Source organism: Drosophila tropicalis, unplaced genomic scaffold (genome assembly GCF_018151085.1).
Source record: "Drosophila tropicalis isolate 14030-0801.00 unplaced genomic scaffold, ASM1815108v1 contig_593, whole genome shotgun sequence".
Lineage (NCBI taxonomy): Eukaryota > Metazoa > Arthropoda > Insecta > Diptera > Drosophilidae > Drosophila > Drosophila tropicalis.
Window position 1 is genome coordinate 8,243,282 of NW_027173070.1, and position 69,653 is coordinate 8,312,934.

The following is a 69,653-nucleotide window of genomic DNA, read 5'->3' on the forward strand; positions in this document are numbered from 1 at the left end:
CTCTAAGGACATCCTTGTTTGAAATAGTTTAAGATTGGATCATAATCAAAAAACAAAATTATACTAAGCCTTAAATCTAATTGTTAGTATAATATAATATTTTAAATTTATTCATTAGAATTATGTCACAAAAAGTATTTTTGACTTTGGATTATTAGTAGTCTAACCACACATGCACAGTGTGCATTGAAGTTTTTCTAGCCCCAATACATATGATTATCAGTTCGCCAATGTTTAAGAAAAAACCTTAATCGTATAACTTGCAATTGAGTGATATAGGCAGCAATTGAGTGATAAGCCATCAGTGTAAATTTTGATATCGAGCTGAGCAGTCGTGTCAGCTGAACCCCTGAAAATGGTTGGTAAGTGCATGAAATGAACGTGAGAAGTGAAAAAGTTACTAATTTTTTTTTGGTTATTATTGCAGAATGGGTGCGTTCCTCTGTTAATTCTCCTTTACCGCCTAACGCCTTCCATGCTGGTACAGATGGTGATGGAGCTGAAATGTATGTGGGTCGTGCTATGTTTGGAGGTGATATACTGCCAGGCAAGGTGATTCCTAGAAGAAGGGAGGCCTATGTATCCCATTCTGGACGAGAACATAGAATTACCCACTATGAGGTGTTGGTAGGTCAGCGATTCGATTGGATTCGCAGCGGCGATGGGCTTGTTCCAAATAATGCCATTTCCACGGGTATAGCTAGTACAGGTGAAAATATTTATGTAGGTCGCGCTGTCTATGAAAATACGTTGACTGTCGGAAAAATTCAACAATCCTCTGGCTGTCTCTATATTTCCTATCAGGGAAGAGAGATTGCTCTTCGTGCATACGATGTACTAGTGAGCGCTTAAATTAGGACAATTTCCATGTAAAACATTGTATGTAACAAGTAACCTACATCATTTAACTAAGTAATGTACACTATACCAATAAAAAAAAACATAAATAATAAGAAATTGTCATGTATTTACACTAGGCTATATAAGTACTTATCTGAAGTCATAAGTACTTATTGGTTGGCCTTGATTACCAGATGAGCTCTTAATATTGATAAGAAATCCTTGATCCTAGATAACAGTTTCCTGCCTAAAGGAATCCCAAATACAGTTTATGTTCACCAAATTCGATTTCCACGAAATGTCTATCAAGATAAAATCGAATTGAGGTGATACGTTTAATTGACTATTATTACCTTGGCAATATTTTTTTACCTATGTATAATACTCTAGTGACAATGTTGATAACAATCAGATTAGCGCAAGAAATTTTTTCTCAGAAATCAATGCACTAGTGCAATTTTTATTGACCTTCAAAGTCAGTCAAAGTGATTAGTCAGCATTCACAAAAATAAAACCATTTGTTTACTTTGTGAGCTGTATAGGAATTGATAATAAATTATAAATGGATTTTGAAGTTTTAATGCGCATTCCCATATATGGAATGGGTAAAGTAAGACAACAAAAAAGAGACATCGTGCTAACGGCAAGGACAACTCGATGCAGGATCTTCTGAAATTGGGGCATACATTAACGAAAAAGCCGAAGTTATATTCGACATCGTGACTCACTGTGCCATTGAAAGGAAAGTCAAAAACACTCCTTTTTATATTTTTGTCGTTAAATTGCTTTTCAAGCTAAAGTTGAGGATATCAAATGAAAGGGGGGTCCCGGTTGATTAGATAAGACTTATAACTTAATAAACATTTGAGTAAAATTTTATGCTCCATAAAAAGATAATACTATATTTGGGTACATATAAACAGATAAAATTTATATATTTTTACACCCTTGCAGAGGGTCAGATGTTTTGTAACGCACAGAAGGAGACGTTTCCGACCCCATAAAGTATATATATTCTTGATCAGAATGAGAAGCTGAGTCGATATAGCCATGTCCGTCTGTGCAAATCAACTTCACGTCGCCATCTTAAGAGCTATCGGGATGAAAGCTCATATTTGAGCTACTTATAGCCCGGAGCAGATAAAGTATGAAAATTGTCAGAATCGGACCACTATATCGTATAGTTCTAGAAGAAACATAGATGAAGAAATTGGAGTATCTCTATGAATTATACTAATATGATAGTTTTGCATATAAAAAATATCAGATCCCGAAATTTCAATCAGATCGGATAAATAGAACACAAGTTACAGTCAATATAAATCGACAGTGCTGCAGCCAAGGACTGCAAGGGTATATAAACTTCGGCAGCCGAAGTTGGCTTCTTTGATATTTTTATTGAAAATCTTCCATATGTCCTGAACTATATTTGATTAGCACTTCACAAAGATGTCCATTGTTAGGTTTACGATTGAATGAAATCGTAATTAATGTTCCTATAATGATCGAACTTGATCGGTTCAATCTGATCTAATACAATATGGGAATGTGATTTGCTTCAAGTGCATTTGAAGTGATCGATTGAGACTAACATTACTCATAGATAACTTAAACCAAGTTAACGTTTGTGTTTGTTTTCGGCGATAAAGTAATTCCCCCCAAACAATAAAGATAATGGTTAAAGCACTCGTAAAAGTTGCCAGTACAAAACCAGACCCCAAGCTGAACACTTGAAGTAGTGATATATTAAATAAGAAATGGGTCGTAAGTGGTGAAAAACTATCAAATCGTAAAGGCATTCTAACTTATTTCATGTCCCCCTGTTTCAGAATGGGTGACCACGTCTGCAAATTCTCCTTTGCCTCACAACGCCTTCCATGCTGGTCATGACAGTGATGGGACACCCATCTATGTGGGTCGCTGTGTCTACGAGGGTGATCATGTGGCAGCCAAAGTAATACCCAGCAAGGGCGGAGCCTATGTGGCATATGGCGGAAAAGAACATAAAGTAGGCCATTATGAGGTGCTCGTGGGTCATGGATACGCTTGGGCTGCCTGCGGTGGTGGACATATTCCACGGAATGCAGTTTCCAGTGGTAAAACTCGTACCGGTGAACCTCTCTATGTTGGTCGTGGTTACTATTCCAACTCATTGATGGTCGGAAAAGTGCATCCATCGCATGGCTGCCTCTATGTGCCATTTGGCGGCAATGAAATTACCCTTCGATCATATGAGGTGCTGGTCAAAAATTAATTGATAACAAAATATTCTGTTTATGATTATTATTTTGTTTGTTTTTTTCATTTTTAGTATTAAGTCTAAAGTAAACACAAATGGTTCAATAAAAAGTAATGCCTTTAAAATTCTAGAGCCAAAGAAGAACCCTAATTTTATATTACTTATTATAGGTCAGTTGTGTATAAAGTGCAAATAAATTGTGTAGCTTGTGACTGGGATAAGATTAGATGATCTATGTACATATGTATATAGGTTTATTTATAAACCCTTCAAGACTTAAGACACATTTCAAATGAAGTAAGAAAGTCATTTCGACGACTTCGGTATACCATATAGCAAGTGAAAAAAAACTAATACTTAGGTATGCCTATTCAATTCTGTTTACATGCCTTATTGTATCATACGCTATCGCGCTCTTACAATTATAAGATAGCGCCGCTATCAGCCTACGAAGGGACATGGCTAGATCAAACCGGATAATTGGTGCTGATTATGAATATATGTATATACTTTATAGGATCGAAAGAGCTTCCTTCTGCCTATTACATACAAATAGGTGACTTCAATGTCAATTCCACTCAAATGGATGCATGGTATATATTTGGTATATCATTTATTGAAATAAACATAGGTTAAAAAGTTTCATATGTACGCTCTACATTTGTCTGATATTAGTGAAGATTGTCTCTAAGAAAATGCTGAAATGATATGGGGGGTATTATTACTTTGTTATCTTATTATTCTCAAGACTGAGTTTCAGCTGGGTTGAGTTCAAAAAATTTTAATAATTTTGAGATTTTCACTCAACCACCACGTTGGTCTATCATCAGCAGACTCTGCTAAAGTATTCAGAGTTGAAAGTCTTAAAGTAGTTGGGAATTTAAACTACATCAAGTGGGAAAAGAACAGTAAACTAAAACTGTAGAATTCTTTAACAATGTTTGCATACTTTGAGGCATTTTGCTTAATTCTCCGATCTAAATTTAAGTTAAATTTATTTATAACTCTTTATATACATTCACTATGATATATGTAGTAATTTTATGACGTCACAGTTCAAAGATTAAGATTAAAGTACAAAAAATGTAAGATAAACTCTACATAACTCGAACGAATTCGATTTTTAACTAACAATGGAGAAGTAATGTTTGTTTTTTTAAGTGTACGCGGGAATAATCTCATAATTTAATTATCAAACTAGGCAATACATTGTAAGAATTGTATTTAAAATTTGTTTCTTAATGATTTCTTAGCATTACAGATATAAAACTTCTAAACTAGAAATCGTTCAACTATTTTATGATTAATATTTATTGAATATTGTATTTGTATCATCTGATGGAAAGCTAATAGTTCTCATAGTTCTTGTTCATCTCGACTATAAATCGTTTGTTTTTTTATCCAATGAAAAAAATAAATATAATCGGTCTAAAAGTGCTATTAAAAACCTTAGCTTTCATAGAGTTCTTAAAGCAGGCATTCTGTTCTATTAAACACTGCCAGCCACTTGAATAAGAACACTCGTAATCTGTTTTTATTCGTTCTGAAATGTTAAAACTCTTTATACTCTTGATTTGGTCTTAATTTACAATCAAAGTTTAATGATTTCCCATGAGAATATATACATAAAGTTGACAATTTAACAATTTGTTTTATTAAAATGATGTTTATTTTCGATCACTTGAATAAGAACACTTGGTAATACTGTTTAATTATAGGAAAGTGCTATACATAACATTGTGAAATCAAGTTTTACTTTTCAATATATACTTAAGAGACATACACAAATTGGTTGAAGGATTATTATTGCAGGGAAATATATTAATTCTTCGGTCTCATCGTTCCAATCCTAGAATATCTTAAGAAAATGTTTATGAGCAGACATTAAAGATATATCAAACAAAGCCACCACACAATTTTTAAAGCTTTATTCTTTGTGAAATTTGATAAAAATGTTGACAATTACTTATAAAAGTGCTGCCCTTTAACCATGACTGATAAGCTTGACTTTCATGAAGACGTCAAGTCCCCATATATTACAAATCGTTATTGTTTAATATTATATTACATAATGAACTTGCTAAGCATATATTATGTGGATATAAAAGGGGATTCCTAAAGCCTTCACACCAGCTGCTGCTGCTATTCTTAGGTGACAAGTAAACAAAAAACACCTTCTACCAGTTTCCAAAAAAAAAAAAGCAGCGCCGCAAGTGACTCATTCTGGTGATAAGATATCATATCAGTGAAGCGAAATGAGTCTGCTTTTATAAGTTGAGGCACTGGAAACGACGAAATGACTGGAAACAATGATAAACAATGTGGACATCGTAGACTTTTGTGGCATTATCGACAAAGGTTTTATAAATACAAAACAAATCGCGAGAAGAATGAATGTAAAAAGCTCTCTCTCTCTCCCTCTCTTTCCTATATATATACATATATATATTGCTATTCCTGCGATAATAAACGATGATTAATGGAAACGTGGTTAAAGTTTTCCCCATTGACTGACTATGGCAAGAAAAAACAGTTGAAAATTAAACGTTGATCAGTTCAGTTGAGACTGATTCGCTGGCAACCTACTATATACACAATATATATATCAAATACTTTTTTAATCTTATCAGCACAACAAAATTACAAAATGGGTAAGTCTCTAGCAATAAGAGAAAAAAACGTCGATAAACTTGCACATTACAGTCTTATAATATCCAAAATAAGAGGAAAAAAAAAAAATCAAAAAAAAGTTTAAAATTTTCGAGAAAAATTTAGTGAAATCCTGAAAAAGATTTCAGAAAATTGGCGTAGTGTTGATTCGTGTGTTTTTGGTTTTTTTAGGCGCCGTGCAGCCAGGAGCAGTTGTGAGCATTGGTGCGAGTCAGCCCCTTTTGAAAAAGATACTTCCCTCCACCCCCAATCCCCCCAGAAACTTCTGCATATTTTCATTTGACCATCAGAACACTTGATTTCCGTTAGCCATTTAATCGATTAGGGAACACTATCTTATCGCGATGACTTACTTATCGGTCCCACTCTCTCTCTCTCTCTGCTCTCTTTGTTGCAGAACACACCTGGGTGCACTCGACTCCTTATGCCGCTCTGCCTCCTTATGCTGTCGTCGGTGGCCATGATTCCGATGGAACACCTATCTATGTCGGTCGCTCATTTCATGAGGGTGAGAATCTGCCAGCCAAAGTGATACCCAGCAAGGGCTGTGCCTATGTGGCCTATGGCGGACAGGAGCATCAGAAGACCCACTATGAAGTGTTGGTGGGTCAGGGATTTGCTTGGGTTGGTAGTGGCGGCGGTGCCATTCCACCCAATGCTGTGCGCAGCGGTACAACCCGTCAAGGCGAGCCTCTCTATGTGGGTCGTGGTCACTACTCGAATTCGTTGACTGTGGGCAAAGTTCATCCATCTCATGGTTGCCTCTATGTGCCATTCGGAGGTCAGGAAGTACGCATCAATACCTATGAGGTATTGATCTACCAGAGACACGATACCTGGGTGCCAGCCTCACCTGGTTACACGCCCCCAAATGCTGTGATTGCCGGACACGATTCCGATCGGACACCCATCTATGCCGGTCGTGCCATGCATGAGGGTGAAATGCTACCCTCAAAGGTTGTGCCCAGCAAGGGATGTGCCTACGTCTGTTTCGGTGGCTACGAGTTCCAGAAACCAACCTATGAGGTGCTCACTGGCTATGGCTATGTCTGGATTAGACCGCCGCCACATGGCATTCCGCCAAATGCTGTGACCACTGGACGTACCCGAAGCGGTGAGCCCATCTACTATGGACGTGGACACTATCAGGGCAGTTTGACGCCGGGCTTGATTTCAGCCCGTCAACGTTGTCTCTATATCCCATACGGTGGCCGTGAGATTCGCCTCGATTCCTATGAAGTTTTGTGCCGACAATAGAGATCGAGTCTCTGTAAACTTATTTTTCTAGAATTTAACTGTCAACCTATTGTAAAGATAATCAATGAACTGAAACCAATAAATTTGTATTAATCTAAACTTAAATTCAAAAATTGTTTCATTACAAACACAAACTTTTCGAAATGACTTTGAGTTTGTTAAAGAAAATGCCAAATTTACGTATTAACCAATTTCACATCTGTTTTTCAAAACAAATTTTGTAATTTTTATATTTATAGTTCTATTTGCCAGAACAAAAAAAAAAAAACAGCAATTTATTTGTTACTAAAATCGTATTGCGAATACATCTGGCAGCCTACTTCGTCATCCGCCCATCTGGCAACCCTATGCGCACAAGATCTCATAACTCTGTAAAGCCATGAAGTTGAATAAATCTCAACAAATCCATTTAATTTAAGTATTGAAATACAGTACTTAAAGTTTAGATAAGATTACGAGCAGGAACCCATCTAGAAGGGGTATAAACAGACAACTTTTGATCGAAAATAAGTTCTAGCTAAAGTTTTTTAACATTAACTAACTAACTAAAATGTAAGAAAATGTTAGATATACCCCAAATTTGGATAACAAATTTTGTTACTATTCTATTAGTAAGTCTTAAAGAAGCTGTCACTTCATGTTTTTATCTCAATGCCAGACAAAATCAATATTAGGTACTTGTTCTCGCCATTTAGATTAAGTCCTAGACTAGTTGTAAGAATAAATATCTAAAACTTCTTGTTAGGCAAGCAATATTAAAATTGTTCACCTCATAAACGGTCAGATCATTAACATTTTTTAAAAATTACGTATACGCATTCTGATGGTTACGTACTATAAAATTTTTGCTGTAAGAGTCATAAATCTATTTTAATCGAAAGAAACTTAATTACGTATAATCAAAGGCTAAAATGTATTAAAAAAAGAAAAACAAAACACATATTATCTTGTTATTGTAATTTATAACTAGATTTATATACCTATTTACTTCATTGTATACTACTTAGATGACCCTATAAATTTCTTTGCTCCTTCAAGCCAATAATTCTAAAATTTTAACTTCATTTCAACAAATATATAAATATTGCATTATACACAATACATAAATTGATATTGCTCTTCTTTTCTGTCCCATTTGATATTCAAACGTGTCCAAAAATGGTTATATAACCGTAGCCAAAATAGGGCCATAGGGTCATTATACCCTACACTAACTAAGTTTATGTTGAATCTATATCATTTTGATACCAATATTCTCCATTCTTGTTAAAGGAATAGACAAACATTGATTCATTTATATTGAACTAGCTGGCCCGGCAAGCGTTGCTCTGCCACCTTTTTTACTTGCTGGCGAATTAAATGTTTAGTTTATCCATTAAATGTTTGACGTGGCAATTTTCAAATTTTTTGCTACGCTCTTAACTTAGTTTAATACTATTGAGTATACAATATTTTTTGTGTTGTTTGCAGGTGAATAAATAAACAAAGTATTTGGTGCTCCCACCCTGGAACATGCCACGTATAATTGTCCGAGAGAAAAGCACGTCTCTTCTAAATTTACCCCACACACTTGAAGGGTTTGTCCTTGCGGTTTATTTATCGTCATTGCAAATGATAAACGCACTGGGAATTAAAGACGTTTCAATTCGAATGGCATGTCAGTTGATATCAATGGAATCCTTGGTATTAATACAACTTCTCCTCTTGCTTTGCCAGTTAGAATTGTTGCTTCGATTAAATTTGGCATTAATTTTTTTATACAAAGTCTTGTTCCATTGCAAAGTTTTGGTGCATTGATATTTCTTAATAGTATGATTAAGGAACTCACTTTCAATTTTAAAATATGTGGTGGCATACCGGGTAGCTCCAAAGAATTTAGAAATTCCACAGGATAATTTACTGCTTCTTCTTCTGTTGTAGCAGTATCGATTGACTTGTATGATATTATGTCACCTGGTAATTTCTGTTGAATTTGATCATTTATTTCATTCACATACATATAAGTTCGTTGGTGCTAAAATTGCGCGTTCCCTCAGCCAATCCTGATTTGTATAGTTTTGAACTATGTTTGGAAACACGTGATCAATTAGTTCTTCTTTTGATGGAAAATGTGGTCCACAAATTAGTAGGAATCAGACATTTGTTTCTTTATTTTAATTAATAAATTGCTTTTATTTACAGCTTACAAATGGGTGCAATCATCGGCCTATTCCTCGATACCAGCCAATGCCGTGGTGGGTGGCAATGATGAAGATGGCGCCATGATCTATGTGGGACGTGCCGAGCATGAGGGTGATATGCTAGTCTGCAAAGTGGTTCCATCGAAGCAACTGGGCTTTGTCTCACAGCGTGGCGAGGCTCTGCCCAAGGATATATTTGAGGTGCTCTGTGGCCTGAATTTGACTTGGAGAAAGTGCTACGATCACAAGATACCGGAGACAGCTGTGCTATGTGGACGCACATCGTTGGATCAGCCTGTCTATATTGGACGTGGTCATTATGAAGGACATTTGATAATTGGCAAAATATCCTCCGTACATCGAGCCCTATTCATAGCCTATCGTGGTGCTGAGCGACGTTTAGATTCCTATGAGATTCTATTGGATGAGAATGCACCATCTATGGCGGGATGGCAATTACCGCCACCGCCAGAGGATTTGGAAAAGGCTCCATTGACACCACCACCGCCGCCATCACCACCAGCACCAGCTTTGGAAGTGGCAGAGAAACCCTTCCGTTATCCTCATCCCCTTGAAATGTCTGCCATGCCATTCCCTATGCATGATAGACCACCAGTTTATACGCCACATCCTGATCCGCTGCCAGCACCACCAGCGACTCCAGCTGAGATACTTCCACAACGTGTTCAGCCTGTCTTGGTGTTGCCTCCTCTGCCGGCTCCCGAGCCTGTGGCTGTGGCTGTGCCCGTTCCTCCTCCATCGTATACTGCGGCTACTGTGGCTCCTGGTCCCAGTTCTGCCTTTACTCCCGCCGATACTTACAAGCCTCCCATGATGGGCGGTGCCTACGGATCGTCTTACACTCCAGCGGAATATGCTGGTCCTTCATCTTCCTACGCTGGTGGATATGATTACAACTACGACTGCTGGCTCAATGTTGGTCCTGGTTATTTCTACTCTCCCGATGCAGTTGTCGGCGGTCATGATTCGTGTATGTCCCAACTGTTGATAGGCCGTGCCTATTACGCTGGTGGCCCTATCCCAGGCAAGGCGGATCCAAGTCAGGGTTATTGTTTCATCACCTACAACGGCATGGAGATTGCCGAGTCCTCGTATGAAGTGCTAATGGGTCAGGGTAAATACCATTGGGTCCCAGGCTATGACGGCAGCATTGCTCCTGGAGCAGTTGAGGCTGGCCGTGCCAGCAACGGGGGAGCCCCTGTACATTGGACGTGCCCATTACTGTGGCACTCTAACACCTGGCAAGATTCAGCAGTCGCATCGTTGCCTGCAAATCCCTTTCGGTGGCCAAGAGGTTCGCATTAGCAACTACGAAGTTCTAGTAAGAAGTGATCTCTATCACAGACAACAAGCCATTAGTTTGGTCTACTAATAATGCAATGTTGTCATGATTATTATTCCGATCGGCTATCGAACTACTACCTCCAGTATATATTAACACTGCTCTACCTGTTTTATTATCTAACTATTATATTACATCATTATTTGCACTTGGTCTACTTCTGTATATACGTATCTGCATAACCTGTATAACTTATTCATATTTATTCAAATGGCAATATAATTAAAGAAATTTAATTTGCTTTAAATTATAGTTAATAAAGATCATTATAAAGGCATGTATCAAATGCTAATATTACTTGCTTACCAAAAATAACTGATCAAAAATAGATGATGAAATCAAAAGATGCATTTCCAATGCATTGGTGGATAATATTGACAATATTTTGTATATTAAACGAACGTGTTATACATAACTTAGCCACCATTTGGAAGGGTATAAAAACTGGCTAATCGAACAATGAAACTATAAAACAAATAAAATCGTATACTGTTAAAAAACGGAACTAGTAATACGAGTTGGATAAACTAATCACCAGCTTAATAATATTGCTGAACTAAAAGAAGTTTTAAATGTGAACTTAAGACTTAGTTTAGTTAAAAATTTAGAGAAAAATAAATTTGGTATTGTGATAGTAAATGTAATTGAAGTTTTTTGTTTATTACCCTTTAATAATACAATATTCTTAGAGCATTTTGTGACAAACTATTTTAATTTACATAAATTACTATAAATATTTATATACATAAGTTATAAAATGGTTGAAAATCATTCAGATTTTTGATTTACACAATAAAGGACGATATTTATCCCAAATGTTTTATGATTTTGACATAAAGTCGAGAGACAGAGATGAAAGTAAAAGGAATAGAGCTTTGGCATAAATTCTTAGAATACAGTTAGAGAATTAAAACTTCGTACAGTTACAATTTTTTTTAATGATTACCAATTGTAACGAAGTAAAATGTTGTGGCTATGAAACAAATTAATCAAACTTATTAAAAACCAGAGGGCCGGGGCTAACTTCGACCGCGTCAAAGTTTGTATACCCTTGCAACTTTTTTGGTAACTCTATCCTTACCTATTAGCCATCAATGTGGAAGAACGTTTTATCTAAAAAGGCTTATGTTTGCGAAAGTATGGCCTACAATCATAGGAAATAATGAAAGATATTGATCAAAGTCACTGTTTTCCACCGATCGTTCCTATGGGAGCTATATGATATAGTCACCCGATCTTTATCAAATTCGGCACAGTCATTAACATATATATTAAATTAAGAAATGTTTAATTTAAAAGCAATCGCGTTAAAAGTAACGAAGTTATTTACAAAAGTCACTGTTTTCGACCAATCGTTCCTATGGGAGCTATATGATATAGTCACCTGATCTTGATCAAATTTGGCATAGTCGCTTATAGGCGTAGTAAACTCTCTAATATTAAGTTTCACGATAATAGCATAGAAAATAACGAAGTTATTGAGAAAAGTCACTGTTCGTGACTTTGGGGTTTGTATGGGAGCTATATGATATAGTGGTCCGATCCGAGATATACAACGCCTGCAGTATATACAAGCCTACGTGCAAAATTTCAGCTCTGTAGCTCTTACGGTCTAGGAGGAGTTTGCGTTGATCCAGACGGACGGACGGACGGACATGGCTAGTTGAACTCGTCTCGTCGTGCTGATCAAGAATATATATACTTTGTATGGTCGGAGATGCTTCGTTCTATGCGTTGCACACTTCTGACCAAAATTAATATACCCTTTTTGCAAGGGTATAAAAATAACAATTCTTATGGTCATTAAGTCTTCTCACTTAGTGAACTTCCCACGTTTGCTTGCTTAGTCATCTAAAAACTAAAATCGCAGCAGTATATTAGCAATATGTTAATTTATCAAAGCATACTTTTAGGGTTACCAAAAATTGAATTGCTTATTATTGCTTAAAAATTCGATGACTACTACGGATCAACAGATCTAGTACAAAGCAACGTAAAATTAGAGATGCAAAAAAGATGTTAACAATAAAAATATGTAAAACTTTTAGTAGTTGCTTAGCAATTAGTTAAAAAACAAAAATAATGTCGTTTTTGAAATAATTTTTAACACTTTGATGAACATATAGCAAATTTTTGATGTAAGCAATTGCATATTATGTTTGCGAGATTAAATTGGTTTTTCTTTATTTAATTTTTGGGTTTAAAAAACCAGAGGGAAGGGGCTAACTTCGATCACGCCGAAGTTTGTATACCCTTGCAAGTTTATTTTGGTTATCCTTCCTTACCTATATAACCGTCAAAGTGGAAAACGTTTTATCCAAATAGTCTAGTGGATGGACTTGGACGCGAGGCAACTAATCCACGTTGAGTGACGTCACACTCCGGAAACCTCGTGGACATTACATAAGTCCACGCATCTTTTTTCAAGTTCCAACTATAATCAAGGAACATCAACGAAAACATTACGCCACTGGCGGCATACCTGGCTACACCTGGTGTTAGCCAAAATATGGCCAGAGCGACCATTGCCAGATAAGGACCCCATCCATGGTTTCAAATCGAACTTATGGGACTACGACCAATTAAATGTCGACCCAGTCCATGTTGGAGTGCTACTTGGCCATAGGTGCGCACTCATATCATTTTATGGAGCGTAGCCAGCCAGCCTAATTCCTAAGCGAATCCTCGTTGGAGTGAATTCTGGAGACTGCAGATTCGAGACCCATCATTGATGACCCCCAACCTCTATTTTTCTTAAGTATCGTGCAAACATGTGCTAAAATATATAAGCTAATGAAATTTTTATATAGTCGGTTCTAAAACTTATATTTCGGTGCCACCAATCCTAATAATTTTAACATCAGGCCTGCTGACTGGATTGGACCCTTCAAATTGTAAGTACGACATAGTCGACGAAAATCTATTGACCTTAGAGTTAGTTAGGTTTTTATAAGTTTCACTCTTATAACATCTGACATCCGATGTTATCTTCTTATCGTAAATGAATATAGATCTGTATGAAATGATGAATTACCAACTTAGTTTATTTGGTCATCCGACGTAAGAGAAATATGGATAATACCGAGATTCCGAAAGAGAAGGGAGGGCCATGACATCTAGGTCCTTCGAATAACATGCATTACCTCTGCACAACGAACTCTACTTGGGTGTAGTCCTTTATTCCTTATATCTGACTTCGTTTTACTTATGTTTTGGGAGAGCACAAGAACCATCCCATTTCCCCTGAGCTCAGTCGAGCCACTTGTTAAAAAGACACATTGTTCCTATGATATACATAGTCACCCGATCTTGATCAAATTTGGCACAGTCGTTTATTGGTGTAATTAACTCAGTAATATTAATATATTCTTTATGAAATTCCCTTTAAAATATGTGAGTGACTATAATTTCTAGTTTTCCTAAAAAGTATAAGCCATTTTTGCTAAATGAATAAAGAAAATTTAAAGATAAATCAATTTGTGTTCCCCAATTGAAAACACGATAAATTAGTAAGTTAGTTAAGTCAGTTAGCTAAGAAAGAACACTCTCCACCATTAAGTACTCAGTCGTTTGTTACTATGGGAACTATTTAGTGAAGTAACAAAATTTTTATCGAATTTGCCATGATATAAAATAAGGATATTTAGTTGAATAATATTACCGCAAATAAATATATTTTGATTCATGAATATAGCTGAAACCTTATTGGGAAAAAATTCGAGCACCGCTGCTTTCAGCTGTAGCCGAGTATATTGTGGTGCTGATCAAGATAATGTTGGCTATAAAAAAACCGACGTCTGGTCGTGCTTATCATGAATATATTACCTACTTTAAATGATCAGAGATGCTTTCTTCTACATATGTCTAGACACAATTTTGAACAAAAATTTTAAATACCCTTTTAGAAGGCTACAATTTTGGGCATTCATATCAATTACTACCATTCCTTTGTCCCATGGGAAATAGACTTGTAGAGATAGGCGCCCCGACCTATCCAATCTTAATTGAGAATTTATGTATCCTGACTCGGCAATTTTCAATTAAGAATGAAATATTTTCAAGTGGTTCGCGTACCTTCTAGCAAGGCCATTATCAGGGAACTAACTTCGATTCGAAGTCAACGCTATGGTATAAATATCTGAGAATTTTGTTCAGTCGACACGGCCAATGTGTTCGGTCATACCGGATAGAATTTCGCAAAAATATCAACGAATTGAGTGAGCCCTTGTCTAAATTATTGTAATTAAGTTAAAAATAATAACAAAAGAAATAAAGCTAACAAATGGAATGATTTTTTATGACAGTTATAAGTTTAGTATTCGCACTTGAATTTTTTTTAAGTATTTTACAAAGATAAGCAACGGCCAACAGATGTTATTATTACACAATTGAATTTGAGTGAAATAATTTTGCAAAATATGGTGAAATATTGTGATATAATAATAATCAATAAATAAAAGAGTAACCATATACATATACCTACCAATCCTTAAAGCTATCTCAAATATAGATAGAAATAAACAAATAAACAAATGACATTTTTTGTTTTGATCAAAGACAAGTTTTGTGGAAATACACATAAAATTTCAGAATGACGTTAAAACTGACTCGAATCGGGGGAAACACTCTTGAGATTGTGTCCCAGTTAACAGTTTTTACAGTGATGCGTAAGCATCATCTTTCACTCAAGAGAAGGGGGAAAACCCTAAGACGCTTGTGGAATACCTAAGCCAAGAATCAGTCATACTTTAACATGCATACAAAAATATATATACTAAGTGTGGTTTATACATACATATCTGACGGCTGCTGCACTTAAGAGAACACGTGCTAAAACATATACCAAAAACTGGTTCTGCTTTGACATATGAAAGATACTACAGAGGAAATACGCCGACAAATACCCTAATAAGTAGATGATAGCCTGTTAATAAACCAACACGACTGAATACCTATCTATCTAATCTCTGCTCTAATCATAATCATTTTGGCAACAAATTTATTTCCCTATGTTTGCCCTTCACATGGAAATGTTTGGTTAATATTGTATACACATACAATGTATATGGAGAGAGAGCGAGAGAGAGAGGGTATTGTCGTTTTCTGCCATTTAATTGAGGTCCGATTAAATTATACGATCGTGTTGTTATTGAGCCAGAGTCACAGAGTGTTCTTATGATCGTCATATGGCCGATTCGCCAGAATCGCCAGACGGAGACCCCGCAGAAAGCAGAAACCGAGTTGTTGTCGTTAACCGTCGATGGAGACCACATCCAGTTAGAATCGTGCGCTTGTTGGCTTCAGTCGTTGGTTGGCCAATCTCTCTGTCGGTCTTGTGCCCAAGGCTCCGAAATCGAGATCGAAAATTGTTTGAATTCGGTTTTCATATATTTTGCATACTCTCACCCATTTCTGGTACGCGATAAAATTAATGATAGGGTAGCAAAAGTCAATCTTTTGTTTGATTCAAAATAATCTCAAGTGATATTTGTCGTGAAAATTAAAAAAAAAAATACAATTGTTATTGTTGTTGTTGCTGTGTGCCTCTCAACTTTAATTAATCAAACAATCACTTTCGAATTGCCTTTAATTTATTAATTTATGAGTGCCAATTGCAACAGTTGCAATACAATTTTCCCTATTTTGAAATTGAAAACTAGAACAACAATTATTATATTATTTGAATTTGGTTTTCTTTCACAGGGCATCACACAAACAAATATAGTACAACAAATCGATCTCAATCAAAATGGACAATAAAGCCTTTGAGAAACACAACTCATTGCCACAATTGGCTGATTTTCAAAATCCAGAACCAGAACAAACTGCAATTGGGCAAAAGGAACCAGTTAAGAAATATAGTTATTTAAATTTGGTAAGTATTTCGAATAGATATTATTAATTTATTGAATTTTGAAGACTGCTAAAGACTGATTCTTTATTTTGTTCCATCATCTTCTCCTGCCTTTTCATTTAGTCCAAAAGCAATACAAATAGTTACATTAGGGGTACTATAGAATATAATATTACAGTGGATAGAGTAATCTAATGCCATCTTATGAATGAAAACTTCAATACTTCTACTAAAACAGTATTGAATTAAATTAACTTTAAGGAAAACCAAACCAAACCAAAACTTCTTTAGACTGTTGAATGGCTAAAGAATTTAAGAAATGAAATAAAATTGATTGTCATTGAACATTTAAAAGATTAAAATTAAACAAAGAAACAAACAAATGTGAAAGTTAGAAAGTGCAATTAACTAAAAGTGCAATGATATTAAGGTAGAAAAACAAACTTAATTAGATGAAAAATTGGTTTTTAATTTCAAATATTTTCATTTCAATGGAAAATTGACTTTCCCTTTTGCAATTAACGAAAAAAAAACAAATACATTTCAGTAGCAAAAACTCAGATTAATTAATTATTATTTCTAATTTGCATTATTGCTGAAATTGACAAACAAATAATTACATTTAATGAACTTTTTGTTTTGAGTTTAGGTAACAAATCAACAACTAAAAAATGCTTACAATTAGATTTTGATTGAAATTAATAATTATTTTTAGATTGTAATGTATGTAAATTTCAATAATCAAGCACAAAAATAATTATTTTTGAAAAGTAAATTGAAAGTAAGTTAGGAAAAAGATGTTTGAAATGAAATAGTTAAAAAGTTTTTATAAGGTTTATCAAAATATAATATAATTTTTTTTAACAACATTACAGCAGTTTTTTTTCTTTTAAAAAGTTTTAAAATTCATTTTAAAGTTTTCTACAGAAAAGTTAATATTAATTTGTGTTATTAACTTTTAGTAGACTACTTTAGTGAGTAGCTTTAGTACCAATTACTTTAGAAAAAACCATTCCAATAATTCATTTACAAAGTTGCCAAATAAAGCATCACATTCCCTAAAAAATATTGTTAAACTTAAAAAAAACTCTCATACATATAAGACAGAAATTTTTAGGACCACTCCAAAATATGTTTTTAAAAGAAAATCATATTTTTTATGTTTTCATTGAATTTCTTAGACTTTATTTAAAAATATTTCATAAATTGTTCAGTGTATAATAATTTTGGATAGTGAAAATATCCTCATATACTGACGATGAATGCTAGATGTCTCATCTTAGAAAATCAAGGGAAAACAATAAGTCGAAGCAAATATTTAGAATTTGATAAGATAATTTATATGAGGACCTAATTTATTAATAGCTACGCCAAATAAAAGTATAATTATTTCCCCGCCAAATGATATAAAAAGTAGTTGAACTGTTTTAGATTTTAAATATTTAATATTTTCATAATGTTTGTTTTTAAAGAGATTTCAAGATTCCTTTACAATTCCCAAAACTTCTAAAACATTTAAATTTCAAAAACAAATTACTAATAATAATGCATGAATTACTAATTATATTAGTTTATTTATTTCTTAATGACTATAGCTAAGACCATTCTAAATTGCTAATGACACAATTTCTTATATTACACAATGTACTTAGTAATTGTAAGTACATCCATATAATGCTTATCTACACAAACCTCCTTTGTTGTAATCTAACAAAAAGTCAATAACAATTTAGACAAAAATGTTTTAAGACACCAAGAAAGTCGCAAAATAAGTATATAGAAATTACGTACTTAATGGACTGAAAACAATTTACAATTATTTATCGTAAAATTTTATTTTATAATAATTACCTAAATAAAAGTTCTTTGTTCAAATAAGTTCAATCAGATAAGAGATTAAGTACACTAAAGACTTAAGATTATGAGAGCTAACAAAGGAAAAGTTTGAGAAAGGATTTAAAACTTTAGACAAAATATTAACTATTTCGTTTGCTAAATCTTATTAATTGTCTTTGTTAATAATTATTTTGAAATTTTCTTTTCAGTATCGCTATTCCACATGTTTTGAACGTTTTCTGATGATAATTAGTATGCTTATTGCGATGGTGGCATCGGCTTTTATACCATATTTTATGATCATCTATGGAGAATTCACATCTGTGTTAGTTGATCGCACAGTTGCCGAGGGTACTTCGTCGCCCACAATTATATTGCCCCTATTTGGGGGTGGTAAGAGATTGTAAGTTGAAAGGCAATTAATGATAACGATGACTAGATACTATAAGGAATGAATTTCGATTTTGATATAGAACAAATGCGAGCAGAGAGGAGAATAATGATGCCATTATCGAGGACTCTGTGGCCTTTGGATTGGCCAGTTTGGTTGGTTCGGTGGCCATGTTGATATTGGTCACATTGGCCATTGATATAGCCAATCGGGTGGCACTCAATCAAATTAATCGCATACGTAAACACTTTTTGGAGGCAATTCTTAGACAGGATATATCCTGGTATGACACCACATCGGGAACAAATTTCGCCAGCAAAATGACTGAGTGAGTGCCCTATATATATGATGAATATCCTTAACACCTTCTTATACTTGAATTCACATTTTCCACAGGGACTTGGATAAACTGAAGGAGGGCATTGGAGAAAAGGTGGCCATAGTTAGCTTTTTGTTAATGACCTTTATCATTGGCATTGTTGCCTCATTTGTCTATGGTTGGAAATTGACATTGGTTGTGCTTAGTTGTTGCCCCGTCATCATTTTAGCCGGCAGTGTGGTGGCCAAATTCCAGGGCAGTTTGGCCGAAAAGGAATTCAAGGCCTATTCAAATGCTGGAAATGTGGCCGAAGAGGTTTTCAGTGGCATTCGCACTGTGTTTGCTTTCAGCGGCGAGCGAAAAGAGAATGAACGCTTCTCGAAACTATTAAGCCCCGCCGAGGCAGTGGGCATTAAAAAGGGTCTCTATTCGGGCTTGGGTAGTGCCATCAATTGGCTGATCATCTACTGTTGCATGGCCCTGGCTCTTTGGTATGGTGTCGGACTCATTCTGGATGATCGTTATCTAGATGATCGCAGCTATACTCCAGCTGTATTGGTCATTGTACTCTTTGCCGTGATTATGGGGGCCCAAAATCTTGGTTTCGCCTCACCACATGTCGAAAGTTTGGCCGTGGCCAAGGCTGCCGGACAAAATCTTTTCAGTATTATCGATCGCAAATCGGAAATTGATCCCATGTCGGATGTGGGACAAAAGCCACCGAAAATCACTGGACGTCTACGTTTCGAGAATATACATTTTCGTTATCCGGCACGTCAAGATGTGGAAATTTTAAAGGGTCTCACTGTCGACGTTGAACCAGGTCAAACTGTGGCCTTCGTCGGTGCCTCGGGCTGCGGCAAGAGCACTTTAATTCAACTTATGCAGAGGTTCTATGACCCCGAAGCGGGCAGCGTCAAACTGGATGGACGAGATCTGCGTTCATTAAATGTGGCCTGGTTGCGATCACAAATCGGTATAGTGGGCCAGGAACCTGTTCTGTTTGCCACAACCATTGGCGAGAATATACGTTATGGTTATCCGGAAGCCACCCAGGCGGATATCGAGCAAGCTGCTCGTAACGCGAATTGCCATGACTTTATATCGAAACTTCCTAAAGGCTATGACACACAGGTGGGAGAGAAAGGTGGCCAGATGTCAGGTGGTCAAAAGCAACGGATTGCCATCGCTCGTGCATTGGTGAGAAATCCAAAAATCTTATTACTCGACGAGGCAACTTCCGCATTGGACCCCACCTCCGAGAAGCGTGTACAGGGTGCCTTGGAGTTGGCCAGCCAGGGAAGAAGTACCTTGGTGGTGGCTCATCGTCTCTCTACGATTACGAATGCCGATAAAATTGTCTTTGTCAAGGATGGCAAAGTGGCCGAACAGGGTACACATGATGAGCTAATGGGACAACGTGGTCTATACTGTGAGCTGGTTAACATTACCAAACGTAAAGAGGCCACAGAGGCAGATGAGAACCTACCCACAGATCGCATGTTGGTGCGGCCTCAAAATTCCTCCTCCGAGGAGGAGGAAGAGGACGACTATGAAGAAGATGATGGACAACCCCAATTGGAGGTCAATAGTAGTCGAGAAAGTGGCATTAGGAACAGCACTCGTCGTAAACGTAAGTAGAAGGAAGATCTTTAGAATGATTGAGTTTATATGTGATCAAAATATAAACCCTATTGGGAACCTTTTACTGTGGTATCAAAGACTATTCTCTTAAGAGTAGTTGATAGCATTTCAAAGTTTCGAATCCCTTTCCACTTCTGTTAGTAACTGAGTATTAACCCTTGACTTCATTTATCAATTTTCAGGTCGCAACAAGAAGAAGAAGGCTGAGAAACCAAAAATATCCTTCTTAAATCTCATGAAACTTAATGCTCCTGAATGGCATTTCATGGCTGTGGGATGCGTTGCCTCTGTTATGCATGGAGCAACTTTTCCACTATTTGGTTTATTCTTTGGTAATTTCTTTGGCATCTTGTCTAATGACAATGATGATCTCATACGCTCCGAGACCATTGATGTTTCCTTAATATTCATTGGCATTGGATTGTTGGCCGGATTTGGAACTATGCTGCAGACTTATATGTTCACCACGGCTGGAGTAAAGATGACCACGAGATTGCGTAAAAAGGCCTTCCAGACAATTGTGGCGCAGAATATTGCCTATTTCGATGATGAAAACAATTCGGTGGGTGCCTTGTGCTCACGTTTAGCTAGCGATTGCTCCAATGTCCAGGGGGTAAGTCTAAAAGGAGTTAACTCCTTGAGAGAAACGTTTGATTAATTTAATGTTAATCTTTTTATAGGCCACGGGAGCTCGTGTTGGCATCATGTTGCAAGCTGTGGCCACTTTATTTGTGGGTTTGGTCATTGGATTCATTTTCTCGTGGCAGCAAACTCTCCTCACCATAGTCACCTTGCCATTGGTATGTCTGTCGGTCTATCTGGAGGGTCGTTTCATTATGAAGAGTGCCCAATCGGCAAAGGCGGCTGTTGAGCAAGCTTCACAGGTTGCTGTCGAAGCCATCACCAATATACGGACTGTCAATGGTTTGGGTTTGGAGCGTCAAGTCTTGACTCAATACACCAAACAAATCGATCAGGTCGATGCCTCTTGTCGTCAGAAGGTTCGGTTCCGTGGCTTGGTCTTCTCCTTGGGTCAAGCTGCTCCCTTTCTAGCATATGGCATATCCATGTATTACGGCGGAGTTTTGGTTGCCGAAGGTAGAATGAGCTATGAGGATATTATTAAAGTGGCCGAAGCTTTGATATTTGGCTCATGGATGCTGGGTCAGGCCTTGGCCTATGCTCCAAATGTCAATGATGCCATCTTGTCGGCTGGACGTTTGATGCAACTCTTCCAGAGCACAAATAAACAGCATAATCCGTCACAGAATCCCTATAATACGGCTGAGGTGAGTTGGAATCAAATGATAATAAATGATTTTCAGTTTTTATTTACTTTTATATGTTTTTTTTTTGCAGAAATCTGAGGGTGATATCGTCTATGAAAATGTTTGCTTCGAGTATCCCACACGCAAGGGTACACCCATTTTACAAAATCTGAATCTCACCATCAAAAAATCAACGACAGTGGCGTTAGTTGGTCCTTCGGGTTCGGGTAAATCGACCTGTGTACAATTGCTCTTGCGCTACTATGATCCCGTCTCGGGATCAGTGAACCTAAGTGGTGTGCCCAGCACAGAATTCCCCATGGATACGTTGCGTTCGAAATTGGGTTTGGTTTCCCAAGAACCAGTTCTCTTCGATCGGACGATTGCCGAGAATATTGCCTATGGCAATAATTTCCGAGATGATGTGCCCATGCAGGAGATTATTGAGGCTGCGAAGAAGGCAAATATCCATAATTTCATAAGCTCCCTGCCCCAGGGCTATGAGACGCGTCTGGGTAAGACATCTCAGCTCTCTGGTGGACAGAAGCAACGTGTGGCCATTGCTCGGGCTCTGGTTAGAAATCCAAAGATTTTAATATTAGATGAGGCCACCTCAGCCTTGGATCTGGAGAGTGAGAAAGTGGTCCAACAGGCTCTAGATGAGGCACGTTCGGGACGCACTTGTTTAACAATTGCCCATCGTCTGACCACTGTGCGAAATGCCGATTTAATTTGTGTCCTCAAGAAGGGCGTGGTTGTGGAGCATGGCACACATGATCATCTAATGGCACTGAATGGTATTTATGCTAATCTCTACTTGATGCAGCAAGTAGCTGGTTAGATGTAGGATACAACACAAAAGCGATACAAATTTCTTGTTACGTATTATATTTATAGAGTAGAAAATAAAGTTAAATATTATATAATTTTATTAACAAAATTACAAACGGCTATCGACCAAGGGACCAGGATTAGCCAGAGCATTTCTTCGCTCTTGTATTGCAAAGGTAAGTTTACGAAAAGGACCCAGGGGAAGACCCAAAGACTTAAGATCCGCCTCCGTCAGCAGCATAAGAGTCTCCAGATCAATCTCTTGTTTCTGAAATCTAAGCAAAAGATTATGCAATCCTAATTTTCTCCCCTAGGACTATTCCACTTACACTGGAAGGTATTCTTCTAGAGCCCACACAGCCAGGAAACGTTGAAGAGCGCTGCCAGCTGTTTCCTGATCATCTTCATCATCCTCATCGCTATACATATCATGTCCACCGCCCTCTGAATCTGTATCATCGGAAAGATTCAGATACAAACGTCCCTTGGGCTTATTATTATTATTGCTATTGTTGTGTCCTCTGTTTTGCGTCTGACGCATTGTCGATGTGGATGAGCTTGCATCTGTGTTAACTTGCAGTTGACTCAAAGCAGCAGTCACTGAACGTCTAAAGGCAATGCTACCCAACATGGTGGGCCTATCAAAAAGACCCACAGGTCTTTGTAGCAATAGATCTTCACTTAGCTGGCCATCACCAAGAATATCGGGCTGGGAGAAGGAACGCGATAGGGCCAATCTACTAGCACTACGATCTATGGGCTCATCACTATTATTCGCCTCGACTTCAAAGACATCGGTAATTTTGCCACGTTTCCCGCTCACACTCTCCTCAGTGGAACTAAATGTGCCCACGTATAGAACCTCTGAGTCACGTTGTAGACCAGTCAATGAAGTTATCGTACGCTTGCCATCCGGCTCCAGTTCACGCACTTTAAAGCCGCCATCTGTCTCGTGCTGACCACGGGCATGGGGACACGAGCTGGTGTGTTGTTGTCTCTTTTGTACAGTTCCCACACGACTGGCTATGGTTGAGCCACCACTACTACTGCTGCCACTGCCAACCAAGTCACTGAATTTCGTGCCACTTTGGGCCAATGGACTGTGCTCCTGACGCGGTGTCTTATTCAGATTGCCTTGACTGGACCAGATCTTCTGTTTTAAAGTTGATAACATATTGCTTGATTTGCTGCTGGTGGCATAAGGTGGAACTTCAACATAATCGGGCTGCTGCTGACGTTTCATGTACTCTCTGACCCGTTTCTCGCAGCTCTTTTCGGCCATCTCTTTAAGGGCTTTGGACTTTTTTCTGTCACAGTATAAAACCATTAGAGTAATTTCATTAATAAAACCTCAATGTAAATACCTTTCGCTGGCTTCAAAATTGGCTGTGGCCACATCTAGATAACGCAAGATCTCATCTTGACCATTAATGGCTGCCAAATCCTTGGCACTATGCTTATCAATATCCAGGGCATAGATATTCACACCAAATTTGACCAAAAAGTCCACACAATGCAAATGACCCTTGGCTGAGGCCAAATGCAAGGCTGTATTGCCAAATTGATCGCATTTATCGGGGTCACCACTAGAAAAAAGATTTAAGTTAATCAACTCTTGGAAACATCAAAACATTTCCAACATCTTACCCTCTACCGCAAAGTAAACGTAAAGCATCTAGACGTCCCTCAAAGGCTGCCCACATTACAGGGGTCATGGAATCATTATCCTTGGCATTTGTATCCTTTCTTGTGGCTGCCGACAATACATCCAAAAGACCATCTTTGGCCGCTCTGGTATACAATGGAGAAACAATGCCAGAAGTTTAATTAGACATGTTAAAAGATAAGATAATGGACACAAATTAATTGCATGTATCTAAAAGAAGATTGCTACTCACTTGTGAAATCGATCTGTAGACATATTCAAAGTTCTCTCTCTCTCTCTCTCTCTCTCTCTCTCTCTCTCTCTGTTACTCTCTGTTATCAAATGCCAATTTTAATAGAACTAAAAAGGAAATTATAATAGGCCATTCGTTTTACTTTAACCTTTGGAACTTTCAAAAAAAACTTAGAATTCTTCCAAGGAGTCAAACAAAAACAAAACAGAAAAAACAAAAAAAAAAAAAAACAAAACTTTACAAAATGGTAAAAGACGAAAAAAAATGTTTTAATCTTCCCATTCAAGCGAATCCGTTCTACAAGCATTTTAAATATGAACTGAATGATCAGATTCCGGAGCATACAATCAAATGGACTAAGATTCAAAAGCGAAAACTAAAGACAAGTTTTAAACTCAAGAAATCTGTGTTGCCATATTCCCTATCAAAGTGCAAGAAACCGTCCAAAGAATGGCTAACAAGTTGCGATGCTGAGGAAACAAATATTTCAGGCAATTGGCTTAAACATTTTCCACAAACTAGGATCAAAGCAGATCCTTATAATCTTGGTCCTCAATTGCTTGAAGATTGTAACATTTTGCAACAACCAACAGATGAGGGGGTCGTGAAGGTTCCTAAAGCTGAAATCGAAACTGATAGTTCAGATGAATCCATGAATGTGAATGAATTAAGCAGCTATATGGAAAATACCCATATACCAAAAGCGATGAGCCCTATGGCCGAAATGATCTATTCCTAGAGGACAAAAGTTTTTATGCTTTAAAAGTTCAATTAAAGTTTTATTTTTAATAGAAGAGAACAAGGGGCTTGGCAAAAAATATTCAAAATCTAAAGTCAACTTTAATTTTCCGAATCAATTACTTTTCAATCTAACAAAATTTAAGTATTAAATTACTTTTTACGATTCTCGGTTGATATGACAAGTTGGCTAAAAACTAGATTTTTTTGCTGTACGTTCACACGTTTGAAATTAATAAAACTGGTGTGAGTTGAGTGCACGGGTAAGTGAAAAAGAAAAGTGTACTTGGCTTACACACACACACACACATATTAACCATAAACTGGGTTCGGTTTTTACCTTAGCTACCAAGTTCACTCAACCTTGTTGGACTTGGAGTTGCCGAAAAACTACAATCATCTAATATACATATGATGTAGTCGTAGTCCAGTTCAAAGGCAGTGAACCATAGATAACGTATTTTGGCAACCAAAAATTCAAATTTTCGCTAAATTTTCCAAGTTTACAATACACTTCTATAACATTTGACACTTTTCTTTTCACAAAACTTGAAAGTTTCTCTCTTCTTTTGTAGATTGAAGAATTCTAAAGCGAGCCGACTTTCTACCGTCTTCACTGCAAGTTGTTTGGTAACTGAAGTTGGCTTAAAAAACAATTGAGAAACAAATTGCAAGAGGTGAGAGAGAGAGACCGCGCGCCATACAAAACAACGGAGGGCGTTGCCAGACTGTGATAAAATAAACTGAATGCAAATGTAATTTACACCAGCCAACAAATATTTGGAAAATTAAACATAAATAACTTAAATTTTCAAAGCGTTTAATTTAGTTTAACAAACTGAAAGTTAGTGCTCTTATTTAAATAAAAAAAAATTTGCATTTAAATAATTTATTGGCAAATTGAGAAGTTATCGATATATCGATTGTCCACAACAACAGCTCAGCTCTGTCAACTTCAGTAGATTGCCCAACCCTGCTCTGGCGCAAATGCTGGGAAAGAAGAGTTAATAATTATAAATATAAAGTGCAGTTTTTAGTCATTATATTTGAATGTGGTGCGAGGCAATGGTCGAGAACATGTTGAGATCACCACACACGTGCACATTTTGTGTGGGAAAATTCAGTTAATAAAACTAACTGCAGACAACACTGACAAACACACACTCACACACACACAAATACAGAAGCACAGGTCTCTCATGTGTATATGTATATGTATACACACATGGCGTTTGCGTAGGAGGTAGCAAAATAACAATAACAGCAAAGTCAGTAGAAGAGAAGGAGCAGCAAAAGAAACATCAGCAGCAGCAAAACAAAGCCCAAGTCTTACCATATGTTCGATGCGTCAGTGCATCAAAGTGGCCAAATCGGATCCAGTGCCAATGTCAATGCTATAGAGACTCCGCCCAACCACCACAAAATCTCATACCAATCTAATTCATCTCGGAGATAGGTGTCAAGTTTAGTCAAACACTGGAGACTAAATAACTTTTCCGCTTCACAGTAGTCGCAATAGCAGGAATTCTAAATTTAAGTGGCGGGAGTTAAAGAAGACATTTGTGGTGCTGGGCTGGGCCGGGGGTGGTAGTGAAGTGTGTGCGTGCGAGCGAGCTAGAGAGAGAGAGTGAAAAAAGTAAATATTGAAACGCCCGCACTATGGGCAATTGCTTGAAATGCTTCCAATCATCTGCCGAACCAACGTTGCCAACAACCTCAGCGTCTCCAAATTCAGCAGTGAACAATATTCACAGCCAAAACCACAGTCTGGACAATTGCTACGAAACCGTGGTCGGACATCATCATAATCATCATCAACAGCATCCCAATGCCAACGAGCGTTGTGCCCGTGGTAAGTTAGCTTAACAGGAAGGGAGAGGGGCTGAGGAATTCCCTTATGCGTAATTTGTTAATTGAAATTACTTCACATTATTTTATAGAAACGGATGAACTGCTCTCTAGCCGAACTCCACTCAAGCCAGCAAAAGCAAATAATTGTGATACTAAGCGTAATAGTTTTAAGTCTCTAGGTTTGCTTAATGGAAGTGCACCAACCATGAGCGACATCATCACAACTGGTAAGTGTCGTCAATAGAGATCAAAGGGTGTGTAACCCACCCCTTAAGGCAAACTTTGTTAAATGTAATATCAAGAGCTTCTGAGTCATTGCTTTTTCGCATTGATAAGATTTAGATTGTGGTAATTCTAGCTCGATTTATTTATTATATTTCATCATATTTTATATCGCATTAATAATTTTCTTATCAATAATTCCATTTTCTGTCGTTTCTGTTTTGTATTAACAGCAGTTAAGGAATCATTGGAGGTGTCACATCAGACGCTGAATAAACTTTTTGAAATCTATAAGGATCCAGATGATGATGAACTGATACTAACCGATGGCATTGAACGTTTGTGCAATGATCTTAACTATCAGCCGGATGAATTTGCAATTCTCGTCCTAGCCTGGTGCCTGGATGCCTCACAAATGTACCGTTTCACGAAAACGGAATTCATTGATGGCCTGCACAAAATGCGGGCGGATAACATAGCCAACATACGTTTACGATTAGAGCAAACAATTGAGATGCTCAAAGTAGATGCGGAGATGTTTAAGCAATTATATCGGTTCACCTTTCGGTTGGTATACTATATCCCATGTTTATTTACTTCATTTTGGTTGGTAATATTCTTAAATATTATTAATTTTAGCTTTGGCCTGGAGCCGGATCAGCGAGTTTTGCCGCTGGAAATGGCCATTGATTTATGGAAACTTGTGTTCACTGTACAAACACCTGATCTCTTTACCAACTGGATAAACTTCCTGGAAAAACATCCGAATATACGCCGCATACCGAAGGATACATGGAACATGTACCTCAATTTTACGGAACAATGTGATATAGAAAATTATGACGATACGGAAGCGTGGCCCAGTCTTTTCGACGATTTTGTCGATTATGAGAAGACACGTGCGCTGGAATCAACGCTATCCGGTATTCATCATCATCATGAACAACATCAGCAACAGCAGAAGGATGATGACAATAACAATGATGATCCACTGATGCAGAGTCATGTCAAGGATGGTTTGGCTGGCGGCGATTTGCGTCATCATGTGTCGTAGTATTCGCTTTCAATGCGTCAATAGAAATTATATATACAAAAATTGTACATTTTTCAAAAAGAAAAAGAGTTTAATATTCATTCATTTGCTTGCTATATACCACAACTCTACACACCCACACTCATTCCCCTGCACAACACCAATCCACTCCAGCAGTGATGCGGTGCTGGCGCTGCTCCAAAACTCTTATTGCGACCAGCAAACATAAAATTAAACATTTAGCTTGAAATCATTTTTTACAAGGACTCACAACCACACACACACACACACACAACGTAGCAGACGCATTTCGTATAATAATTAAAGACTTATTCGGAAAAAAGCTCAATCAATATGTGTATATATATAACGAACCGAGTTATAATTATAATAGCAATTAAACAAAAAACAATGATTGTATTATTTTAGAAAAACAAAAGAACCCAGATTTGCAACATTTTATGGCACCTCAACTATTTCAAAATGCATATAAATTACATACTTAATTATAAGTAGTGGATGTGAATTAAATAAAAGAAAATACATAATTCAACTGAAATTCTAAACAAACTGACAGTTAACGTAAATTCAAATTTCGAATTCTAATGCAAACAATAAATGGCCAACGCGTATTTTTGCGTAAATTGTTTTCTTAAGTTTTGCTTATGATAATTGCAATTACTTCAATTTTTAATTAGAACCTACGAATATAACAAAATATATTTGAAATTTCTTTTCAAATAACTTGATTGAAATATGTTATTTCTCATGTTTTTTTTTAATGAATCTTCGATAATCCCTGAGTATTATACATTTCTTCGAAAAAAAAAGTTTTTGTTTCTTATATAAAAAAAATATGAAAACGAGAATAATAAGCCTGCTAAATCGAATGTTTGATGTAACCAAAATAAATTTCAAAATTATTTTATTAAAGGAAGGGGGCTTAGAGATGTTAAAAACACCTACACTAGCCAACATAAGTATTTTGTCAAAAACTGACGGTTTTTTAAATTAAAAGATTTGTTTAATAATACAATAATGAGGTAGTATGCAGAATTTTAATTCTATTTGAAAAATCTAATTTTTAATTTTTATTCTTTTTTAACATAATTTTAAATTCCTTTTAATTTGCTTTACTTATGCCTTCGAATTTGTTATAGCTAACAAATTTATAAACTTTTCACCGATTCCAGCTTAAATTTTACAATACTGAAAGTTAAAGGTCCACAATTTCGAAACAATTGATTAGGACGTCAGTTGAAAATCGATTCGAAAAGCAATTAGCCAAACCATTCACCGTTATGTGTATTCAGCAGCAAAAAGTTTTGCCGACTAGTGTAGCTGAAAAAAGCTATCGATTGCTATTAAAGACACGAAAACTATCGATATTATCGCTAACTGCGTTTCCCCATCTCTAAACTCTGAGCCATAATACATTAAGTTTTGCTGATAATTTTCTAAGACTAAATTGCTTTGGTTCTCCTATCTCCAAAAAATTGGTAAGTACCCAGAATGGGTCAGCATTTTTTGTTATTTGGATAAAATGCTTCTAGATCTTTTCTAGCCGACGCTGATAAATGAAAATCAACTGAATTTGCCTTTGACATTGAAAAGTAAACGCAATGCCAACAACTGGCGCAGCTTAAAGTTAAGTGTATGTAGTTGTTGTTGCTGCTGCTGCTGTTATTATTGTTGGTGGTGTAGGTGGGCGGAAATCGGAAGGACGACGATAAATTAAACGACAGGATGCCCTGCGAGAGCTGTGGCGTGGAATTCACAGTATTTCGTCGCAAGCGTGCTTGTTTCGATTGTAGGCAAGTAATTTTTAGGGAATTCCATGAATTCTTAGATTCTTTGTAACTTGTATTAATCATTTTTCTGTCGATGTTTGTAGACGCTATTATTGTGGTAACTGTATAGCAGCTAGACGATGTCAGCGATGTGCAATATTTGCCCAAAGGCCACTCCTACGTACCGACCTGCTGAAGCTGAAACCCAAGGATCTAATATTTTATTTGCAATCGAAGCACATTTCCACTGAAGGCTGTTTGGGTGAGTCATCAACCTTATAGTAATCAGTCTAGTCGGTTCTATGCTGATAGAATTATAAAATGACATTGCAGAAAAAGAGGAATTGGTGGGCCTGGTTCTGGCGCATGTGGCTCAAGTGGATAGGAGTGGCGGTGCCGCATCGGCAAATAATCCCCAGAGTCCAAGTCGTGGACAGCATAATCCCATTGATAGCCTGAAACAATCGTGCCAAAATTTCTTTACTAATCTAAGTGACAACATAAGTGAATCGCTTGCTTCATTTGATGCCAAGCCAAACGCAAAGCCTCCAGAGAATACAAATGGCGGTGGTCCAGGAGGCCCTGGTGGCCAGCCATCACATATATTCGAACAGCCCCGTGTGTCCACACGGGAGATTCCAACATATGCTAGTTCGGTGAATGATTCCCAAAGATGGGCCCAACAACAGCAACCACAACAGCAGCACCAGCAGCAGCCAGTGTCGGTTCATGTCAGTGTCAATGGGAGCAGCAGCCAAAGTAGTAATAGTAATACTACAGCCACATCCACTCAGGAAGCAGCAGAGCCGGCGGCAAGAGCCGTATCGAATGCTAGCCAACCTGAGGAAGATGATTGTGAATGTTCAGATGATGAAATTATAGCCACATTCAGTTCACTAAAAACCGATCCCAAGCCTACGCCGCCAGCAACGCAATCGAGTTCAAATGGTCTAGTGCCAGATCCGAGTCCTGGCTACTCCAAGCAGGGCTCAACAAGCTCCAAAGTGGATGCCTGCGGAGCTGACATGTCTTCACAGTCCAGTTTTGAGGAACTTGGAGCAATCGGCGGCATATCCGATGAGAGTAAGGCTGCCACAGACACAAATAGCTCACATTTGGATCAATGGCAAGTGGTGGAACAATCCATACCCCAAGAGACGCCAACACCCAGTGCCACCGAGGAAATTCTCGAGGTGACCATGCGTCAGCGGGGTACTGAAGAGGGCGAGTCAACGCCCAGTCTGAATATAGAACAGCGAACTGTGAATCCGCCAATGGCACCGCAACGTTCCAAGAAGGTAACACGACGACGCTCAGATGGCTATTTAAATCGTCGACATCATTCCAGTGATGATGAATCCCCCGTGGCTGCCAGTGGCGCCCCGGCCCTCAGTTTGGGACTGTCCACACTTAGTGAACAACCCGAACCGAGTGGCGGCCACACCCATCGTCAGTCATGCCAACGTTGTGGGAAAAATAAAACCAACATACGCCGACATGTCGAACGAATGCGTCGTCATCTGGAGAATTCCCAAATGTCCGAGGAGGACATTAAGCAAGAATTACAAGAATTCCTCACGTACCTTGAACAGCGTACCAAATCGGTGGATGGCTCTGAATCGGGTAGTCATGCCGTCTCTCCCTCGAGTGGTGAAATGGCCGCTGGCGGCAGATCCTCTGGCATGCCCATAACCCCAACGATAGAGTTCTCGCCCACACAAGATGATCACGATGCCCATTGGGACGATGATGAGGGCATACATGTTTATGCCGCACCCTCAGATTTCGAGCCGGCGGCCTGCATTGATCAGCGGTTTGTCAATCTGGAAGATTTTGAAGATTTGTAAGTTACCGAAAATTTAAATGAGATAATCATTAGTTTCTTAACCATCATTTCTCCTACAGAAAAGACTTGGAGAACTTAACGGTGAAACAATTGAAGGAGGTCCTAATGTTGCATCGTGTTGACTATAAAGGTTGCTGTGAGAAACAAGAGCTGCTGGATCGTGTCGTCAGACTCTGGAAGACTATGCGTTCGACTCCAGGTGAGCACCAACCTAATTCGCCATTTTCAAATAGAAACGATTAATCTTGAGTCATAACAAACAAGCCAAAAATCATATTACCATCAAAGCAAACCAAAGCAATTTCCAAGAAAAAATATTTAAGCTTGCAACATTGTTCTCTTCTATACATTATAAAAATGTTTTGTATGTCGTCATATTTCAATGAATCGAATCGGAAGGAATGTGTTTGCTTGAACTTGAGCTCCACCCTTAGATTGTTTAGATAAGATTAGATTATACTTTGCAATTTGAAGACATTGATATCTCATTTATTTTTTGCAGCTGTGGAGAAACTGCCTACGGATGAGCTTTGCAAAATCTGCATGGATGCCCCCATCGAGTGTGTATTCCTTGAGTGCGGACACATGGCTACATGCACCAGTTGTGGCAAAGTTTTGAACGAGTGCCCGATTTGCAGACAATATATTGTACGAGTTGTTAGATTCTTTAGAGCATAATCGGCAAGCGAATGCTCGGCTTTTAATTTGTTGTTTTTGTAAAGCAATTTAATATGTGGACTAGGACAACTAATTTACACCCATCAAATATCCGGTGTATGTGTACAATAAAGTTAAAATAGAATCGATAAATGGGCTCAGCAAGAATCAAATAAGAAATAACAAAACAAAAAATATGTATTAGCAAAGTTATTGTTTCTCCCCTTTATATGTATATAAAAAAAAAATATATATATATATATATATACATATATATATATGTTGTGTAACTTCTATAAACCGTAGACAACTAAGAAAGGTATCTTGAGAAAATAAAACTAAAATGTTTTATTATTTGATTTTATTTTACTTATCCTATAATGCAAAAAGCTTTCAAAGTGTATTTATTATAATAATTATTTTTACCTAATTATACGATTGAAATTGTGTAATAGTTTTGCTATTTATTATTATTTTCTCTTCTTGTTGTTTGTATGACAAATGATTAAAACCAAAACACATTCAAAAAACGAAATCGATTTGAAATCTAAAAGAATTTACATTCCTATAAAAGATCCCAAAAAAAAGGATGCAATAATAAATATCAATTAATAGTTAAACAAAATATATAAAAACAAAACGTCTAGATGCGCATTTAAAACTAAAGATTTTAAAAATTCAAATTCTTTCCGTTAATAAACACTGTTACCAAACACTGCTCAGCTACACTGCAAAAAAAAAAAAAAAAAAATTACTTTTATTAAGGTCAAAAATATATTTCAATAGAATTTCGTATAAAGTTATTGGGAAATATATTTTAATTTGTATTAGAGTTTCCCTTTAAAACTGATAAAGTTTAAGTGATTTGTGTCCCTATTTTCCTTTTTTTAAGCATCTTTTGTTGCAATTTTATATTCTTTATTAATATTTGATTCTCCGAAAGCCCAATAATTTGTCCCATGCTGAATTTAATAATTTATAACAATGGACCAATAAGTTGTCCATTTAAAAAACTTTACCAAAATCCAAAATCTTTTTCTTTAATCTAATAAATGTTCACTGGCGATTTAGATAATGTTTTGGTATATAGTTGAAGGCCTAATAGCTTTAATTAATTTTTAAGTGTAAAGGAAATTATGAAATTCTCAAAAATTTTAGGCAAAATCGCAGATTCCTGACATAATCTATAAAAAATATATTGGAAATTGAGAAATCTTTTAGTAATTATAAATTTTAGTAATATTATGTGTTGGTATCTTTAATGATTGAAATGAATTGATAAAATTATTATTTGCAGTCCCCGAATGAACTCTTCGATATAAAAAATTTAGAAGAAATAATAAAAAGAAAACTTTCCAATATGTATTGTTATTATTAAGAAGGTGATTAACAAATTAAATGTTTACTATTATTATTATTTGTTTTGTTAGATATCCTTCATTACGTCCTTACTGGATTATGTTTCATCTTATGTCTTTTAAGTATAATTTAAAAAAAATAATGCTAAATGACAACAAATTGTTACATTTCATAAGTAGAGCCTTCGATTTTTGATTTTTACTTATTACTATAATCGTAGGCCTTAATATAAAAACTAAGTAACGTTCTAAGCTTGATCAGTTTTTCAACATTCTGTCACATAAATTAACAATTAATGAAATCTAATAGTTTTTTTTTTAAAATTTGAAACCTTTCAACTTCATCTTCAAATTGTCAGTTTTTATGATTTTATAAAGGATCGAGCCACTTAGAGAACTTCTATCCTCTCTGAGGGTTAAAAACATAAAAGAACCAAAATTGTTGCTGCCATTTCAAAACCTTAAAAAAAAGGCCTAGAAATATTATTTGGAAATCACTCAGTCAGAATGATTTTTTCTTTGTGATATTTTTGTCATATTCACCTTATCTCATACTAAGACTTGTCTAGACTTTAGTCTTTTTCTCTCTTCCAGGCCATAAATTCAGGATGTAATTGTTATAAAGTGTTTAATCAGTAAATAGTAGATTTGTTTTATAATTTATAATAGTAGTATATATATATATAGATAATCTAACAGTAATGACAAGAACTCATGACTAGAGAAATGCAGAAAGTGCAGGTTGGGTGGGAGATAGAGAAAGAAGAGAAGATGGATTGCATCTCTCTAATTTCAACTTCTGTGCATGCTTAGATCCAATGGCGTTTCCCCATCCATGTGCATATAGTAATCCTCACTTTGTAAATAATAGCTGGATGTAAATTCCGCAGTTGGTCTATGTTTTAGCGAATAATCGCTGGGCACATCGGGACTAGATTGTGTGGCATCCATGTATAATGATGATGAGGATTCGACGCTCAGTGCTGGAGGCAGCAGGCAGGTGTAAGTGGCTTCGCTGGCCTCCAGTGGTGACGGAGAGGTGACTATGGCCTGATGATTGGGCAAAGACAAGGGTTGACTGGCGATCAATTGAATACTATGCTTAAATGTCTTCACATGCTTGCGCAATGATGAGGGATCTGTATAACGTTTCTGGCAGCCAATTACTTTGCACATGTAAGGTTTCTAAAAAAATGTAGAGAAAACAATAATTAGGATCGACAATTTCGTAGGGGAATGACTCGTTTTTACCTCCATGGAGTGGGTGCGTGTGTGTTTGAAGCGATCGGATGAATTGGAGTAGGCCTTTTGGCAGCCCTCAAAATTGCATTTGTAGGGCTTTTCACCCGAATGCGATCTTATGTGAATTTTGAGGTTTTCCGCCCTCGAGAATGATTTCTCACATAGATGACACCGATGTGGCTTCTCCTTGGTGTGGGTGCGAGTGTGTACTAGCATCTTGTAGCGGGCATTGAATCCCCGTTCGCTACGCTGACAACCTTGCCAGCGGCAATAGTAGAGACCATCACTGAGCGAGGCTATGGCATGCCTCTGGGTGACATGTTGAGCCAAGGCCTCAAGGGTCTCAAAGATTCGTCCACATTCAAGCCAATTGCAGATGAAATCACTGCACTCGCTGCTGCTGCTATTGCTGTTGCTGTCCTCCTCCGGACTGATGCTAATGCTGGGACTCTGCACCTTCATAATGACCGACTGTGTGCGTAGATTTGCTGTAGGTGAGTTGGCATCGAATAGAGCCGGACGTGGCGGTGTAATTGGTGGTGTGGGGAATCTTATGTGCTGCATCTGCTGGTGTTGTTGCTGCTGCTGCTGCTGCTCCGTTAGCCAGCTGCTTTCCGTATAGGGTGTTATATATGGCGGCGTATTATATGGTGTGTAGTAGCCCACCGGTGGCTCGTAGCTGTTGAAGATTGACATTGACTTTTGTACTACAATATCCATGTTTAGAGAGAGTGTGGGAGGGAGACTTGAAGAAGTCGTAGTGTGTTCTGTACTGTGGTGCGTTTGCTAAACGAATGAGCCGTTTGCCTGCAGACATTCGTGTAATATTTGAAACTTGATTCGCGATAAGAGACCGACTCCTTATCAGCTCGAAGGCTGCAGACAGGCCGCAGGGGTAGACTATGGGAGGGAGGGTACGCAACCGAAATCGGAACCAAAACACTGCCAGTCAGGGCAGGGCAGGTGCGTGGAGAAACTGGAACTGGGACAAAAGCACACACTACGTGAGTGAAACATTGCTGGATAGATGGTGGAGGAGGCGGCAAATACATATACCGACGGGGTCAAGGGGAACCTCAAGAGGCAGGGGGTCCGAGGGGCAGGGGAGTTAACTGATTGCCCTGCTATCAGCATGGTTTTCCACTTGCTCGGGTCTGGGGTATTATTATGTGTACATGTGTGTGGCCAATGATCAGACCGCAGTTCTTGGGGGGGCACATCGTTATCGCCCAACGCTTTCGTCTCCTCTGGCCGTGTACTTCGTACCGTCTACCAACCAACCACCCGCCGTCACCTGGCCAATGGGTTCGCTGTGTTAGCTCAGGTATCACAATTCCGTACTGCGTGTGTGTGTACTCGACGTATACTCTGTGCCGTACCAAACTATGACGCTCAATGAATGTCTTAAGGCCCAATGCGCTACACTTTGCTGGGTGCTATCTCATTTTTTGCTGCCCCTTATCAGAAAGAGACTGTCTGGCCCACGTCCGATAGTAAGTGAATCACCTTACCCCAAAGGCCACAATTTACGCTTCTTTACTCGACTCCAAGTGGGGTCTTGGGAGTTATATAAAAAATGCATCAAATGACAATCGGACAATCGCGAAATCAGCCTGACCAGGTGTAATCACTTGGCTCCCTATTGGGTTCCAAAGTGCGCACAATACTTTAGCTAAAGCAATCACAATTTATAAATAGATAGAACTACTATATACATATAAAACTATGTACATACATATACTTATAGACATAGTAAACTACGTAGAATTTTAAAGGGTACATCGAAACATTAAAGTACAGTTTCGTTTGGTCATTCTTAGTTCGTTAGAAGTACAGTCTTGTCCCATTTCTATTTGTCTTCAGATCATCTGTCTGCGGCCTTGATTTGTGTTTTGTTTTCGCTAATGAAGGACTCCAACCTCAACAATTAAATGCTTGACACATGCGTGTGATCACATAACATCATTATTAAATGAATAAATAAATGACTTGGGGGAATATTAATTGGAGTATCTCATTGAAATGATCGAAATTTGGTTTTTGCTGGGTGGCGGAACAAAACAAAAATCCAGATTTTCTGATGAACTTTGTATGGCGCGAGTGGTTTCTATTTGATAAGCTTAGCTCAGCTACCCTGATCCTCATCCTCCTCCTCCTCCTCTCTCTCTCCCTCCCACGTTCTCTCTTGGACATTCCCAAAGTCCATGAAAAAAAGCTGATACTACTGGTGATTTCATAGAATATTCGCCAATCTTTTAAACAGAAACGTGTGTACGCCAAAATTTAATAAATTTAATAATATATATATAACCTATAACAACAATTCTGGAAAACATTCATACAACAATTTCAACTAGAATCCAGTTGAAACTGCTTTTTGGCATTTCAAGAACTGATACTTCAATATATTGTATATATTGTATACATATATAATAACATTCGAAAACCACTGATAACAGACGACCGGGGTCTGAATGGCTGGCAAAAGGTGCAGAGAGCCTGCAGCCAGCCGGCTGGTCGTTCATTCGATTGGTTGTATAGATAAGGAACCCATAATGAGAACGAAACCGAAATGAAAATACCAAGATTGAGATTGAGGGCGTGTGCTGTGGCTGCTACTGTTGCTGTTCCATTCAAGTCGGGGTTTATCATCCAAAAACGAAACCCAAGCGAGCTGGACTCGAAGGAGAGAAAGTCCAAGTCTTGGCGGCTCTTTGTGGTTATCATACTGTGGTCGCGACATTTGTCGGAACCCACTGCAAGTATTATTGATATGGACTGAAACTGCAGAGTCCAATGGAATGGCTAATTGCTTTGTCAACCAACGTTCAGACGTTCAAAGTCCAGCAACAGCTGTGACTCCAAATAAAAACTAACTAACGAGCGCTCATCCACAACTTTCATCAACTCTCTCTCTCTTTCACCCTTGTCCATGCAATCTGGGCATGAATTGTTTCACACAGGGTTTCCATCTATATTCCATCGAGATATATATTATATATTTTTGGTAGGTCTTATCAGAGCAGCAACAACATTACCAGACTGTCTGATATGGCTCATATACATACATACATATATAAGAGTAACAAATTATACAAAATGAATGAAAAGCAACAACAACGACGACGACAAACCATTCCAGACATTCGTGGGAGCCCATAGGGAAAAAGACTCTATTTTTGTATACCCGTGCAACAACATTGTTGTTAATAATTCCTATTTTTTTCGTAAACGTTATGCTATTTTTTGTTACCGCCGCCCGTTCTGATATGGCTCTGACAATATCTCGTCTAGACTGTAAGGTATTATGAGAGGCATATTTTTGTTGCGGCTTTGAAGTTTTGACGGAAAAGTTTCAATAACACAAGCACATTCTCCAGACTACACAAAACTTTAAGAAAGACGATGAAACCATTACCCGGGGGGTGGGGGTTTTTTTTTTATTAAGTCACATGAATTGGCATTTCTCTTAGAGGGGGGGCCCCATATCTGTCTTATGATTTTTAGGAAAGCGTTTGCTTATCTCCAGACATTTTTCTAATACATATGTATTAAAAATAGATTTAAATTTTTACACAGTCATGATCGAATAAAAGACGGAAATTAACTTATATTCCATAACGTTGACGACAATTTCTGTTTCTTAAAATGTTTGAACATCAGTTTGAACGATTTTAGTCTTTAAACAAACGTTTTTCTGCAAAGTGGTAAATTAAGAATATTTCATTAAACAATTTGTTTGAAATTTAAACATGTCTAGGGATTAAGTGATACCTAATTTTGGAAACGCCTTAAGATTCATCTACATGAACATTTTTTGTTGAATTCTTAAACAACATTTTAGATACACATTTCAATTACTTTCTGGTACTTAAATCATTGAAATAGAATAACAAGATTTGTTTCGAAAATATTTTAAATACGACCTTTTGATTTTTAATAGCGCTTTAGTTGGGCCATTACAAGGTGTCAATATGATTTAGAAAACATCTTCATTCATAATCATTTCCATATTCGTAAGGGTGTTTGTTTCGATTGATAAAGAACAATCTATGAATAGTTGAACAAAGTGGATTATAATATTTTTTGGAAAGTCATTTGCAGTAGAATGTGAATTGAAAGAAATTTATCGATAAAGTTCCGAAAACCATTAAGAAAATTTAAAAAATTTTAGACTGTATATAAAATAATAAAAGATTCTTGTAGATAGCACAATTTTAATCTGAAATATGTAAGTCTTTAATATACCACTATATACTACTATATACATATATACAAATGAAGAGGCTACTTGAGAGAGGAATGTGATAGAACATTTTCTTTAATTTGCTTCTTGAGGATCTATCACTAAACTGGACGTTGTACATATATAAATTTATCCTAAGAGAGGTAACTTTTCTGAACTTCCCTCTAGATACAAGTCCATAAAGACTGCATTAGTTCACAAATTGGTAATCCTTTCTCTTTTGAAAAATTCTCTTAGAAAATCGTTAATCAAATTTATACAACCCACTTCACTGTCCTCCTCATATATATTTGAGATTATACATAAGTAGCTTTCGAAGAAACTAGAATGCATAGAAGCAGACGAACGGACATAGCTGGTTCCACTTGTCTCTTGACTCTTATCAGGAATATATATATTTTCATACATATGTATATGCATATATGAATATATTGGCATACAAGATGCTTCTTTTGGGGGGCAATATACTATATGTGATACAGTAAATGTTATAGACTGTATGCCAAGGGGAACTACAATGTGCAATTGCTATCTCTCTCTGTCTGGTACACTGGCTAAGATTTGAGGCACCTCCAGAACATGTTAGGGGGGGACGACCTTATCAATGGGCTGATATAGATTGTGGTCGTAGACAGACCAAAAGATTTTTATTCTAAGCATTTATTGGCAAATGGAAAATTATGATATATTAACCGAAGGATTTCTGATCTTGTATACGGACAATTTTGGGGTCGACGTTTCGAGCCAATTTACCATGGAATCTTCAGGCTTGAATGATACACATTATGATGCAATTGCAGCTCAAATTGCATTCGTAAATTGATTATTGCTATCAGTCGATGAGATTTCGGCGAATTCTTTTTATTGATAGCCAATGTCAACGACGCGTCGGACACCGAACAGGTACACACGTGCGTGGAGGGCATGCGATCACACCTAAAGGGAGTGAGACTGGGTAATTTTCCTAACCATGGCGTCGAGTTTCAAACACTATCACCTTCACATTGTTTTATTTATTCTTTTTTTTTTTTTTTTTTTTGATTACGTCGAGTCACAACGTCTGTAAACTTACTTAGGGCAATAAATATTAAATTGGTTATTTCTTGTATTTTGTTTGCAGAACTTATTCCCGCTCACTCAGCCGACGCATGCCACAGGCAGTTTTGACAACTTCTGATCATCGACATGGAGTTCGAGTGCGGCGGAGACATTGAGAGGCTGTTGTCCGTGGGGTCGCCCAGCGACAACCAAAATAAACGCTGCAATGACCCCCCCTTATGGTGTGACAGAAATAAAAATTGTATTTTGTATTAATTTTAATCGCATACTTAGAGGTAGTTGTGTGTATATTGTATTCTAGACCATGTTGGGCTATGCGAATTTCTCCAAATTATCATTTATGTAGGTGACGAGGGCTTTCTCAAAGAGCGGTCCGACAAGGCGATCCAATTTTAGATTAAGACTCACATAAAACTGTCGATTATAGCGTCTACTTAACTTGGCGGCCAATACCGAAGAATCTGTCTGACCATGGCCACCAATGATTGTGGAAGATACGGCTTGACTTTGTCCGGGAATGCGTGATGGCATGGCCACGGCCAGTTCATCTAAATGCTCCCTATCCTTGGCATTCAAAAATAACATAGTGCTGCCATTCATTTTGAGGACACGCAAAGTGAAGTTCGCTTGTCCAGCTTCCAGATAGGCCGTGTGGGAAGTGAACGGGGTGAAAGAATCCAATTTCGATACATCTCCACCTCCTTCTCGTTGGTCTTTTAAGGATTCCATTTTGGTCATAGTTTCCATAATTTGAAAATGTATAAACAAAACTTGCAATGAGTTGACACTAATGGCAGGGCTGACACATGCGATAACAAATTATCGAAATACAGGGTGTTTTCCTAGAGGCACTTGTGAAAATTATGGAACTCATAGCCTTTGAAATTTCCCAATTCCATAAGCTTTTTGAGTATTTTGCATTCCTTTCGAACAAATTAAGACCAACACCTGCGGGAGCAAGTTTTTGGGCACCCTTTTACTTTACCATTAATCGATAATTCTTTCACTAGGGCTGCTTTAGTTATCCGCCAAAGTTGATCAAAATTTTAAAAAATCACATACATATTCATTTCGCCGTTCGCAGTGTTGTTTTCATTTTATTTAAGGCTCTATTTAATGAGGCGAGTGATATTTTTTTTTGTAATTTTTTGTTTGTATATATATAATATTTTTTTGTAGAATTTGCTTTGAATTAAAATACATATATGCACGATATCGCTTTAGTCCGCAAATTACAATGCGTCATTATTTCCATTTTTAACTACTTAATTCAGAAAATGTGCATTTAGCGGAGGAAAAAAACAAAAGTAATCTAAAAGTCAGTTCCTGGTTTAGTGGTGTTTGTCTGGAGCTGGCAAGGGGTAAAAGTGAAAAAAAGGAGATCAATTTACTAATTAAATGTATGTATTTATGTTGTTGAGTAATGTCAATTGGTAATTTACTAATATTAATAAGAATAATAATGTTCGTTACGTTTCGAGTCTATTGCATTTACTTTTTCCCTTCGATTTTGGTTAAGTTTTTCCGTTTCTTTTTTTATTTTTTAATATTACTTTGAATTAAATTGTTGTTTAGTTAAAGTGGCTTGAATTTGTTTTTAGTTTTGAATATAATTCACACATATTAATATATATATCAAAGAATTTTGATTCAATTTCCTGCGTGTATAAAGAGTTGTGTATGTATGTGTGTGTGTGTGTATATAGTTGGTTGGGTTTTATCTACTGTATAATTTGACTAAGACTTGCAATCGCGATTTCAAAATTTTCATCTTTTTCTGATTTGTGTGTTATAAGAATCATTATAATTTTTTTTTTTTTTTTTTTTGTTTTTGCTGTTAGTTTTCTTTTTGTGAATAAATATAGGGGGATGGTGGTGGATACACATTATATACTGTGTGATTATGCTCGCTAGGGAGGGGAAGGGGTTTCTTGTTGTATATTTTGTTGTTGGTGCTTATTTAATCATCATCGTCCTCGGATTCTGCTTCTTGGAGCCAGGTTAACCAGGCATTAACTTGGAATAAAGCAGATCCCTTGCCTGGATACTTGTCGGATATCTCCTCCTTCCAAAAGACGAAAGCCTCCTCCTCAATAATTTCAGAATCATATAGATACTTGAACCAACGGCAGAGCATACCTAAGAAGATTAAAAGGGATAGAAGATACAAATTAGTGAATGTTTGGATACATTACTTTGATCGACACTTACCTTTGGGGAAGTTCTCGGTGTAGCAGAACGATTGAAGGGCATAAAGTGCTATTAATTGCAATTCATTTTGTCCCAGGAAGGTCTGTAGCATTTGGCTGTATGTTTCCAATAGTGCCTGCTCTTTTTGGGTAACCGCTTTCTCGGGATTCTCCTTGGGATCTAGATGAGGAGCCAAGGTAGTTTCTTTTGTCACATATTTAACTACCACGGTCATCAGAGACTGAATGAAGCCAGGATCTTTGTAGTATTTATTATCCACATTGGCCTTAATCCATTTGTAGAAATTATTTGGATTAGGATCCGACTGAAGTTGCTTCATCATCTCAGATTGAACTTTCAAAAGTGGATAGAGGAATGCCAGCTGACGATCTTCCAGTATTTCAGCCAAACGTTCCTTATTGCGATCCACTTCGGGCAAACTATTCATCAGCTCTACCTTACTGGCCCGGAACTTCTCCTCAAGAGCATCACGTCCGATAGATTTGTGCAGATGCTGTAGCACAAGCAGGAAAAGCGGATAATGCTGACCATTATCTGTATAGGCGGCCACATCGCTTAACTTCAGAAGCGGCGGCTCGCATACAGTGGCCCGAGCCAAAACATTGGCCACCAAAGCGGTTATGCGCGGATTAAGAGCCTCCCGTTCGTTCATTTTGTTCACCAGCTGCTTGAAGACTTCAACAAGGATATTGGGCTTAATGTTGGACTGTTTGCGCAATGTCTGCAAGAAACGCACAACGCGTTCCAAATAGACATCGTTCACACGGTCCAGCACTTCCATTAGCAAATTGATACAGATATCCTTTAGTGATTTCTCTGGAAGTTTCAGATCAACGAAACCGTTGATAAGTTTGTTGAAGCCATCTAATGCTGGCAAGACCACCTCCTCCTTGTTATTCTCATTTGTTTCAGCTGCAACAACAACGGCGTCATCTTCTTTTGCCTCTCCAACTTCTTCGATTTCACCATCATCTTTGGTGCTTGCTGGAACTTCCTCAACTGGTTTTGCAACCGTTTCAATCTCATCTTCTTGCTCATCATCATAGTAAAACTTCTCTTTGAAGTAAGTTGTGGCTCTCTTGGACAATTCTTCCTTAGTGGGACCCTTTTCCTTCTTCTGTTGCTGCGGTTGCTTGCCAGTGGAACCACCAACTGGTGTAGAGGGTCGCTCCACAGAGCCACTCTTGCTATCTTTGCCCTCGCCACTAGTTGATGCAGCCTTTTTGGCCTCCAGAGTGGTGGGCTCATTCAGTTTCTCACCGAAATTAGGCGAGGATGAGGTGGCTTTAAGGCCACTCTTCTCCAGATGGGCCGATTGCACAGTCTTGTTGTCAGCATATTCGGCCGATGGTGTTGATGATGGCCGTATGGGATTTATGAGATGAGATGTGGGAGTGCCCAACATTGGATAATGTGAATTTGACAATCCCGAGTTGCTACCACCTTGATCCTTATTATTTGCATTACTGCTGGAGTTGTTGTTGTTGCTGCTGCTGCCACCATTTGGTGGTGTCGATATAGGCAAAGTTGCTGGGAATTTTTGGTTTTGCGATGCCGCTCGGAAGAGCAAGGAGTTGGCCGCCGGGCGCATTTGTAAATTCTCCACTGCATCCTGATTTGTGGAGATCAAATTGCGCTTGAAACGCGGTGCTAACTCCTTACTGCCCAGCAGCTGATTACCACCATATTGCCCATCGTTACGATCGCGATCGTTGTTGCGACGCGAATCATCGCGGTCTCTTTGATTTGATGAAGAGCCGCCTCCTCCACTTCCTCCATTACTACCATTACCTCGTCCTCCTTCTCCATTCTGATTGTGCTTGTTGTAGCGATTATTATAATTGCCTCCGCCATTGCCATTGCCCTGATCACGTTGACGATCATTGCGATTGTTGTACGAGCGATTGTCCCGATCCCGATTCGAGCTGGTGGCAAATCTGAAAATAAGGCAAATAATCAGAAAATTTATTTAAATGAAGGTGGATAAATTATTATGTACTTACGGTGAGACAATAGGTGAAGCTCCGGTAACACTCAGACCACTGAACATATCATTGTAGCCTGGCTGTAGATTCAAATGGAATCGATTCATCCAGCTATCGGAGTCACGATCGTTATTTCTCATATCCCGATTACGATTGGCAAACGGTGTCCTTATGATCGAATCATCATCGGAGCGTATTTGCTTAATGGGCACTGGTCCTTCAGTGGTGCCCACTTTGCGTGGTATCCAATGATTCAAGCGAAGCTCGATAACATCCTTTAGCATGAACCTTATACGCGGTGGATATTCAGTTGACTTTGAACGACGTTCAAGCGTCTCAAAGTACTGGTTCATCAGCTCTTTGCCCTGTTCTGAATCCAGATTCTTGCCGCAAGTCTTGAGCAATTGAGCCAGGCATTCCATGTCCTCGCACATCTCCTGCGCACCGGCCGTACGTTTCTTCTTCTTGTCCAATAGCTCCATGATGCACTGATGCAACACGGTCTTCGACAGCATATCGAGCTTGTTGAGCTCCCCAATGAACTTGACATTGCCGAGCATCCGTTGCTTGGCCAAATGGCGACGCTCCTCCTCGTCGGCCTCATTCTCGGGCGGCGGACGATTGTCGTTCTCGTCGCGTTTCAAACGATTGTTAAACTTGTCGCGACAAACGGCGATCAATAGGCGCAAAAAGGTGCAAGAATTGTTTGGTTCCTTTTCGAATGATGGCGCTTCCTCGGAAAGACGCTTGCACAGCTGTGCATACATAGACGAATACTTGGGCTCATCCAATGCCTTGTCGAAAATCAGCAGAATGACACCGTTCAGTATGACAATCGAATTAAGATCGAGCTTCAACAGCTCATCGCTTAGCTCTTGGAATTTCTCTGGGGTTAACTTATTTAATATGCCCCTAACACGACGGAAGACGGCATCATTCTTTTCACTTTGCGTTAAACCATGCTGCGGACGCAGCGATGGTGGTATCCAACGTCCAGTCACCGGTGGTGGAGTGGCTGACTTTGGAACAGCCGATGAAGAAGAAGCATTAGAAGATATCTGTTGCTGTTGGCTAATCGATGATGATCCTGACTGCTGTTGCTGACCACTTGAAGATCCCGAGTTGTTGGAGTTGCTTAGTGAACCAGTGTGATTTGAGGTCCCTGTCGTCGACGTCGATGATGATGATGTAGTTCCTTGTTGAACATTGCCGTTACGTGTGCTGTAATTGCGTTCCGACGAATCACCGGCACGATAGCCCGAACGAGATCCTCCTCCAACGCCCAATCCCGCACCTCCTCCAGATCCACCTCCTCCGTTACGCTCGAGACTATTGTTTTGATAGCGTGAATGATGTGTGGGTGAATCCTCGTAGCTGTCGCGATAGTTGTGCGTATAGCTACCACCTAAACCACTGCCATCACGTCCATAAGATGATTTACTGGATGAGGAAGCTCCTCCGTTGTTGTTGTTGTGATTATAGTTGTTGCCGTTGCCGTAACGTGGCTGTTGTCCGTTGCTTCCATTGCCGTTACCGTTCTCGTAGCTACGATTGGAGCGGTGATAATTGCCACCAGCTCCACCTGCTCCACCGCCACTACCTCCTCCTCCAACAAAGCTCGAGTTTATTGAACGATTATAGTTGCTGCCGCCATCGGAATTTGAGTGATAGTTGCTTCGACTACCACGGTGATGACCGTCAATGGAATTGGAATTGCTATTGCTTGTAGTATATCTACCGCCAATTTCCGAGCTGCTGCCGCCTGCACCTCCTGTACCCAATAAGTCACTATTTTTGTTATAGTAACGCGACGACGACGAGTCACCCTGGTAAGATCGTCGAGGTCTTGGGCTCACCTCACTATCGTGTTGACGAATTTTGGCGGAGTTCTTGCTATAGCCAGTGGAAAAGTGTCCGCCAGAATTTTGGGGGCCACCAGATGAACGACCTAAGCTATTATTGCTGCCGCCGCTGTTATGATTACCACCTCCAACGGCTGGTGATCCACCCGATCCAGAGGATTTATAGCTATTGGAGCTATTTGAATTTTTGCGATAATTACCGCTACCGCCGTTGCCGCCTTGATTCGATGCGGGTGTTGAGCCCTTGTCGATTTTCACCAAATTCTTGAGGTTATTGAACGTATCGGTGGCTGTGGTTATCGGTAGAAGATTTGGACTGGTATTCAATAGGGTCTTCCCGACGACCGTAGGTGTCGGTGGGGTTTGGCCGCCACCGCCGCCGCCTCCGACTCCGCCACCGCCTCGATGCGACGCGAGCTGATCGTATTGGCGCTCGATCTCGCTTGGATTGGCCGTTATTAGCAGTCGTAAATCGCTAGCGCCGCCGCCGCCAATGCTCGTCGTATCACCGGTACTGGTGCCTCCCTCAATGGTGATCGCTTGCTTGGCGCCCCTACGGAACTGATCTATGATGACGCCTCCCGGATGCCCGTTGGTCTGACGATGATCCCAACGTTGCGGCGGACTGTCGTCGTAAGAATGTAAAAGGGGAGCCGGGTTGTACGTTGATAGAGGAATGGTGATAATTTTTCTATATATCTCGGGGGACTGAAAAATGTCTCTCACTGTCTCCGTCTCCTCACTCTCTCTTTTGGCTGAGCGCTCTAGAGAAGATGAGATGAGGATGGGGGGGATAGATGGATTACGATTTGAATGGAATACACTAGCTTCCTTCAAAATTGCCTCCTCAAAAACGTATACTGAACGATATTGTTTTTCGGGCAGAGGCACACAAAAACACACAAGAGACAAAATGACGTTTAGATTACAATTAAAAAACGACACAAGTCCTCTTCTTTTTCACACGGGGAAAATTGTTATTGTTGTTTTGTTGTTGCTCGCAAAGTAATTATTGATCCTTGAAGACTCTCAGTTATATTGATCTTCGTATTTCGATTTGTTTTGGTTCCTTTTAATACTTCAGATGCGTCGTGGTAATTTTCGGGGAATTATTTCGCCTTTCACCGGTTGACACTTGGTGTTTGCCTTCTCTCTGCGGTATAAATAAGGGAAATTCCTGAAAGAAAAATAAAACACAACAAAAACAAATAATTGATGGATGTTTTTCTGGATATATATGTTATATTCGCCGAAAACTTAAAAAAAAAAAAATAATAATAAAAATTAGACAAATCCAAAATTGAATCGCTTGAAACGATATTTACAAAACTTATGAGGAGCAGAGTTTAAAAAAATAAACACAAGAACAAAAAATAAACAAAAAACAAGACAAAACAGTAATAAATAAAATTTGATAATATGTATGTAAAGCTACACTCAAGACAAATGATAAACTTATCAATGCAAACTGATCTGAATTTTATAAAAATAACTCAATGTTGTTTGAGATCGCCGTGAGAGTCTTCTCTTAAAGGTCAATAATCGATGACAAACCTGAGAAATGTAGCAGGGCAATCAATAAGACTTTTCAATAAAAAGTGAATTAAATTCTAGACTAATTCTAATTTTTATATCAATTATAACGCGCATAAGACTAAGAAGATGACTACAATACTTTCTACATGAAATCCATTTAACTAGTTGTATAGCCATTTTTTAAATAACGGCAAATGGATTCTGTTGTTGTTTTCTAATACAGGGTTTTAGAGAGGAAAAACAGCTGTAATTAATTTCACTTACAGGTGCACATGTGTGTGTGCGTGTGTATATGGAATGGAGAGGTTTGGGGCTATTCATCAGTCAATGTAAACTGGAAATAACCTCGGCAACACTTGAAACGCCTTCAAAATGATTTTCAATTTGAATTGAGCATAACTGCCGCGTTGTTTCCCACTTGTTTGCGTGTCTCTGTCTATGACGCGGTATTCGCTTGTGTGTGTCAGAATGTCTTAGTATTTGTACGTGTGTAAGTGTACTTGACGTAGAGAGTTGCCACCTGATGTGTAGGTAAGCCTGGATTTTATTCAATAGACTAAATTTAAACACATTACTTGTTTAATTTAAATAATTGTTAAAGAAGAAAAAACCATACAACTTAGATAACTGCATGAATCATCGTTGTTTTTTATTTTGGATTTTGGTTTGCTACTTTACTTATTTGCGTATCGAAGCATGTATTTCTCTTTCTGTGTGTGTGCGCGTATTCTTTGTGTTCCCATTTTCTCCTTTGTCTTTTCTGAAAAAATATTTGTGTGTGTGGGGAAGGGAGCAGGGGAGCAACAACCAATTTGCTCTAGCTGGTTCTGAGTTCGATGATGCAGCAGCCAACAACCGAACTGACCGCCGCATGTCAGTGTCCTTTTCTTTGTGTGGCAGCAGCAGAGAGCAAGGTTTTTGGCCTCTATTCTCGCTCTGAATTAAAGTCCCTTGACCCCAAACACACCACAACTTGTATATTATAGATCGGAGGCGATAAATTGCCTCATGATTAGCGCAATTTATAAGTCAACAAAAACAAATAGGCGAAAAAAATACAGTGAGTCACTTTGTTAAAAAAAAAACTACGTTTGTTAATTGCTTGTGGATACAAAAAAGCCACCCCAAAAATATATAACGGTATATGCAATGGAAGCGCCACCAACCACCCTTTTTGGATGGCCGTCATCAATCTGCACCATCCCCCTTCGGAAGACCCAGTTTGTGGATGATTTTGACCTCAATTCAAGCGCGTGTGTACAAGTGTTTGGCTTAGAGAGAAGCGGAGTGGAGGGTCACGCTGCTGCTTGCTCTGCTTTGTTGCTGCCACTGCATATTTAACAAGCCAAAGCCCCAAAGTATGTGTGTATGGCACACCCAGATATGGAATGAAGAATATATAATTCAAACACAGCTTCTATATACACAGATACATACATATATATGTACATATGTCTATACTATTATTTTTTGTTTTTGTCTCTTTACCCTCATGACGAAAGCAATTCGAACAAAGTGCAATAATTTCCTCTCATATGTAGACACACACACAGCCATACGTATGCATATGGCGCTGTATTTGTGTGTTTGTATGTGTTTTTTGCGGAAGAAAGAGAAAAATTAAGATGATTTGAAGTTGCTGCCACATTTGCTGCAATAGCAAAATATACAAAAATTTGAGAAAAATCATCTTCGGGGTGGCTTCTTTGGAAGGCGGGGTGGCGTGTAGCGGCAAAGTCAACAGCATTATTGAGATTTTCCGCTGTCGCCGCCATTTTGTTGCATACACACAAACACGCACACACTTTCTTTGTGCGCCCTCTAAAGCAGCAGACGCAGTAAAAAATGATTCATTTCAAAGGAAATTTCTCTATACAATTTGCGTTTTTGATTTATTAATATTAACAATTTCTTCGTCTCGAAAATCAATTGAATTTTTTTGCACTTTTATTGATTTCAAGAGAAACGAGGACGTCCACACTCGCATACATAGATAGCGAGCGAGCCCACACACACATACAGACACTAACATTGAGACACCTAATCGTCGTTCGTTTTCTCTTCATCATGGAATTTTTTTCGTTTTTTATTTTGAGGCTATAACTTTCGAAACTCTTTCTATGTTAGTTTATAGTTCACTTTCGCATATTATTTTGATCTACTGTACTAGATTGACAGTTTGACATAATTATTTGCAACTTTTTTTAAAATTTTACTCACCTTTTAAAAATTAAAACATGCGACTCCGATTACCACGCCACTTTTACTTACCTCGAAAACAAAAACAACACTAACACTAGAGATGCAAAATCAACGATTAAGTAGAATTGTTATCGATGAACTTACTCATTTTGAGACCAAGTCTGTTAAATAGGCAGCGCTGTTAAACGCGATGCTGCAACGGTTCTCTGCTAACTTTTGGATTTCTTGCAGAAGCTATAACATATAGTTTAACGATCTAAAGACAATTCAAATGATTCTGATTTTTAAATAGAATCCAAATAATAATTGGGTTTATACAAAATCCTTGTGAGAAATACAAATCATTTGTGCAACAGTATAATGTTTTCGACAAACAACATTTTTAGTTTAATAATCCAAATTGAGATTGATTTCCACTCTAGAAATAACTACTCAATCTCTGGTAAAGATTATAATTTGAGCACAGCTAAGACGCCATCAGATTACCTTAATGAATGGAGTGAAAATAACAATCATTGTATGTAAGTAAATTATTTCACAAACTTACTTTGCAGCATTTCGATTCTGTTTATGATTTGGCAAATGATCCTGGCAAGCATCCAGTAACCATGACAAATGTCTGGCGACCAGGTCACGTCTCCGTTGATAATAAACGGTTTCCAATTTTTAATTTTTTTTTAAATTCTGAAAGCCAGATGTTTTTAATGTGAGTGTGAGCGAGTTAACAACATGTTATCGTCGGCAGCAATGACTTTTATCGATTGTCTGTGATAAATTATCGACTATCAGGCATTATCGTTTTTAGTGTTGAAAAATCTGAATGGGCGCGAAAATATTAATTTTGAAAATGATTTTTTGCTCTAAAAATATTTTTAAAACATTTTTGAAACAACTTTGAGCAACTTGGAAAAGTGAAGACGGCAAATCCTGTTGGGAACAGAAATATGGATAAATGACAAAAGGGTAAAATAAACGGACACAACTTTTTCTGCTAGCGATATTCAGCAAATGAACTAATTAGTAGAAACGTTGTTTAATTATTGCAGTAAAGAGACAGCGTTGACCTATTATAAATTCAAATATAAAACTTTCCATTCAGAGTTAACAACATAATAACTCTTAACCTAGGCCACTGTCTCCCAATTGTCTCAATTTGATAAATGTTCAGTCAACCCCCAAACCTCTCACTCCCTCCACATGACCACAATACATTATCATTGTTGTCATCTAGCGGCGGCTCCAGCTCCCAACCCTTTCACCTATCCTCACACACAAACACACACACACTCAGATGTGGCCGCAGGATATCAAACCGAACCAATGTGTAGCAAAGAAGAAGAACAATTTAATTAGCGTTGACATGTTGCCATTTAATTTTCTTGTAAAAAAGTGTAATTAAAAATGTTGCCCCAGCTGTATCTCTCTTATATGTATACATACATATATATCGGTAATAAATCATATTCCTAGAGACTACCTTTTTGGGTGCATATTAGGCACTAAACGATGAGATAATCTATGGTTATGGTTGACTAGGAGATGGGGAAGCAGGGAAGGAATGAATGAGCGAACAAACAAACAAAATGTTGCCACTGGGCAATAAATTTGGTAAAATACAAAACATGCCTGACTATTCTACAACAACAACACAGACACACACACACAAAAGGTGAGCATATGTGTGCTCGTGTGAGTGTGTGTGTGATTGGCGGTTGGGGGAAGGACATAGTCACGTCAACACTTTTAACTCTTTTTTTATTTTTATTTTTTGGGCTGCCTTTTGTTTTGTGCCTTCGTCCGTATCCTTTCGGCAATAAAAATTCCGCTTGCTATTTATCTTGATTGTTGTCCCTTCAAGTCGCCATCGCCATCGCCATTGCCAGGACACACTCTTACGGAGAGAGGAGGACACTTCAAATGGTTGGTCGCCGATTCCGTTGACTCGCCATAGTCGTCGCATTGCCGCCCTGGAAATTTTTTGGTTAATGAAATGTACATAAAACTAAATGAAATTAAGTTTGTGGCGTGCTCGAGTCAAAGTACTCCTCCAACTTCAGTGGCCACCTTCCTCCCCATCTTATTAAAGCCCTCCTTGAGGGCAGGCTGCGTGTTTATTACCAAGTTGGCTATAAAATGCAAAACGCGTTTCAAGTTTTCTGCTGCTCCCCTATCAAAATGGCCGACAACAGAAACGACAGAGCAAAAATAAAAACCCTTTTCCAAGAAGTGACTCAAAGTCCCTTTCTGGCTCCTTTAAAACTCATCTCTTTCAGAACTTCAAGTCCAGGCCAAGACCTGGGATGCATTAGAGTGGTGCTAACAGGGGTGGGAAAAAGCTCATAAAGTCGAAATTAAATAATTTGTCTTCTTAATTTTCAAATAAATTCTTCATCATACAAATAAAAGGAAAACCCCAAGCAGCGAAAACAATTGTAAGCAACCACCACACCTCCAACCACCCAATCCCGCTCACAAACAACCAAAAAAAAAAAAAAAAAGAAGAACATTATATATATACAAATAAATATATATATGTATATAAATTCAGTCAGCCAACCAGAAGCGTGGCGAAATCCCAACAAAGACAAGAGCAAAAGCACTCGAGATGAAGGCAACAGGATAAGGGAACACAAGCCAAGACCAGAATGAGTAGCAGGCGACGGGTGGGGGCAGGCAGTGCCAGAGATCTGGGGGAGGACGTTTTATTAAATTCGACCTACACCATGCAGTGAATGTGTTCACAGTCTTCGTCCTCGCGACAGTTTTCGTATTGTATTTTTTAATATGTTTGTTTCTATGTCTCTCCGTTCGTCTGTTTGTCCGTCTGTCTGTCGTTTCCCCACATCCATCCACACAGTCCTTTCCTCGGCATACAAAAAAATAATCGTGTACACCATTAATCCTTATTTCACGTCATTGTTCTCGCTTAACCCACAGAGAAACTCATACAACCGACCAACCAACCAAACAACTGGTTCAGCCTACCAACCGCTGGGGTTGGTCCTTATACCATGTAAGCGATTATTGCAAGGATAAACCAATATGAAAAACAGAGAAACAAATAAATGTGCAAATAAATAAAAAGGGTGTCAATGACTTTTGATAATAGAAATGATAGTCAACAATAAGAAAACAAACGAAAAGCATATTCATTGCTTTAGCTACACTGCGCAAAACTGGCCAAGACATTCAAAATGAAATCTAAAACTGCAAATGCTTCGATTGTCAAGATCGAGATAAAAGACCTGCTAAAATTATTTCTAAAAGAAGTTTATTCGAATGATGTATATGAATAAAAATAGTTCTCAATCGATTTAGTTTAAGAATATAATCAATTATACTGTTATGAAACGGTTTAATCATAGACCGATCGATCAGCTTGTGGAGTTTTCCACATTCCACAATTTTAAAAATATTTTCATATAGTTAAAATTTTTTGATAAGGTTTAAATGTTAATTAGATGAGTTCTAGATAGATAAACAAGGCAGGATTGAATATATATATAAAACCTCGACTTCTTGAACTCTTAGAGTGACTCAAAACCTAGTTAAACTTTTGGTTTCAGTGTAGATGGAAATCTCGTTTCGAAAAACCAATAAAGTCCAACGACAGCTTTTCAGCAGCAATCACAAAACGATTTGGACTAGCACTCCCCGCCTCGGCATCACCCCCCCTTCTCCTCCTCCACTGCCCATTCCCCCCATCTCGTGTCTTTTTCTATAGTTTGAGCACGCTTTCCGCTTGGCCTAATTGCCGGATCAGCTAGCAGCAAAAGGAAAAGCAAAAGCCAAAGCAACAGCACCATTCAAGCGGACGTTGACTGTTGATGATGATACGGATGATGGTGATGATGATGATGCTCTGCTCTGCTTTGCTCCGCATCGCTCTTTGGAATGTTGGACTTTTCGACATATACAAATTTCGGCTAAGGGTGAGGATGAGGATAGTAGTGGGAGTTGTGAGCAAAATGAAAAATGACAACACTGGCAGGGTCGAGTGACGACCGCACGCACTTTGTGACGGGGGTGAGGGGGAAAGGGAAGGCATGACTTTGTTCTGTGCGTGATCCTTTACTTCGAGCATCCTTTTGATGCTGAGGGTGCGAAACGTTTGAATGCGAAATTAAATGATAAAAGATAGCAATGACACATGCAAGGGGAGAGAGGAAAAATGGGAAGAGCGAGTGGCAGGGGCAGAACACTCGTGGCATTCACCCTCCATTTACGCCGCTTTCCGTCAACGCTGAAGGTCGAGCACCTGTTTTATTAAAAAGCAAATAAGGCAAAGGACTCTACACCGCAGCAGCATAAGCAACAGAGACAGGACACAGATGCTAGTGGTAATGGTGGTGGTGGTTTGAGCCCAGCTGGGCAGGACTCGCACACACACACACACACGCATTCTGAGAGACACACATATTTATGTTCATGGACTGTCAAGTGGTTGGCGTAGCATAATAATTGTGCATATTTGGCTTTTTAATAAAATCTAATCGTCATGGTATCAGGGTGGACTCACGAACACGAGTCCTGCTCAGAGAGATGGGCGAGGGGAGAGTAGAGTCAGTTAGAGTGGTGGAGAAAACCAAGTTCATGGGCGGCAATGAAATTTTAATTAAATTTACCCTCACCAAAAAAAAAAAGGAAAAAAAACTTTACCGAAAGGGACTTACCTAGAAGTACAACTAATTTCAACCAATACTTATGGTCTATATATTAATATGGTGAGGACATTGATAGAGGTGGGGGGCAAAAGCGGTAAGCACTTTGAGTCCTCCACCTCCTGCAACCAACTTGGCCGGATACTGCGTTCAATGTGATGATGCATTTAAGATTCTTCCGATTGGTCATTATGGATGGGGGAGCATTTAATGTTGCTACATTGACGGCTTTTTTGATTGATCTACTCATTGACGTTGCTTCCATGTTGCGTCTCCAACTGCCCTCTTTCCCGATGGCCCTCCTGTTCCCGCTTTTGGTCCTGTTTCGGCTCTTCTTGCAACGTATGACAGAAAGTCGTCATAAGGGCCAAGATACAAGAAAAAGCCGAAGACAAAGATGACGGCAATGACGATGATGATGATGATGGGGCCAAGATAAGCAAACAGACAAAGACAGAGACAGAGCGAAAAAAACATCGATGAAAACAAATTCCATTCATTAAATGGGGGAACCAAAAACCAAATGATACCCTATAAAAGCTACAAATATTTTCAAATTTTCTATCTTAGCATATATCTCAATTGCAACTCTTAGAAACCCATCAATTTTCCCAACTTTTCTTTCTTAAAGTCTTTTGTGAACAAATATACCCACACAGGGTGATTTATAAAAGGGTATTTAAACTGCAATGGCGTTGGCAAAATGGTTGATGTTGGTCCATAGAGTTGGCAATGGCATTCAAGGCCAGGTCGATTTCAGTCAACCAATTTTACAACTTCGATTGGGGAATAGTGCACAGAGTGTCCTCTTCTGATAGAGTTGTAGAGGCCACTTGAGTGCACGTTACAACAATAAATCAAGTAATGAAATGACATTTAAAATAAATGTTTCAATTTGCACCTAAAATCATAGAGACTAGTTTAATGACACGGATTAAACATTATGATTTCAAGACACAAATCATAAAAATGGCAATAAAATTAAATGAATGATAGGAAAATCATCTCATTTCTTACCAACTATGGGACCAAGGACTTTAGTTTGGCTTGAAACTGTTGTGTAAAGACTATCACTAGTTAATCCAGAAACTTTAGTTAATGTGAAAAGATTTAAGACAATTTACTAACTATGTAAATACAGAATGCAGAAAATGAAGAATACTGATTCTAAAATAGTTAATAAAGGACAGGTCCTGATAGTGATGAGGACTACTAACTTCGATTCAATACAAATCAGTTTGGTATTTATTTATATTTTGATTTGGTAGAATTTGAATGGAGACAATGTCGGATTCAAGCAGCTAAAAAACCTTTACTAGTTTTATTAAATGATAAACAGTAAAAGTCAATTTCTTTCAAAGTTGAATGAATACAGGGATGTATCAAAAGAAATTGGGGATCCCCGACATTTGAAATTGCACAGTCTGTTAAACTAGATCCTTTTTCTTTTTATTGATTCTATATGGCCCATTTTACGTATTTTTCTGTATATGATAAATAACATTCTTTACATTTAAGGAACTTGCATCATTTTTAATCTAAATTATTAATTTAAAACTTAAGCTGGCTTTAGGTCAATAAGTCTTCGTAATTTATAAGATTTTTAAACGTAGTCAGCACAATAGGAGAGCAGGTTGTCTGTAGAGCTATTGCAAGAAACAGCAAGTTCTATCATCATAAGACTCCGCTAAAGAATCCAGAGTTGCAATGAGCATACCATATTTTCAACGCTAAAAGAAATTGGGAATTCAAACTACATGAAGCGAATAAGGAAACGCAGATTCCGCCTGTTTTATGTGCCTGATTCCACCTCTTGGGCGCCATCGGAATTAGTGTTAACAAATAGAAAATGGTTAGAATGGAGAAGGCTGAAAACCAGACAAAAAAGGAGCACAGAAAAGACATAATAAGATTCCTATAATGTAATAAAAGGAACAAATTATAAATAAAAGCTGATGCAAACGAAGAAATCCTTTTGTGAAGAAATAAACAAAGAAAAATTTACAAAATTTGGCCAAGCATCTAAAGAGTGAAAGCTAAAATAATATAAATTAAAATGAAATAAATGCAAAAGAAGTAGGAGAAATGAGAAAGAAAGTAAAGGCTACTAGAAAAAAAGAAAATATATATTTATCTAATGCAAATTTGGCAAAAAAAAGGGCATGTAGGAAGTTGAACTGAAAAATTGGCAAAGTAAACAAAGGCAAATAAAAGAAGAAAGACGAGAAAAAAGCTGAACTTTAATATGAAGTTTAGGTGTAAATAAGAAAATTCTTTATCGATTGATTCCATACAAATTTTAAATTGTCCAAAATAGTCCAAATGGTCCTCTTTGTAAATTAGTTTAGTTAGTTTCTTATGCGCATCATGTTCATCTACGAGATAAACCAAAAGGTCTACTCCTAGATCTACCAGCTTTGTATTGTATTTATCTTGAGTATGTAAGTTCCAAATACAATGTTCCATTTATATTTCTCTTTTCTCATATTGCTAGGTCCTTAGCATTTACATTAAGCAAAAGTAAAAGTTTAAGAATATGCAAACTAAAAAATAAACCTTAGCTAGAGACATTGAGAATTTGAATTTGGATGCATCTTTCATGAAAGTGTGAGTAATATTTATTTGAACTTTTCTGACTATTAAACAAACCGCTTCAAATTCGGACTTTGTGCCATTTGAAGGATTAAAGTATTATACTTATAAAACAGCAGCATCATCTCTTCAAACAAACAGCAATATCTAGGACCTTTATTTCACAAGCAGTTCAGTCAAGAAAAACAAGAATAAAAAGCCACTAAAGGCTTAAGTAAAGAGAGAATGTAAAACCAAATAATAAGTTGAAACTAAAGACTAAAGACCAACAAAGACAGAGGGCAAATGCATAAGTAAATATTCACATGTTTTCCCTTTCTCTACATTTTACACCAAATGAGAGGCTCGAGGGATCGTTGAAGAATTAAAGTTTCTCAAGGATCGTTTGGATCGTGCGTCATGTGAAGTTTGTTGTTGTTGTTGTTTTTGTTGCTGCTGCTGTCTGCCATGAAACAAATTTGGTTGCTACTCATATGTACGTTCATTCGTTCATTTGTTCGATCGTCGTTCGATTGGATCCCGGGGCTTGGTTAGAGACTAAAGACGGAGGGGGGATCAGCTGCCAGCCGAAGGAGGCAGAGACACACAGAACAGACTAACAACTGCATTCAAGCTGGCAAGTTGAAAAACTTTTCAAAACCAACGGCCAACGCGACGATCGAGAAGGCGGGGAAAGGAAAGACACACACACACAAAAAAACAAAAAGGAACGCAAAAAAAACTTAAAAGCATTTTGCAGTTGAGCCGACGCAAGAGAAGAAGGAGTTGAAGCTGCTGGAACCTGGAAGCAAGACTTCATCATCTTTGGTGCTGAAGAGTTGGAGGCAATTTAATGCTTTTGATGATCGTTTCGAGCTGTTTCGAGCCGTTGTTGTTTGGCCATTTGCCGACGCCAGATAAGAAATTTGCGATTGCTACCAATTGGGGAAAACTAGAAAAAAACTCTGCAGCAATTTGATTATGGTCCAGAGAAAGACAGAGAGAGAGAGAGAGAGAGAGAGAGAGAGAGAGAGAGAGAGAGAGAGAGAGGGAGAGACTTTACCTGGTAAGCACCTTATCAGAACGGGGAGTATGTTGTTTGGGCGGTGGGGGACATTTTGGTTAACAGAAAAATAACTAAAACTCGGATCGTGTTCGATATCGAAACAAAACCAGCGCTTAGAATTTCGTCCTGTTTTGCCTTTTGCCACATATCGGAAAGATTGTCCATCTTGAAGTTGGACTTGAAGTTGGACCGCGCGGTCTGATGCTTGTTGGCTTTGTCTTTGTGCCGCCAGCATCTCGTGGTCTCTCTCTCAATCTCCCTCTCTCTGTTGCACTGGGCAGCAAAACAAAAGAGGAGGACAACAAAAAACCGAAACGAATATCAAAGTCAAAGCGGAGTCTGCAAAACAGAAGCACGCGCGGAATGTGAAAAGTTGGTTCCCATGACTCCATCTCCATGGGACGAGGCGCTGTTCAAAGACACCGAAATTCAACAGAGTCGGAGACGTTTCGTGGGTTTTGCTGTCTCTCTGGTCTCTCTGTCTGTCTCTGGTTCGTTTTGTATTTGTGTTGTCCACAGACTTACCGTAGATGTATGTATGAAGCTTCCCGATACCCATCGCCATTGCCTCAGATCCTTTTGCACCTCTCAGTGTCTCTCTCTCTCTCTCTTACTCAGCCCTGTTTGGAGAGTTGTTTCGCTGTTTATCAGCGATTTGGAAGCATTCAACATGCTGTTTCGGTTGTAACATTGACCAGAAACAGAAACATTTCGCATTTCTATCGATAAGAAATTAAAAGAAGACAATTCCATAAGTGGGAGTCCGCAAAAAAAAAAAACTTAACAAAAAAAAAATATTTTTCTAGCATACTTCTTAGGGCAACTCCTTGCCTCACCTTGCCATCGCCTTTTCTGTTTGTTTCAATAATAATGCTCATTCAATTTCGCGTTCACCTCAAAGTAAATATCTTGAAAAACATTTTCATTACATCAATTTGTTGTCATCGTCATCATCTTCATTTTCTGCACAAGTCTTTCTTTCTTCCTGACTTCCTTCGAGGAACTTTATGCTCGGAGCGGGGGGTCGCATTTGGTTCGTTGACTGCCTGATTGCCGTGCTACCGTATTCTCTTCTATTCATAACTTTTCACGGCACGCGGCCTTCCCAGTTGGAGGTAATGAGCCCGAAATTGCCTCCGTTGCCATGGCACAACTTGTGGGTAGTTCATCAAATCCATTCCCAGTCGTGTTTCCCGTCGGCATCGGCCCACATCTTCACATTCTTATTGCGTTTTCTTCTTGTTCCTTTTCGCTCCTATTTAATTTGTATGCAATTGAAAGTTTTGTCGACCCACCCACAGGGTTGGAGGTTGAAGTTTTCCCTCTGCCATTTGACCTTGCCAGGTATGTAAAAAAAAAAGAGAGCAGAATGAGAGAGAATGAGAAGAAAAAAACGAAAGAAATTCAGAATGATGGCTGAGACAGAATGGAATGCTTTCAATTGAGTTTATCGATGGCAAGGTGCTTAGTTATTTATTTATGTGAGTCCAAGTGGAGATTGAATGGCTATAAATGAAGTGGCCAAGTGGCATGTGCTCCAACTATGACTAACAATCTAGAAATGCCATCTTGATTCAAGGTGTTTGTTGCTTCTTTAATAATAATTGCTAACCAAAGATGCCTAATGATTAGTCAAAAGTGCATAAAATGTAATCTTAGCTAAATATTTGAACAAAGATGTCTCTCGAATCAAATGCATTTGCCTTTTGCCATTGTGAATTGGCGGGGGTATAACCAAAAGCATTGTGTAATTGGATAGTTTATGTTTAAAAAGGTTAAATTCGTCTAAAGATTAAACGATTCAATAGTTACGGGAAATATAATGGTACAGAATTTTAATTGTCAATTGAGTGGTTATTTTTATTAGGGTAGATCCTAACTGCTCTTTTATAGTTTTCTTTAATCTATTTATTCAGATTTATATATCAACAATTTTGTAATTTTCTTTGGTCTTAACCAACGCTCTATATTGATTTCGACTGTAGAAGATGTCCTAACTTTTGATGGTTAAGTTTAACTAGAACCGCTTTAAAAATCATTATTAAAGTTCTTTCACACATTATACAAAAATATAACAAATACAGTCACAATTTCATTGCTTTAAAGTAAACCCCTTTAAAATTTAAAGCTCCTTCAAATTATTCCAAAATATTTAGCCAAAAAAATCTCGCTTGACGTCGATGTAATTTTGCTTTCTCCTTTTTCCTTATCTCCTTATGTGAATTATTTTGTACAATTATAAAACCTTTTTAACAAGACTGTGTAATAGCCCTGTTTGGATTAAAAAAAAAACAGTTTAGTAGCAATTTTCAGGATAATCCTAGGTATCCTTCTAGAGGCAAAACACATTTTTAAAAGATTTTGGATGTATGTAAGTGGTAAAATAAAACACTAAGATTTAGTTCGAAATGTTTTTTTTTCACCAAACCAACAGCCCTCATTGCAGATTGAGCTAAATATGTAATGGATAGGATATTAACATCAATTGTTTCTCACTTGATTTAACCCATTAATATCTTGATTGTACTAATTAAACTTATCCCAAATGTTATCATATAAATATCTCATTTAGCCTTTTTGTTTACTAACTCATTCAAATTTACTTGGATATTCTTTGAATCGATTTATAAACCATCTGAATAAAATTTAATTTAGTTTGGGTCTAATAATTATTAGGCATTAAATAGCATAATTGAGTTAACTGACCGAACTGAATGTGTTATGGATTTAGTTTTCAATCTTTTTCTTTATATATATTTATTTTAGGTAGTTGACTCGATATTCCCCCAAATGAACAATGTTTAAAATGTAAAAAAAACAAAATTGTACATTAATTAGTACTTGATTATAAAAGAGTAGTAGAAGCCAATTGAATTATGATATTTAGAAGTACTTTAATTAAAAAGGTTTTTTTTTAATGTAAACTTTCTCTATTGGAATATGTAAATTTCTAATGTCTATAGACGATTTAGTTAGAGTCGAAAATCTCAAACAAAGTTTTCCAATGGTTCCAATAGTTCAATTAGCTAACAATCCTTAGTGAAGGCAAAAGGTTTTGTTCTTAATTTATAATATTTTTAAAGGTTATTGACCATTAAATTATTATCTAACTTTTCCATTGGCCAAGACTTAGATTTTACCTAAAAGACCCCTGATTTATCTTTGAAAAGTTGAAAAATTTTAAAGCTGCATTATTCTTAATAAGTTCAATTTGAATATTCAAATGCCAAACCTTATAAAAAATGTGAAATTTCTTCTCTTTTGTAATACAGTTTTAACCTTAACATCTGTTAAATATTTAAATATTTTGACACATTTTGTTGGCTGCCAAAAGGCCGTGAAAAGGAGACAAAGGAAAAAAAAGAAAGTTGACCACATTATGGCATTAATTCTAATTATCTAAATAATGTCAAGGACCTATTTAAGTATACTCAAACACGACCCTCTCGACCCCGATCCTGTCCCCGACTCTGACTCCGAATCCCATGCCGCCTTCTCTTGGTCTCGTTTTGTATTCAACGTAAATACCAAAAATTCAAAGAGCGGCATCAATTTCAACAGCTGCTACGCTTCATATATAGAGATATATACACATACTTACTTATATACAAAGTCGTTGAAAAATGCAAATCAAGTTTCAAATATTTGAACAATAATATTTGTGGAATGCCACCAAATTACTCAGAGCGAAACTCAGTAGCAGCAGTAGCAGATCCAATGGGCAAAACATATTTAAAATGTCGCGTGCCGTTAACTTTGAAATGCCAGCCAAAAGTCCAGAAGAAGCGGAGACGCATTCTAATTAATAGTGAATGAGAATGAGAATGATTATGGGTAGGGAGGGGGGATACATTTTGGGGCGAAAAGGCGGCAAAATGAAAAGGACCAACATTAGAAATGAGGACACACACACAAAACAGCCACAAGACAAGGCCAACACAGATGCGGTTTGATGGTGGTCAATGCTGTCAAATGAATGCATTATGCAGACGACCGACGACCGGCGACCATATAGTATTCCACTTAGACTGGTTATCAAACTACACTACCACAGACTACTAGCCAGTGAGTGGCGCATCCGTGACACATTGCCACATCGCGTTTCCCATGGCAACACAAACACACACGACTACCGATCTTTTTGGGGGGGCTCTCGTTTGGAGTTATCGACGACATATTGACAGGACATAATCGGCACACTTGTAACTTGGCTTATCTTAATTGCTACTGACCTGCGCAACATTCAGTTTCCTTTTTTAGTCGTTTCGTTTTCCATTCCATTTCACTCCCCAGTCTCTCCGCTCGCTGTCAGTTATTTTAAATGGCTCGTTCCTGGAGTGCCTTTGGAGTGGCTCCTTCTGCTAACAACTGACTTCTGCTACCTGTGTCATATTTTGCATATTTGAGTCAACATTTTTCTGTTCCCTGTTTGTTGTTGTCGTCTTTTTTTTTTTTTTTTTTTTTTGCATTTTTGTTTTTGGGCATTACTAATTAAAGATTATGCTCGTCCATTTGGCCATTTGGCCATTTGGGTGGGATTGGATGGTCGATGTGTGTGCGAGGACACTTAAAATGGTCAGAGGTTTGGTTTTTATTCCACAGAAGTGTAAATTGCAGCTCAATGTGCGAAATTATCATTACCATATCGGGTTAAGTAAGGAATTTTAACGGCCATTTGTGTGTGCAACTCTACAAAAATCATGTTGGTTTTGCCAGTGTGTGCTCTCCGTTTGGCGGATTTACGTGGAATTGCAAGCTGCTCCATCTTCCTGCCACTCACACACACTCTCACTCTGGCAAACACACATATGAACTGTTGTGTATGTACACCAAGACAGGTGGACACCCAATATGGCTATTGAGTTATTCACTTTGACATGCCGGCAACGACAGTGGCATTCCATTGTGAAGGTAGTAAGTACACTGAGAGAATTTCACAAACAAAAAAACCAATAAGTGATAGCTTCCTATAGTAATGTATTCTCTCCTAAATTCTGACTGAGCTTTGTCCTTCCCATATAAGGATGTTTGTTATGTACTTAACTTTTACAAGAGATAGATAGCAGCAGCTAACAAAACCTCTTAAAGTACGTAATTAAGATATAGTTCCTCCAAGCGTTAGTTTATTCTTTTTATCATTAGTTCATTCAGTTGTTGCTTCTCAGGTTTAGTTATACAGTGTATGCTGATTATACCGATACTCGATATCAATCTTTTAAGTATGTATGTATATAAATGACATTGACTGATACTTTATCTAATCAATAATTACCAATTAAAACCGATCTCGACTAAGTAAAGGAAAGTAAATTGTCAATTACTTATATTGGGTAAAATTCACTTTACAATTTAAAAGGGTTTGGATTTCAGTTTAGGTTTTCAACCTATCGTAATTCTAATAATAAAAAGTATACTTTGTTAGTAATTAGTTTAAACAAAGGAAGCTGTAATCAATCCATTTAATAAGAAATAGTAAAGGAAGAAAGTTATATCAAAAGGAAAAACAGATTAGATGACAGAGTTAAAAACTGATTTAAAATCATTTATAATTAGAGTGAAAATTCAAATATATGAAAAATGCTTATGAAAAGTCTGAAAGCTCAGAGAACTTAACAAAGTAATGATCCCACGTTAGGGACTAATCCTGATTATTTAGCTCTTAACAGTGTTTTTGACCATTTAAAATAAGAGGCAGTTACATACATCAGTACGTATATCAGAAATATAATCACAATGTGGTACTAAGTATATACTATTAACTTTTAATGGTATTGGGGCTTCTATCTTGAGGCCCTACCAAACCATGAGCACATTTAAATTAATAAATATCCTTCAATTTTAATTTATGTTCATAAGTTTAGAGTCTCCAATGGGTCTTTGCAATTATGATGGCTTTGGCTAAACGTTTATCTCTAGAAACATCTAACTCTTGGTATAATTTCTCCGTGTGTATACACTATGTGGAAGCTCTATGTGCTGCATCTGGTGGGGTCCTGTTTCTGTTTCACTTGCTCACGGGTACGTAAACGTAACTGCAGCTGGAATGCGTATTAGCAATAACATAGCGCATATTTCATATTTTTCGGTAGCTGACTGGGTGGTGGAGCACCACCAGTGCTCACCACTCCATCACTCCAACTAGAGTCCCAGCCCCAACCCCAGCTCCAGATCAGGGGTTGGATTGGATTAGTGTGGGTGTGGGTGGGGCATAAAATTATGACAGCATTGCATAGTTGATGAAAGTATTTTGTATGTGGCAATTAGGTACATGAATGGATAGATGGATGGTTGGTTGCATGATGTTAGTTGCCTACCTATATTTTACCTATAGGGATATAGATACATATATGCATGGATATATATGTATATGAAAGGTATACCACATCCACCCTATTTTCGCATGCCTAGTTACCATTACCGCCCCCAAAATTTTAATTACTGCCATGCTCACCTCACTCACTCTCTGTCTCTCTCTCTCTCTCTCTCTTTTTCTTGTTTTGGTTGTCGTTTTTGGGTTTTCTTCTAGCCTATACGCACATTTTGGGCCAATTTGCTCATGTTAAGGTCAGTCTTTAGTTCTTTGCTGCATTTTGTTTTTGTTGGAGTGGAGAGGCAAGATGTCTGCTGCTGCTTTTCTGCTGTTGCTGGCTGTCGCTTACTTGCTACGCTGCTCACACACACACTGGCATAGAAAACAGGCGCAGAGTGAGAGCAAAACCGGTTTTCGCAAGGGTTCAACCTCTTTGCATGGGGCGGAGACTTGGTTGTTGTTGTTGCCTTTTTACTTGCTCTTATCTGATGGCCATAAGGCCGCTCTCCTCTCAGCCTGATATGTTGCACGAAATGAATTGTTTTGCCTTTGCCTGTATACACACACACACACATATACATCACATTCAGTTCAAGTACACTATGTTTGTCTCGCTCTCACTCGTTTGCGCAGGCGAAAGACAGGACCTGAACCTGGACTTCCATAAACTTGGCGAGTTTGAAAGCGTTTTTTTTTTTTGCCAGTTTTATTTGTTTTTTTGTTTTGTTTTGTATTGTTGTTGTTTTTTTTTTTTTTGCCAAATGTTGCAATAGCTGCAAAATGGGGCAGGATAGCAATGATGATGGGATGAAACAAAGTTAGGTAGTTTGGTAGGTAGTTAGGTGTATAGTACATAGTTACGTTACGTATCCGCACGGTGGCCATATTCAAAATCGATTCAATGAATGTGCACTGCATTTGCGGCGCTTGCACTTGAATGCATTTAACTGGACGAGATAAAAATTGTTTTTTTTATACATTTCCATTCTTTCCATTATTACCGTTATGAACTGCATACACATGCAGGCCTGTGTGTGTGTGTGTGCATTATTAACCAAATATTTTATATTCATCTCTGCGTCTGACTGTCTGTCTCTGCCTACACACATACACATATTCATTTTTTCACATTTGTTTCTTATTTTTTGTGCAATTCATGGCATTTTTGCTCTCTATCTTTGTCTCTTTTCACCATGTCTCTGTCTCTTTCATTTCTATGTAGGCTATGTACAGTGGATGCCCTTTTAATTAACTCAATTTCATGGCACTTCCTTTTTTTTTTTTGTTTTTAACACACACACACAAACACACGTGTAAATATTTCATATCCTTTTTTCTTCATACCCCTCTCTCTCTCTCTGTGTGTGAACACATACACATGCAAACTTTTATATGATGTGCGGTAATCAGTTGCATTCTTTTGGTACATTTTTACCCAAAAATTGAAATCCTTTCGCAATATGTTAATTGAAAACATATTCACGATGAAATGCAAGTGAATGAATTCACATTTCCATTGCCATTGCGAATGCTTCATTTATTGACTCCCCCTTTTGCAATATGATGAATTGATTGCGGAATGCAAAACGAAAACATAAAGCCAAAAGATCAAATTTTATACATGATTTTAACAAAGTGAATGGTTTTAATGACAAGACTTAACAAGGAGTTTTTAAATATAGAGTAAAAGTTTAACAAAATTATTATATAAACTTACATACGTTGTTTGTACAGGCATTACTTTACAAATGGTTAGTGACAAAGTGAAAAGTTTTCACCGAAAACCTGTATTCAATTATTTTAAGAAGTTACCGCCAAAAGTTTAAACGTGGCCAAAAGGTATTTGAGTTAAAAATCTAGAGACAAGGAGCAATGGAAAATCAAAAAAAATCATTGAAATTTAAAAAGTTCTTTGAAGATTGTTTGATAGTAGAAGAGAGTTAAGTTTTGGACTTCTTTTGTAGTCTCTGAAAAAAGTTTGCAAAATCTATTTCTAGAAGTGTCTCTCATGGATCAATGTAAAGAAGTAAAAATCGTCTTAAAACAGTTTTAGTCGTTAAAAAAGAATTGTTTTAGAATCAAAAAGTTACAACAAATTTTTATATTTTTGAAAACAATTACTATCATACGACTCTTTTATGATTACTCTCATGCACATATTTAGGTCTATATTTAGGACTAAATAATAGTTAAGAGCTGCTTGAGCTACAAACCAAATTTAGCGTGATAAGCTAAGTGGAAACAGCCATGTCCGTTTGTCCATTTGGCCCTCATTGCATGACAACTTCACGTCCTTAATTTAGAGTTGGTTTTTAAGCTTTTTATTATCAAATTTGAGATCAAATGTAGCTGACATCCAAAACATTGATCGAAAAGCCTATTTTACTTAGAAATATTTCAGTAGAAACATAAAGAAAGTTTTCAAAAATATAGAAAAATCTTATAAGGCAAAAAAAAAATATATGGAAAACGAAACTTATTCAATGAAATTGAGGAATTCATTGTACGAATTAACAATTTTAATATGGCAAGCACTAGAAGGGTATATGGAAATCTTTGCAAGTAAGAAATCAAATTCTGTATACAAAACATTCAAATTGCTTCCTTCCAGCTAAAAGATTAGAACTTCTTTGTTTTGCCTTGATTGGAAAGTACTATTTTAAATGGTTTTTGTTAGCTTAATTTTGGCAATGAATGTGTAAAGACCAAAACAAAACTTATGTTCAATGTTAATAAATGAAAAAAAGGCTCATTAAATTTTCAGTCTTGTGACAAACAAAATACATATTACGAATCAGAATAAGAAAACTGCTTGAACTTCTTGTTTAATATTTAAATGTGCAAATTTTTTTAAATTTTATCGTATTGCATCTGTTACATATCGAACTAACTACTGATTTGTATTTAATAATATTTTGCAATCCATAAAGGACTCATTTAGGTTCTTGGAAGATGACCAACAATCCTCTCGACTAAGAAATTGGTAGTGAAACATTTTGAAAAAGTCTTTCGACAAGTCGATGTTAAATACTTTATTAAGTTTGTAAATTCTATCAAGTTTGTAAGCAAATCACTAACTTTAATATCGTTTAAGTCTATTAAATTTGCACACTTTTCTAAAACCTTTCCTTATCCTCTTGAAATCCCAAGTGAACTCTTCTCACCAACTAAATATCTTGTGTTTAATTTAATCAAAGAATAACCGCGTCGTCAGTTTATAATCTGTGAAAAGTAACTGCTAATTTTCTAAGCTAAAAAGCAAAGACTTCAGGATTCAGGCTTCGCATCCGCATCCGTATTCGCATCCTTTTGAACAGGTCAAACTAATAAACTTTCCTTTTTCCTTTTTTATTCTTTTTGGCTGAAGGTCTTTGTCTCAGACTCTAATGTCGAGTTTCACATCTAATTGCTGTACCTAAAGGCGAACACAGTGATTGAGAGGGGATAGTAGACGGGAAGGCGGCAGGGATAAGAGGAAAGCTGCAAATGCAGCCAGGGAAAACTCCAAGTTGAACATTTTTGTGAATTATTTTCCCATTATGAGCAGATTAAGTTTATTGTGCAGCCCATTCAGATAGAGAAAGATGGTCGGAGACCGTAAAGGGAAGGAGGCCGTCTGGGGGGAGTCTGTGTCTTGGCAAAATTGCGGCATCTTGACTGGAAAATGTACTCCAACCCGAAGAGACCTTTTGAGGCAGCAAAGACTGGCTGTGTTCTGAGGTAGAAAACTTCTCTCCGTTGTTTAAAAAGGAAAATTGAAAAAGACAAAAGGCTAGAAAGAGAGTGAAAGGGAAGGAAGGATGGGGGGTTAAAGGAAACTGGGGAAAAGTATTTTAACGCGGTCTGAATTTCAAAAGTTTTGCCAAGGTAAAAAACAAAAGGAAGGAGTGACTTGAGTAGAAGGAGCACTTGAAATTCTCACTTTGAAGCATTGTTCCTTTTTGGTTGTTGTTTCATAATTTTTCTCTTACATTTGTTTTAACGTGTAAATTAGAAAATAACTGACAAAATAAACGAAAAAGACCTGGAGAGAGAACACGAGTGTGAGGAATGGGAAAAGATCTAGTCACATTAATTAGAATATCAATGAAGCATTTACTGTTTCTCTTCGATATACATAAATTCTATATACAGGAAATGTCAAAGCAGGCACCTTACAGCACATTTATATACATATATATGTTCCTGTTCTGCAGATGAGGCGCTCAGACAAATAAATCACTATAACGCCAGGATAAAACTGACATGACCAACGGGCCAACCTACAAAAACCACACAAAAACAGATGAACAGACAAACCAGATGCATACACGAATCGGTGTGCGGTGTGTGTGTGTGTGTGTGTGTGTGTGTAGTGGTTGTGGTTGGGTTAGTGCAACCGCACAGACACACACACACACTCACTTATACTTATATAAATGAACCCAAATGTGAGGGTCAGATTCAGAGCTACGAAAGGAAAATGATGTATTGCTTTTTTAACGCTGCTGATTGTCTGCGCCAAAATCAGGAGCCAAAAATCCAGAAACCAAACGCCACATGGAGCTGTAGATGAAGCTGGAGCTGGAGACAGTAGCTCTCGTCCATAATCATCACTGCATGTGGGGATCAATGGAC

The 69,653-nt window shown here is 37.7% G+C and overlaps 10 protein-coding genes and 2 long non-coding RNA genes across 16 annotated transcripts; 7 read left to right on the plus strand and 5 right to left on the minus strand.

Annotated features, from left to right (window-relative positions):
• Positions 1-2,467: 2,467 nt before the first annotated feature.
• LOC137577284 (natterin-3-like) lies at positions 2,468-3,209 on the plus strand. Its single transcript, XM_068290709.1, has 2 exons — positions 2,468-2,604; positions 2,670-3,209. The coding sequence occupies exons 1-2, from the start codon at positions 2,598-2,600 to the stop codon at positions 3,092-3,094; spliced, it is 432 nt and encodes a 143-aa protein (XP_068146810.1). The 5' UTR covers positions 2,468-2,597; the 3' UTR covers positions 3,095-3,209.
• A 2,408-nt stretch (positions 3,210-5,617) lies between these two features.
• On the plus strand, positions 5,618-7,111 carry LOC137577374 (uncharacterized). Of its 2 annotated transcripts, XM_068290810.1 has the most exons (3): positions 5,621-5,730; positions 5,921-5,953; positions 6,147-7,111. In XM_068290810.1, exons 1-3 carry the CDS (start codon positions 5,727-5,729, stop codon positions 7,004-7,006), a joined length of 897 nt encoding a protein of 298 aa, XP_068146911.1. In that variant the 5' UTR covers positions 5,621-5,726; the 3' UTR covers positions 7,007-7,111. The 2 variants fall into 2 exon arrangements, with proteins under 2 accessions (XP_068146912.1, XP_068146911.1); XM_068290811.1 differs by lacking the exon at positions 5,921-5,953 and having other exon boundaries at positions 5,618-5,730.
• Positions 5,621-10,826, plus strand: LOC137577372 (uncharacterized). The gene is given in 3 exon segments (XM_068290809.1): positions 5,621-5,730; positions 9,188-10,401; positions 10,403-10,826. Coding segments are annotated over 3 exon segments (1,395 nt in total). The 5' UTR covers positions 5,621-5,726; the 3' UTR covers positions 10,580-10,826.
• A 5,012-nt stretch (positions 10,827-15,838) lies between these two features.
• Positions 15,839-22,801, plus strand: Mdr49 (Multi drug resistance 49). The gene is made up of 8 exons (XM_068290255.1): positions 15,839-15,964; positions 16,253-16,424; positions 18,449-18,642; positions 18,713-18,958; positions 19,027-20,582; positions 20,776-21,206; positions 21,274-21,882; positions 21,953-22,801. Exons 2-8 carry the CDS (start codon positions 16,299-16,301, stop codon positions 22,700-22,702), a joined length of 3,912 nt encoding a protein of 1,303 aa, XP_068146356.1. The 5' UTR covers positions 15,839-15,964; positions 16,253-16,298; the 3' UTR covers positions 22,703-22,801.
• Positions 22,733-25,930, minus strand: Sans (SAM_USH1G_HARP domain-containing protein Sans). Of its 2 annotated transcripts, XM_068290256.1 has the most exons (6): positions 25,669-25,930; positions 24,591-24,697; positions 24,340-24,483; positions 24,057-24,278; positions 23,022-23,999; positions 22,733-22,967 (listed from the first exon to the last, which is right to left on the minus strand). In XM_068290256.1, the coding sequence occupies exons 2-6, from the start codon at positions 24,611-24,613 to the stop codon at positions 22,802-22,804; spliced, it is 1,533 nt and encodes a 510-aa protein (XP_068146357.1). In that variant the 5' UTR covers positions 24,614-24,697; positions 25,669-25,930; the 3' UTR covers positions 22,733-22,801. The 2 variants fall into 2 exon arrangements, with proteins under 2 accessions (XP_068146357.1, XP_068146359.1); XM_068290258.1 differs by lacking the exon at positions 25,669-25,930 and having other exon boundaries at positions 24,591-24,762.
• Positions 24,723-26,136, plus strand: LOC137576916 (uncharacterized). Its single transcript, XR_011032342.1, has 2 exons — positions 24,723-25,591; positions 25,904-26,136. It is a non-coding gene; the product is annotated as an uncharacterized lncRNA (long non-coding RNA).
• A 155-nt stretch (positions 26,137-26,291) lies between these two features.
• Positions 26,292-28,521, plus strand: SCCRO3 (defective in cullin neddylation 1 domain containing SCCRO3). 2 transcript variants are annotated; one of them, XM_068288786.1, is made up of 4 exons: positions 26,292-27,180; positions 27,269-27,406; positions 27,638-27,968; positions 28,041-28,521. In XM_068288786.1, exons 1-4 carry the CDS (start codon positions 26,988-26,990, stop codon positions 28,453-28,455), a joined length of 1,077 nt encoding a protein of 358 aa, XP_068144887.1. In that variant the 5' UTR covers positions 26,292-26,987; the 3' UTR covers positions 28,456-28,521. The 2 variants fall into 2 exon arrangements, with proteins under 2 accessions (XP_068144887.1, XP_068144886.1); XM_068288785.1 differs by having other exon boundaries at positions 26,293-27,180; positions 27,635-27,968.
• Positions 28,522-29,828: 1,307 nt separating this feature from the next.
• LOC137575981 (uncharacterized) lies at positions 29,829-34,086 on the plus strand. 2 transcript variants are annotated; one of them, XM_068288780.1, is made up of 6 exons: positions 29,829-29,933; positions 29,999-30,248; positions 30,329-30,486; positions 30,558-32,067; positions 32,130-32,269; positions 32,573-34,086. In XM_068288780.1, exons 2-6 carry the CDS (start codon positions 30,181-30,183, stop codon positions 32,746-32,748), a joined length of 2,052 nt encoding a protein of 683 aa, XP_068144881.1. In that variant the 5' UTR covers positions 29,829-29,933; positions 29,999-30,180; the 3' UTR covers positions 32,749-34,086. The 2 variants fall into 2 exon arrangements, with proteins under 2 accessions (XP_068144881.1, XP_068144882.1); XM_068288781.1 differs by having other exon boundaries at positions 29,842-29,933; positions 29,988-30,248.
• Positions 34,087-34,696: 610 nt separating this feature from the next.
• On the minus strand, positions 34,697-36,140 carry sug (sugarbabe). The gene is made up of 2 exons (XM_068289845.1): positions 35,337-36,140; positions 34,697-35,270 (listed from the first exon to the last, which is right to left on the minus strand). The coding sequence occupies exons 1-2, from the start codon at positions 36,045-36,047 to the stop codon at positions 34,878-34,880; spliced, it is 1,104 nt and encodes a 367-aa protein (XP_068145946.1). The 5' UTR covers positions 36,048-36,140; the 3' UTR covers positions 34,697-34,877.
• Positions 36,141-40,871: 4,731 nt separating this feature from the next.
• On the minus strand, positions 40,872-41,449 carry LOC137577774 (uncharacterized). The gene has a single exon (XM_068291323.1). It carries the CDS (start codon positions 41,377-41,379, stop codon positions 40,945-40,947), a length of 435 nt encoding a protein of 144 aa, XP_068147424.1. The 5' UTR covers positions 41,380-41,449; the 3' UTR covers positions 40,872-40,944.
• Positions 41,450-42,018: 569 nt separating this feature from the next.
• NAT1 (N-acetyltransferase 1) lies at positions 42,019-47,647 on the minus strand (the record flags this gene model as incomplete). Its single annotated transcript, XM_068291719.1, has 3 exons — positions 42,019-42,771; positions 42,844-44,780; positions 44,847-47,647. Coding segments are annotated over 3 exons (4,917 nt in total), but the record flags the coding sequence as incomplete, so codon positions are not given.
• A 99-nt stretch (positions 47,648-47,746) lies between these two features.
• Positions 47,747-50,514, minus strand: LOC137577775 (uncharacterized). Its single transcript, XR_011032481.1, has 2 exons — positions 50,447-50,514; positions 47,747-47,867 (listed from the first exon to the last, which is right to left on the minus strand). It is a non-coding gene; the product is annotated as an uncharacterized lncRNA (long non-coding RNA).
• Between the last annotated feature and the right edge of the window lie 19,139 nt (positions 50,515-69,653).

Excerpts from the sequence above, each read along its gene's own strand:
- SCCRO3 (XM_068288785.1), top strand. The coding sequence starts at position 26,988 with ATGGGCAATTGCTTGAAATGCTTCCAATCATCTGCCGAACCAACGTTG. Across the intron at positions 27,181-27,268 it reads CAACGAGCGTTGTGCCCGTG|AAACGGATGAACTGCTCTCT; the intron begins GTAAGTTAGCTT and ends ATTATTTTATAG. Across the intron at positions 27,407-27,634 it reads GAGCGACATCATCACAACTG|CAGTTAAGGAATCATTGGAG; the intron begins GTAAGTGTCGTC and ends TTGTATTAACAG.
- Mdr49 (XM_068290255.1), top strand. The coding sequence starts at position 16,299 with ATGGACAATAAAGCCTTTGAGAAACACAACTCATTGCCACAATTGGCT. Across the intron at positions 16,425-18,448 it reads AATATAGTTATTTAAATTTG|TATCGCTATTCCACATGTTT; the intron begins GTAAGTATTTCG and ends TTTTCTTTTCAG. Across the intron at positions 18,643-18,712 it reads TTTGGGGGTGGTAAGAGATT|AACAAATGCGAGCAGAGAGG; the intron begins GTAAGTTGAAAG and ends ATTTTGATATAG.
- LOC137577774 (XM_068291323.1), bottom strand. The coding sequence starts at position 41,379 with ATGGAAACTATGACCAAAATGGAATCCTTAAAAGACCAACGAGAAGGA.
- LOC137575981 (XM_068288780.1), top strand. The coding sequence starts at position 30,181 with ATGCCCTGCGAGAGCTGTGGCGTGGAATTCACAGTATTTCGTCGCAAG. Across the intron at positions 30,487-30,557 it reads TTCCACTGAAGGCTGTTTGG|AAAAAGAGGAATTGGTGGGC; the intron begins GTGAGTCATCAA and ends ATGACATTGCAG. Across the intron at positions 32,270-32,572 it reads GACTATGCGTTCGACTCCAG|CTGTGGAGAAACTGCCTACG; the intron begins GTGAGCACCAAC and ends TATTTTTTGCAG.
- Sans (XM_068290256.1), bottom strand. The coding sequence starts at position 24,613 with ATGTCTACAGATCGATTTCACAA. Across the intron at positions 24,484-24,590 it reads TCTACAGATCGATTTCACAA|AGCGGCCAAAGATGGTCTTT; the intron begins GTGAGTAGCAAT and ends ATTGTATACCAG. Across the intron at positions 22,968-23,021 it reads CTAGAAGAATACCTTCCAGT|ATTTCAGAAACAAGAGATTG; the intron begins GTAAGTGGAATA and ends TCTTTTGCTTAG.
- sug (XM_068289845.1), bottom strand. The coding sequence starts at position 36,047 with ATGGATATTGTAGTACAAAAGTCAATGTCAATCTTCAACAGCTACGAG. Across the intron at positions 35,271-35,336 it reads CACGCACCCACTCCATGGAG|AAACCTTACATGTGCAAAGT; the intron begins GTAAAAACGAGT and ends ACATTTTTTTAG.
- LOC137577374 (XM_068290810.1), top strand. Across the intron at positions 5,954-6,146 it reads AGGAGCAGTTGTGAGCATTG|AACACACCTGGGTGCACTCG; the intron begins GTGCGAGTCAGC and ends TCTTTGTTGCAG.